We start from the raw sequence: 72089 nt of genomic DNA, 5'->3' as shown, positions 1-72089 counted from the left end.
AACCTTCCAAATGGTGTATGCTTCATATATTTAGTAACATGGTAGAGCTTTATGGAAGTTTTCATGGATGATTTTTCTATCTATGGAGACTCCTTCACGATCGTTTGTCTAACCCGCCTAAGGTTTTGACAAGGTGTGAAGAAAAGAGCCTCGCTTTTAAATTGGGAAAAGTGTTATTTCATGGTGAAAAGGGCATAGATACTAGGTCACATTGTATCTAGTGATGGCATCGAAGCAGATAAGGCCAAACTAGATAAGATAGCGACTTTACCTAAACCACGGACTGTCCGCGGATATTAGAGCCTTTCTAGGCCATGCAGGTTTTATAGGCGATTTATTAAAGACTTCTCGAAAATAGCTAGGCCTTTAACTAATCTGCTTTTGAAAGATGCAATCTTTGATTTTAATTTTAACCGTAGCGTGGCTTTTGAAACTTTAAAAAGCCTCTAACCTCTACACCAATTATACACAACCTCCGATTGGTCTAAACCTTTCAACTCATGTGTGATGCTAGTGATTATGCAGTTGGTGCGCCTTTGGGACAAAAACTAGATAATAAGTTCATCGGTCATTTATTATGCTAGTAAAACATTAAACGATGCTCAACGAAATTATTCAACTACGAGAAAAAGAATTCTTAGCCGCCATTTATGCTTTAGATAAGTTTCGGCCCTTATTTGGTTGGTTCTAAAACTTTAGTTTACACGGACCATGCAGCCCTTTAAGTACCTTCTTGCAAAGAAGGATACTAAGCGTAGATTAATCCGATGGATCCTTCTCCGCAAAGAGTTCACATTAGAAATAAAGGACAAAAGAGGGGTCGAAAACGTAGTTGCCGACCACTTATCTAGACTCACAAACGATGATCGATCCGATTGAGTCCATACCGACTCTTTTCCCCGATGAGCATCTCAGATGCCATTTTTTCAAAGACTATGGTATGCTGACATTGTAAATTATCTAGCGGCTGATGTTATGCCTTATAAGTGGTCAAGAAATGAACGTAAGAAGTTTTTGGGCCGAGTTAAGTTATACTCATCGATGATGAGCCCTACCTTTTAACTATTGTGCGGATTAGATTATTCGTCGTTGTATTCCCCAGTGGGAATACAATGAAGTTCTATTGTTCTGCCATGACAAAGAGTGTGGTGGCCATTTTAGTGGGATGAAAACAGCCGCTAAAGTTCTTCAATGTGGATTTTATTGGCCTACCCTTTTAAAGATGCCCAAGTGCATTGCAAGACGGTATTCGCTTACCAACAACTTGGGCTAATTACTTAAACATAATATGATGCCATTAAATCCAATCTTGATCGTAGAAATTTTTGACGTTTGGGGCATTGATTTCATGGGTCCTTTCCGGTTTCCCACGGTTTCATTTATATTCTAGTTGCCGCGGACTACGGTCAAAATGGATAGAGGCCCTAGCTTGCCGTGAGCAATGACCATAAAACTGTTGTATTTTTATTAAAGAATATATTTTCTCTGTCGGGTTTGGCATTCCTAAAGCCATCATTAGTGATGGTGGTATTACATTTTGCAACAGAGTTGTTGCATCCCTAGTGAAAAAGTATGGAGTTACACACAAAGTAGCAACTCCTTATCATCCACAAAACTAGCGGACAAGTAGAAGTTTCTAATAGGGAAATCAAAAAGATTTTAGAAACAACCAGTAAACCCCGATAAGAAAGACCGGTCAAAGCGCCTATCGGATGCCTTATGGGCGATAGAACTGCTTTCAAAACTCCTATAGGTATGTCTCCCTTTAGACTTGTATTTGGGAAACCATGTCATTTGCCCGTTGAATTAGAGCACCGTGGCTCGTGGGCTATAAAAAGCCTTAACTTCAATATTGATGAGGCAGGTGTCAAACGCAAGTTGCAATTGAATGAGCTTGAAGAAATCCGTAGCGATTATTCGTGACGATCTCGCTGAAGGATTATAAAGCCAACATGAAACGGTTCATGATAAGCATATCTTGGCGCAAAAGAGTTTGTGGTCGGTCAAAAGGTTTTGCTTTACAACTCCCATCTACATGTTTTCCCAGGCAAACTAAAAACCCGTTGGTTTGGCCCTTTTCTAGTTACTGGTCACCCCTTACGGGGCAATTACCTTGGTAAATCCAAATGACAACAGTACCTTTCAAGTTAATGGTCAACGGTTAAAACATTTTCATGAACTTCTGTCCCCTGATGTAGAGGAAGTCCTTTTACAGGACCCTGTCTATGAGGACTGACCCTTGATATTTGGTGTACTTACTTTCATTTCCATATACTAATAAGTGCACCATTCAGGTAACCGGGCCCTCCTTATGGAGTGTGTGGCTGTAAGTACCGGATCCTAAGTCCACAGTTCACATAATTCATATTTTCCACTTTTGCATGTTTTCTCGGTTTTTGAGTCATGTTCCTCTATGGAGTGAATTATGTATTTATTGTTTTTCGTGTTTCTTATAATAAACGAATAAAAATAAAATTGAAATTCTTAAATCATAGAAATAGCAATCCAACAAGTCTTGGGAATCGACTTTAAATCCATCTGACGCTTGTAAACAAATTTTGTGTTTAAAAAATTTGTTTGGGGTGGAAGTCGATCTTTCCATAGGGATTGCTCGAACTTTCCATTGGTTTTGTTTAGGCCCATTAGTTCAATTGGGTTGACGTAATCTAAACTTAGATTTCCTTCGTTCGCATAACTTACGTCACACACGCACTTCGAGGCGTTCTTTCACCCTCTTATACGTCACCCATGGTTGAATTGAGTGTTTTATGGATCATTGGATTGGAAATTCTCTACCGATCATTTCCATAACTCATTCGCCAAAATCGGGCCAGAACGGAAGCGGCAAATTGAGTTTGAAATTGCGCCAAAAAATCGAAAATTTCGCAATTCAAACCGGGCTTGGGCCCAAACCGCGACGCGATGTTATGCGCTCTCCTTCCTTCCTAGAAAAAAACGACGGTTCCTTTCTTTCCCTTTCAATACCGCCCGGTTACCTATTTTAAATCAAACTTGGAAAACCAAAATAAAAAAAAATATAGAGAGAGGGAAGAAAACCTAACTACACCTACAACAAGGAAATCAAATCCACCTTAAATCTTCTAAACAATCATCACCACCAACCCAACTTCAAAAACACCCACCAATTATAGTTTCCACCACCACCACCAACGCCGCTTTTAGTAGTTTTCTTCAAACTCGCCTCCCCAGTCCTACAAACCATAGTAGTCTAAGAAATTTCAATGGCGCTTACGACGAGAATTTTGCCGAAAACGCTGGCGTTTCCGATATAGCCAGCCATTTTATGACGCCGAGATGTTCAAGAGACATTGGAACGGACCGTGGTACTTTCACCGAGGAGTTCTACCACTATGATTTGGTAGAACAGTTTTATAAAAAGCGAGAATTGGAAGGGGATAGGATTTTCATAAGGTTAGGAGGAACGCGGAGAGAAGTAACGGTGACAGTTGTTAGTCGAATCGTTAGGAATTACGCTTTGAAAGCAACCTAGTAACGACAATTCGTGAACCCCAAAGATATCGGAGTTCCTGCTTTGATGAAGGATACCGTCGTGGAGGGTGAATACAATCCGACATCCCATTGAGTCCGCCCATCACCACCACGAGAAACCAATCAACCGGTCAGAGCTCGCTGGATTGGTAGGAACGCCCTCGAAAGACAAAGTCGATGATATCGGCCTGCAATGTCCGCAGACGTTCTCGGATTTTGCAAACAAAGAAGTATAATTTTTGCATCCTTGATTTAATGTTTAATGTGATTCGAGGAGTGGGGAAGAGTTTAGCCTCTTCCCGTATTGCTCACTAAGATCATGCTCTCCTTTTGTCAGCCGCAAGATCTGCTCCTATTAAGATCAAATTGCATTCTAATGCAAGTATCTATATAATGGATTGCATCCAAGAGACTTGGCCGTTGTCCAAGAAAAAAATGGATGAGTCGGAGGATGAAAGGGAAGATATGACATGGATGGATGAAGATGCATTAGAGAAGTGTAATTCTAATGTAGAACGCAGCAAGTGTTGCAAACTGCCTTTGCGGTGCGTTTATGGTATTTGTGGAGATATCCGAAATAGACAGATAGTAGTTCAAAAGAAGCAAGGGAACCTTCAGAGGAGATTTGAAATACTCGAAGGGGTTCTGGACGATATCTTGTATAACATGGAGACTATCCACCAGCAACAACAAACCCAGTATGCAGTACTCGGTACTGAGATGGAAGCCCAACGCTTGTTCCGAATAGAGATGCTACGACGCATGCCACCCGTGGAGGACTCTGTTTCAACCGAGTCCGACAGGCATGAGCGTCGTCGCCGAAGGACAGATGGTTCAAGCCATTCTCCATCCCAGAGCCAATCTCCATCTCAAGGTCCATCATCATCACAAAACTAGGTGTTCACCCCAAATTGAGTTATTTGTTATTTCATATTTCGCTTTTATTAGAAGGATTTTAATTCAAGAGTTAAATTTAAATAGTAATGCGTTTATTTAATGTTGTTTGGATTTATATTTTATTTTGTCTTTAATATAATTGGTTATTTTTGAGTAATCGCTTGTTTTATCATTTATCCCACCTTCCCGACTTTGGGGGGTGGAAATATTTAGACCGAAAGCATAAGTCGTTATATGATCATATATATGTTACGTTGTCTTGGAGGAAAGGTTGATAATTTGGCCGATATCGGCATATCTATGACTTGTGTGGTGGTAGCATGAAATCTAGGAGAGTTTAGAAGTTACTATTCTAAATCCAGTATGAAAGATACCGTGATTTTTAGGAAATCATGAAAATGGCTTGTTTCCGTTTTCGGTTTTGGGAATTTTCCTATTTCCGGAAATTGCCTTCAAACAAATAGGGAACTTCCCGATTCGTTTTGGAAGCTCATAACCTATTTAAACTCCCTTCTTTCTACACTAACAAACCACAATACATTCCACCATCATCCCGCACCATCCACTCCAAGTTTTACTTTCTTTTCATCTAAACTCCGGGTTCGGTAACTTACGACGAGCCTGCGCTTTGTCGAGTCGCCGACCGCCCTCATACTACTAAGCGACCCGCCCCTCGACTATCGGACCTAGAGATTCGACCATATAACCATAATAATCGCATTTACATAAGAGCCAGCGCTTCTACACGAAGATACCCATCTCTGGTTTCGTGAATGCGAAATTTCCAATTTTAGACGGTCATTCCGGATTTTTGTGAAACTGTTCAAAGAGTTATTGTGATGACATCTCCTATAGTCATACCTGAACAGTCTTTTCAAAGATGTGTTGGGCACCAAGACCTATGGACACCGGTTCCGGCCACGATCCTCGCGATTAGGATGGCGCCATCTACGGTAAGTGATGACGAGTCATATTCACCACAACTTATCGCTTATTTCTATGACCACGTTAAATTCTATTGTAATCGATGGAGATCAAGAATTCTCCGTCGAGTCGATGACACGGCACATGAATTCAATAAAAATTTGGTTGCCTTAGTTTTAGGAATACCAATACCGATCCTGCTCACACATGGGCATATATATGACCGATAATGCATATCTTTATGATTATACATATTTCCATGATTATTATGGGGAGGGTATTTCGAGTAATGGACCGTGGGCTTATATAGCATTGCCCTTGGTAGCCCGTCCTTAAACGTAGGCACCACCATGTTATTTATCCCGATGAATATTTTGGGGAATGGCGCTTCACTTCGCAAATAGTACCATCGGGTGACATTTTCCTCGCTTTAATGGAGGGGACGTCGCCACTATGACATTCCCCGAGTTTTGGTCACTAGTCTTAAGAGAGCCCAAACCATGAGGCATAAGTATCTTCTTATGCCTGTGTTGGTAAGCCGCATCATGCGTAGTTGTTTACCTGTATTCTGTGCACAATTCACAGATTGGAAAAGGGTTGAAGTCATGAGACCCACCAATAGGGTGGTTCGCTCATTGCGAATAATGACTTGGCTGGGATGGCAGGTGCAGCCTCATTTGGTCGCCTCGTACATCCCATCAGACATAATAACACTTAACATGTTAGCATTAGTAGATGATAAATGGCGGCAAGCTTGGCAAGTTATAATGGACTGGCAGGATGCGAAGGAACCTCATATCTTTAATGAGGAGGAGGATGCTTAAGCGGGAGATAAGATAAGGTAAGTTTTAGTTTTTTAGTGTCTGCTTATGTCCCAAGCAATTTCATTTTGTTAACCCCATAATGGGTGGAACTTCAGATAGAGTTCGTCGGTTTATTTCCTATAGTAGTACGCTCTAACTTTGTTTTGCGATGTTCCCTAATTTCACACGCTTCAATGGTATTTTTCCTACCCTCTTTATTTACAATACTTTGAGGACAAAGCATGATTCTTGTTTGGGGGGGGGGGGGGGCATAGAAACACGTGTAATTAAGGCATCTATTAGGATATAGATATGTATAATATGCATTTGTTTTCTAGTTAAAATTTTTAAAATTCAAAAATATAAATAAATAAGTTATGCTATACACTTAGGAATATTGGTATTGTTTTCTTTCTCTATGCTCTTAACAATCTAGAAGTCTCAATGAAGCTTTTGCATCGTAATAATTGTTAGAAACTTAGGTTAATATGTAGGTAATAATCTTTGCATCTATCTATAAATATATTACATGAGTATCTATGATTGTTAGCAGTAAGTTTATGAAATCTAGGCTAGAGTACTTATTTTACAAATCCTGTGAGAATATAGCCTAAAAGCCTTATATGAGCGAAATATTTGAGAAATGACACAAGGGAGAAGTAAAATCCGGATAGAGATATCACACGTCCACTTTTTTTATCACTATACCATATCCTAAGCGAGAATTTAGGCCCTCTTTGGATCGATATAGCCAGAAATTCAAACCTATGAATTATTTTTCGCTAGTCGCCCCTCTGAGCCTTTCTTTAGCCTTCCATAAACCACAATTCCTTTACCCTGTTACAAAAACAAAATAAATAAATAAAAAAAAAAATCAACCTACCCAATTTAGAATAAGTCTGAGAATAGAATGAGTGAAGAAAGAAGAAGAGAAAAACCTGTGTAAACAAAAATTAGTTAGTTGCTTCAGAAAAAGAAAAGAAGTTTCCATCCAAGAAAAAAAAAATATATAGAAATAAATAAAAACTCCAAAAATAGAATAAAAGGGAGTCAAAAGCCAAAGAAAAGAAAAAGAAAAATATGGCTAAGGATGGAAACAAAGTATAAAAGCAAAAGAAAATAACAAGGTTTTCTCTAAGTTACATAATATGAAGACTTTATTATCTCAGATTTGTGCTTTTGAATATCCATTTCCTTCCTTCTTAAACCATCTCTTAATCCCCGCAACTATCTAATAAAGACCTCTAGCTCAATTAGGAATAGGTTAGTGTGATAGTAAGTGGCAGATGTGTTTGATCGACTCCGGCTTCCTTGTTGTCATTAAGATTGTAAGGTAAAGTGTGCCCACTGCACACTGGAGTAGCGAAACTTGAGTGGAAAAATCAGAGTGGTTTTTGTCTTGACATTTATGTGAGGACCTACTAAAGGACGCTATTTCGAGTTTTCAGAAACGAACCTGCTAGGCATTTCATAGTATTACTCATAGTATATATATTATATTATAGATGATTGATTATTATGCATATATTAGCTTAGGTTTTTGACTTGGTTATTCTTATTCATTTGCTAGTAAGATGTATAGATAGTTGGGACATGAAGGAGGAAACAATAGTTTTATTTCTTAGTCGTTGTAGTATAGTTGAAGTTTGTGAGTACCTTCACTGGAAAACTCTCACGAGGCTATAACTCGTCCACTAGGAAATTCCTAGTGGTTTAAGGCCTTATGCATAGGGTCAATGCAATGCAATCGACTCAAATAAACGAGTAGATAGAACTCCATTTTTGGTCACTTATTTTAATTTCTCATCTTTGCTTGAGGACAAGCAAAATGCTGTTTTGGGGTGGTTTGATAAGAGCCCAAAACTGTAGTTTTAACCCTTTAACAGTTATACTTTTGGACCAATTATGTGAGTAATAATTAAGAGTTAACACTGATTATGTGTTTTTATGCATTTCAGGCTTCAAAGTCCATTATGTGCAGAAATGTGCCACTTTAGTGAGATAAAGGAGAAAAGGTCGGTTACTAAGGAGTTCCGTGATTAAAGGCCAAGATTCAAGAAGATAAAGCCTTCCTAAAGCCCGGGTCAAAAGCTGAAAAGTCGACACGGGCTGAAACAGCACACAAGTCAGCAGAACTTCCGAAAGCCGTATCTTTGGACTCAGACCTCGGAATTGGGCCTACCTTATGTCAAAACGACCGGCTCGGAAATAGCTTTCCAATGGTCTCAGCCTTGACCCAATCAGAGGAGCAGAAGTGGACAAAAAGTCTGTGGAAGCCAACTGCAGCTGAAGAGGCCTTTTTGGACTGAAAGAATTGGGTTTTGGGCCAGAGAATCTGGCCCAAAACATGGCTCCAAGCCCATGCACGATTTTTGGATCTGAAAGTATAAAAACAAAAGTTTAGCTCTTTGTTAATGGTAGCTAGTTAGACCTAAAATATTATAGATAATTCTAGATCTGTTTTCATTAATTAAATTAAGCTTTAGTTCCATTTTCAATTTTTGTTTTAGATTAAGTCTTTGAATTATTGTTCTTGATTGATTAGATAAATAAAATAGTTGTTTTCTCAATTTCGAATTGTGTTATTTCAATTTATAGATCTGATTTTAATTCTTGTTGATTATCATTCCGTAGTTTAAATAGATTGAACCATTGTTAGTTAATTTAGTTAAGTTAGAATTTTAATATGATGTGTAGTTATAATGAAATGGGAAATGATGGTTTGATGACTCAAGGCTAAAACCTCCATTAGAGGGGTTGATGAAAACTTAGTGGTATAGTGTAGAAACATTGTAGAATCTATTCCAATCTAGAAGGTCGTGATTCGCCATGAGAATGGGTGGACGACCTCACATGCTAGTTAGTACTCGGTAGAAATGCCATGAACACTAGGGATTAGAACTCGAATTTCTTGCCGTAAGAACGTAAGAATCGAGATACAAGAATCTATGTTAGGCTATTAAGTTGGATTCGAGGTGGATTCAATTCCCCTCTAATCATTTATCTAGATTCAAAACAATCATATTTCCATAGCATTAGTAGTTTAAAAGTCAAGTAATCAAATTCAGTAAGTATCGTAGTAATCACCTTCGTAAAGCTCTCATTGACTTAAGACCGACTAATTAGAATAGAAAACATTCCATGCTAGAGCACTAGGAATGGAACGAACTTTCTACTCCACTATATCTCATAGGATTGAGAGTAGAGAAAACTTTGATAAATATAAGCATCATAAGATTGGTTTAGTTTACTTACGTTTTGAGTTCATCGTTCATTTCGTAGGTAGACTATTTAATTTTATCATTTATCAGGTAACAGTGATACTTCAAGATCATCTCAAGATAATACTTCTAAAGTTACATATATGTTTGAGGTCAAACCTGATCCAGAATTAAAAACTCTAATTGAGTCCCTGATCAGCTCCCAAATGTGCATTTTATTACCCGTATATTGTTGCATTACAGTCCTTCTTACTCTTAACGAAAATACAACTCATAGCTTTTACTGTATTTTTCAAGTTAAGGAGTATTTCAGACCACTTATCATGAAAGCTTCATCTTAGCACCAAAAGGCATTAATCTCGCTTATTATGAAGAACAGTGGCTGCTATGGAAAAGTGCTGAAAAAATCAAGTCAATCGATCAAAGTCAACAGTCAAAGTCCTCAAATCAGAGGACCAATGATGGAGGCCCTTATTTCAAATTATGAAGACTTATCCCTAAACCTACCTTGGTCAAGAAGGCACCAAAAAGCAAAAGCATAAGTGGAAGGGGTGAGGTGTCTAGTTTGTAATGGAGAAGGACAAATATGTAAATGGCAAAAGTAGGGGTATATAAACAAAAAACAAGGGAGAGAGAACTCATCCATTGTCTTAGGATACAAACCATTTGGTTTGTTTATTTTCTTGTCTTGTTTTTAAATTCATGTTTTTAATTTCTTGTTGTTTTATTTTATTTCAATCAACTTGTTATTTCCTTTTATTTATTTCAATCAAACTTGTTACTTGTTCTTTGTTTTAATCTTCAATCTTGTTTGTTGCTTTCATTTCAATGTTTTAATCAATCTTCTTTTCATGTTTTCAAGTCATTTAAATCAAACAATCAAAGCTTTCAAGTTCATTAGCCTAGAACCATTCTAATCCTACAAGAGTCTGCCTTTCTTTTTCATATCTCCCTCACTCAAACTATAAACAATTTAATTAGGATGAACCTTGTTTCGACCAAATATGATCAAAACACTAAGTGGTGATGAAAGAGATGAATAATGTAGAAAAGTGATGGTGATCGAGAGAATGATAAGACTGTACCTTTTGGTTGCCTACGTACCCAAATTATCGATGGGATCAAGTCTCAGAAACGTAGTTCTGTATGAAAAATAGTTTGGTATTTATATAGGTAGAGTAGAGACTTCTTGTAGCTCAAGTAATTGTAATTGAATATAACTATCAACTGATAATTATCTCTTTGATAAGAAACGAATCTGGACATAAATTAATGTACGTAAGTGGCAAGCCATGTGGCTAAGGTTCAGCCTTAGACACATGAGTTAATGTGCTTGTACATTGATCCATGGTATTGTAAATTGGGCTTTAGCCCTGTCGATTAAATGAATAAAGTGGAGACCCCTACTAATGGACGTTTGCCACATAGATGGGGGTCGAAACACTGCCCCCTCTTTGGCATGCGAACAAAGTTCATATGGCAAAGATGAGAAGAAAAATCAATGAAAAAATAGAATAAGAAAAGAGTGAGCGGAATGTATAACAAGTGTCGTGTGAATGTAAACGATATGAAAATGGACTGTCGAGAAAATTTTGTGAATTATTGTGAACGAAATAATGTCAAACCAATTTATATGGGACATAATGTAGTTAAATGAAAGATAGCTGAAGTAAGAATTTAAATGGGTGGCACAGAAAAAATTACAAAAGAAATTGATGGCAAAAACTGTACCGAAATAATTACTTAATAATAATAAAATTAATTTTGACTACTCATGCCAGTAGAAGATTTCTATTAGAATTAGAAAGTTAAAATTAAATGTAGGGGCAGTAGAGTAATAATAGGAGGAACAAACTTCAGAATGAATTGGAGTAAGTAGCAGACTTGGATAATTCTTAATTGGACGTAATTAGTATTTCATAAAGAACAAAAGAAGTGTACCGAAATATATGTACTTAACTAGATAAGTTTGACGTTGTTTTTTTTTTTGGATAAGATAAGTTCGAAGTTGGGTGTGAAGGAATTACAAACAACTCAGACTATTGAGGCCAATAAAACTGGATCGAGCTTCTCTCCCAAAAAAACTCTTTAACTTTATACGGGGTCTCCATGTCCTAGTTGCCTTGTTACGTTTCCTTAGTACTCTTGCTGCATACCTGTCAATCTATCATTCTTTGTTAGTACATGGCTCAAGTTGCTTTGTATTGTTTAAGAAGGTAGAGTTGACCTGACGATAGTTCGTATGGGGGAATAAGGAACTTGAACTCGAGATATCTTTAAACAGGGGTTTACGAAGTGAAGTTTTTGTTATAAAGAATCGTGACACGGCCAAAGTTGAGGAGAAAAACAACTGATACAAGATCGATACAAAAAATAGTGGTGCTTACGGAGTAGCTAATAACGAGCAAAAGTATACTACTCAATAAAAAAATAATAAATATCGAAGGAATAATGTGAAGTTTCGTAAAAAATAATCAAGAATAGTGAGAATCAATCGGGAGCATTATGGCGATCTTAAACTTTGTGAGGTGGAAAGAAGGTGACAGATATAGCGAATACACGAGGCCATGACAATGCTCACTTAAGGAAATACAAAAAATATTAGTACTTGAGAGATTTGAGATGGACGAAGTGTATGAATTTGAAATGAAAGTCGAAGAAGATGAAGTAGTAATGGCGTACTCACAATTAAGTTCTACGAGTGCAATTCCGTTGATCAAAGAAATTGCGCAATTATTGGAGTGGTGGCAAATTGCACCGGGACAACTGCCAATTCTGTTCTGGTTAATTTTTACGAGAGTGCACCGTTTACAAGATGAATTTAATAGAAGGTTCAGGGCTCAAGAATTCTTCCCGTTGATAAAACCGAAAGCCATATTTACTAAAGGATATATAAATTTGAAGTTGAATTTAAGAATCCAAATAGAAAATTTAAAGGGTTCCTAGAAATTTATACAGGATGGGATAGATATTTGTATCGCTTGCGAGGGAATTGAAATCCGACAGAGTTTAAAGTGTCGAACAAATTTTGAGGTAAGTCGAAACATTAGTATTGAAAATTGTACTAAGAGTAAATTGTTGACTAATAGTAGTTATTTTGTGTCTAACAGAAAACGCGATTATATTACCAGAAATTGAATTGGACAAGGAAGTGGAGAATAATCTTCGTTTTTTCTTTAATGAATGTTTCGACGAAAGATTGGTAGATCTGAGTTATTTTGATGATATTGTTGATTTCAGAAACTATGGGGATATTGAACGGTGGCCTGATAGGTCAAGGGAGACACATAGTGATATGGAGAACAGGAGTAAGAGACTCAAAAGTTCATTATTTGGCAGTGATAGTGATAGTGATAAAGAAGATGGAACGGAATTAACAAAGCGAGAATTAGTGTTATGTTTGCCAAGGAAAAATAGCGAACTTTACAAAAGAAAATTTTTCACAAGAAACAGGGCGAATGAAGACCAAGAGAGACAAACAACACGACAATGTATGATGCCCCGAGGGACGAGACTACAATGTTCAAAACAACCCACACGAAATATAAGACGTTCTCAACACAAGGAAGAAAAGGTATGTACCGTAGAAAAACATATATCTGGTAGTTTCTCCTCATGCTCCTCAACTATGGGTGACATTTTATTCCACACATTATTTACTAATATACTGTAAGTGCAACCACATAGGCTAAGTGTGTGTGCATTTTATTGGGGGTAGTATACGTGGGGAAGTAGTGTATATGCCAAGTTGCTAATACCGCAACAATAAGTGGTGGGGTAAGAATTGAATTGCATAAAATAGAATTCAAACAAGTTTGTAACAAGCTGGGTAAGGGGGTCGCTACTACTGTATACATAGTGTGAGTCTCTGAACCAATGAAATAGGTAAAGACAAAAAGAAAGAAAGCTAAGTCAGTAGCAGAATAAAGTCAAAAAAGACTTTAAAAGCTAGCAAAAGACAAAGGGAATACAATAGAATCCATAGGATAAACAAAAAATCTGTAGAACGGGGAGATGTGATATGTTGTTGATAGGGTTATATACTAAAAACATTACTTTTGTATTAACTCTAATTCTTTATATTTTGAATAAGAATCATATAGGCAAATGTTATGCATATTATATATGTTATTAGTTATATGAATGTGTCTAATGCTTTATGTTGTAGATGATATGGTGTGGACACACAGAAGATCATATCATCAGCACCTTATAAAGTATAAGTAATCGTTCACAACCTAGATGGATTTGGACAAACCATTGGTACGGTTGTAGTATAATCTGGTATTAGTATATCTTGACTATAAGATTATACTAGTACACGTTGTATATATTGAATAGGGCCAAGTGAGGTTGTTTCTTTTTATACTGACTATATAAGAGAACAAACGCCTCTGTTATTATGGATGCTTGTCCTCTTAATTCGAATATAATAACCGGCACTTACGTGCATTATACATTGCTTTAAATCATCAATGAGTGAGATTCATTTGTGAATCAACAAACTCGATGGATTGGATAATGACATTGTATGTAAGGTGTGCTATTGATTATAGAAGGAATCCGTGTCCCACAAGAAGTCGGGCTGATGATGTCCCCTTGAGGAGCTTATAAGGATTGTCATGTAAACCCTACAGGTGGATTTGATCCGACATGACAATGAGGTTGAGTGGTACTACTCAAGGACATAAGAAATTTATTAATGTAGTTGTCAGTAACTTGACTTAATCAACAGGCATTCGATATCTTAAACACGGGGAGATCCACGAGCATATAATATGGAGCCCATAAATGCTGACACGTAATTTGGGATTAGGGCGGTAGTGCAACAATGGCCTTTAGTGGAATAAGTCATTTGTTGACGGACTTGGGCCGTGTGTTCTAGGTGAACATGGGAAGCCCAAGCCCGTCAGGAGGCCCAACCCTAATTTCTCCTCATGGTCCCTGTTGTAGCCTATAAATAGAAACCCTTCTCTCCTGTCCGAAATTACTATGCATCTAGATTGAAAAGAGAGGCAAGAAAAGATAGATCCAAAATCGGTTCTAGCTTTGTGAGAAAGAAGGGGGTTGGTAGATTGTTGCCCACACAATGTCCAGTCTATTAAAAGGAATACAACAGAAGATCAAGAGGTTGATTGTTGATTTCATAGCTATTGGATTCTCAGAGTTATCTAACCGGATTTACAGTTATGTTTTCCAATCCAAAATCATGAGAACCATTAATTCCGCTGCGCGTGGTTTTCACGGTTTGTAGAAATATTCATTCTGAAATAACGGTTCCTACAGTTCTGCTGTGGTATATGCAGGAAAATAATAACTGGGAAGATAGCGAAATAATGATACTTGCAAAAGATTATGCGGCAAAGAGCACAAAGTTGGTGAGAGAAAACAAATGGCAGAGCAAAGAATCCCACGAGCATTAACAAGTATTGTGAGGGGTAATATCACTCACGGAGGAAAACCACAGAGTCTGTTAACAGTAAGTTGACCGTTGAACTTTATTTCTATGTTTGTACATAACTTAGCTTGTTCAATTTCCAACACTAAGCTAATGAAATCTGCATATGAAACGGAGATGTTCAAGTCTGGAAGACGAAGCGAACGTATCGCCAGGGACCAAGCGAAGTACCAAGGACATTGGCAGAAACTCAGAAAAAGAATAGAGCAACAAAAAGAATTTGTCTGATCAAAGAGAAAATCTAGAAACCCATCAAAAAAGAAAGAAAGATGAAACGAGCCAGATATTTTGGGAGAACGTGGGGCCGACTATCCAAAGAGTATTGGATAAAGAAAACGTGTCGTGCACAACGGAGAAGCTCGAAAAATATTTAAAGTAGGACCAAAACACGGAAAATTACGGAGAATATGATAGAAAGGTGTCAATGATTTTCGACAGTATGAAACAGGCATGTCAATATTTTTTATCAGTTATCTTAAAATTTTGGTTATGTCTGAAAGATTGACAAAAAACTAGATATCTTTCTGCCACAGGTTGAAACTACGGTATTACGGGTGAAAGAAATTCATGAAAAAGCCGCGAAAAAAAGTTTTGTTCCGAATGATGTCAATGCCCTAGAAGAAATAAAGTAAGTGAAGATACTTAACCGAAAATTAGAAAAAGAAAATAAAGCATTAAGCGGAACCAATAGAGAGTTAGAAGACGAAAACAAAGATTTACTCGAGCGAACGGAAAAGGCAGAGCGGAGATCTTATGAAGAATTCGGGAATGCCTATGAGATAATAGAAGAACACAAACACTTAAAAGTAGAGGTGATAGAGTTGACGTCACTCATGGCGACCAAAGATCAGGAACTGAAACGTGCGTAAAAAGAGGTAGAGAAAAATAACAAGTGGATGACGAGCAGCTCGGCCAAGATCACGTGCAAATGGCACATTGTGAATCGTCCATAAGACAATTGACAGAGAATTTAACATAAATTGGAGATGAACTAGAACGTGAAAAGATAAATTATAAAGATTTATACGAGTTGTATAAGCGAAAAGTTGGTAACGAACCATTGGATTTTCCCAAACCAAGTATTATGTGATTGTGTGAATGTAATACCCTAGAGATAAAAATTCTTTTGATGAAAATAAAAATACAGTATAGGTTTGTTATTGAATATTGTTGTGATGTCGGAGAACATATTTACGAAAAACTGACAGTGTTGTTGATTTATGTAGTTGAAATGGAATAGAACGAGACGCCCCCATGTAGAGAAAAACGCCCCCAATGCTAAACTTGGCAAAATTAGACTAAGCAAGTGTAAAAGCGTTCAAACTTAGACTGACGAAGCTAAATGCGGTAACTTCGTCAGATTTTGTTGTAGCGATAGTAATGAACTAAGCAAGCGTAAAAGCGTTCAAACTTAGACTGGCGAAACTAAACGTTGTAACTTCGTCATATTTTGTCGTAGTGATAATAAGAAACTAAGCGAGTGTAAAAGCGTTCAAACTTAGACTGATGAAACTAAATGTGGTAACTTCGTCAGATTTTGTCGTAGCGATAATAATGAACTAAGTGAGTATAAAAGCGTTCAAACTTAGACTGATGAAACTAAATATGGTAATTTTGTCAGATTTTGTCGTAGTGATAATAACGAACTACGCGAGCATAAAAGCGTTCAAACTTGGACTGATGAAACTAAATGGGATAACTTCGTCAGATTTTGTTGTAGGGATAATAAGGTTTGCTAGCACCATAATTATACCATTGGAACTGAAGTGAAAGAACTACTTCTTTATTGATCACCAAGTCTTGAAAAGTGCAAACATAATAATGGAAAATAAACAACTGAACTAGAAACAAACTAATAATTTTTTTTTTAGGATAATGGGAAAACAACTAAAATCTACTTATAGAACTTGCACAGATGAAATGCATTCCACGGCTTATCGAGAACATTCCCATCCAAATCTCGGAGAAAATAAGATCCTTTTGTGGCAGGGCAATCAATGATGTATGGACCTGTCAAGTTTTCTCCAAATTTGCTGGAATCTATCAACCTCGTCTTTCGCCAGAGTACCCAGTCATCTTTCGCAAACACTTTAAGTTGAACTTTCTTATCATATCTTTGTTTCATATCAGCTTGATAACGAATTAATTGTTGAAGACCAACATCTCTTGTCTCATCTATCAAGGCTTTGGCATGAAGTTTGTGTGGTTAGAGTCATTAACTCTGTGGGCAAGACTGCTTCTGTACCACAGGCAAGATTAAAAGGAGAAAACCCCGTTGAATACTTAGGCGTGGTTCGATAAGCCCACATAACTGCAGAAAGTTCTTTAACCCAATTTTCTTTTGCCTATTGAAGTTACTGCTTGAGCATTACAAAAATGGATTTGTTAGTAGCTTCAGCTTGTCCGTTAGCTTGAGGATGGTACGGTGCCGAGAAATTGTGACTAATTTTCAAGTCAGAACAAAATTGTCAAATTTCTTCAGCGTCGAATTACTTGCCATTGTCAGAAGTCAATAATGTTGGAATACCAAAATGACAAACAATGTCACGCCATAAGAACTTTTTAACATCTAAAGCATGAATCTGGGCTAAGGGTACAACTTCTAGCCACTTGGTAAAATAATCAGTTGCGACGAGTAAGAAACGAACACTGCCAGAGGCTTTTAGAAGTGGATCTACAATGTCAAGACCTCACTTCGCAAATGGCCAAGGGCTCAAGATTGGATGAAGTTCCGTCGCTGGAAATTTTCCCATATTATCATATTTCTGACAAGGAACACACTTCTCATACTAAGTTTTAGCATCATTTTGCATGTATGGCCACCAGTACCCTTGTGTCATTGCTCTATATGAGCGAGACTTTGCCCCCGGGAGTGATTCCCACATAGGCCGGAATGAATTTTCTCGAGGACTAGTAAACCTTCCGCTCTGCTTAGACAACGAAGCATAGGGTTAAGACTTGAACCTTTGCGATAGAGTTGCAAAAGACCATCTATAGTCAAGATGATACAATATTTCCAAGCATCACGTTTGACACGATCACAAACTTTATGATCTTGAGGCAAGATGTGATCATGTAAATATATGATATAAGGAAGGCACCAATCATCCTCGTCACAAGGTAGAAGCGGAAAACTTAGCTCTACTTCAGGAACTTCTAGAGCATTGTTAGCTTCATGATCATCGTCGGTATGGACCGAGACAATATCATTGACAGGCTCATTGGGGTCATCTGATAGCATAAGTGGTTGATCAAGTGTTTGCTCTGCAACGATAGCTTGATTATCAAGATCACGCTTGCGATTCCGAGTCAGCATAAGAGATATCAAATTGGCGTGACGTGATTCGTCAGAAAATGTCTAGACGAAAAAACAACTCTGAGTGATGTATGTATCTCGCAAGTCATTGATGGAAAGATTGATACTCGGCTCCTTTTGAAATTCAATGGTAATCTGGCGAGGCTCATCCAACTTAACTGCTGTAGATAAATATGCGAGAGAATCAGCATGTCATACATCATGACGCAGACGTTGCACAATACTGATAGATTTAAAATTTTGAGCAATCCAATAAATTAAGTCCAAATAAGCTGACATTCTCTCGTCACGAGCCGCATATGATCCTCTAAAATGGTTAGCGACTAATTTAGAATCTATGAATAATCATAACTTAGTCACCCCCAGGTGAAGAGCAGTGCCCAAGCCGCAAATGGCAACTTCGTACTCGGCCTTATTATTTGAAGCATCAAAACCCAAACGCACTAACTTCTCAATTTTTTCTCCATTCAGCTACAAGATTACACACCCAATACTGGAGTCAGACTTATTACGTGAACCATCAGTGTAAACAATCCAGCAATCAGCAGATACATCTGATAGGTGTGGCAAGTCATCGCCCCCAAGAGGTAATGGTGGGTTGTCATCGACAGTTTCTTCGTCCAGTAATGCGTCAGACATAGGAATATCATCAATAGGAAAATTGGCCATTAACGAAGCCAAAGCTTGTCCTTTCTCAGCTATGCGAGTTTCAAAAACAATGCTATAAGCACTAAGGTAACTTTCCCATTCTGCAAGGCGACTTGATTCTTAGGCGTTGCAAAAAAGCTTTCGCAGTGGATATTCGGTATAAACTTTGACAACTCGTCCCTGTAAATAAGGCTTAAGACGTCTGACAGCATGAACCAAGGCCAATGCAATTTTCTCCACTCGAGAATACCTTGTTTCAGCCGTTGTAAGAGTCTTGCTAACAAAGAATATAGGACGGCCATCGTTACCATCGACAAATAAGACGACACTTACAGCATGATTAGTAGTGGCTAAATACAGACCGATAGGCTGCTCCGTTACTAGACAGGAGAGAACTGGAGGTTGGACTAAGTACGTTTTCAAGTTATGAAAGGCAAGTTCACAGTCCTCCGTCCAAATAGATGTGTCTTTCAATGTTTGGAAAAAAGGATGGCATCAATCAGAATACCGAGAGATAACGCGATTTAGGGTAGCCAAGCGTCCTGTAAGTCGTTGAATCTCTTTCTTTGACGTTAAAGAAGGAATTTCAAGGATAGACCGAATCTGATATGGATTTGCTTCAATTCTACGTCTAGTCATCATGTAACCTAAGAATTTGCCAAACGACAAACTAAAAGAACACTTAGCCAAATTCAAACACATGTTGAAATTGGAGAGTCTATCGAAAATAGCTTGCAAAGCAGTAAGATGATCAGGTGCTTCTGTAAACTTTACAACCATGTCGTCGATGTATGCTTCAACTGTCTTTCTAAGTAGATCAGAAAAAAATGGTGTTGACTAGCTTTTGATATGTGGCTCCAATGTTTTTCAGACCGAAAGGAATTACTTGGCAATAGTACCTTGGTCTATAATGAATGCAATGAACTCTTGGTCCTCAATGAATAATGGAATCTGATGATAACCAGAATAAGCATCCATAAAAGACAAACACTGAAAACCAGCTGTTGCATAAACCATTTCAGATATACGAGGCAATGGATATGGATGAATCGGGCATGCTTTATTGAGATTCATGAAATCGATACAAACCCCCTAATTTGCCGTTCTTTTTAGGCACTGTGACTACATTCGATAGCCATTTTGGATAAGTCACAGGCCTTATAAAATTAACAGACAAGAGACAGTCGATTTCTTCTTTTACCTTCATCTTTCTATCGGGGGCCATCCTTCGAGGCTTTTGTCTAACCGGCTTTGCATTGGGATCAATGTCGAGTTTATGACAAGCCACAGAAGGATCTATACTAGACATTTGCTTTATTTGCCAAGCAATAACATGACTATTCTTCTTTAATAACAAAATAAGCTCTTGTTGCTCCGCTTCTGGAAGCTCAGCTGAAATAAAAGTTGTCTCGTCAAGGAGTTAGCCAATTTGAACTTCTAAAAATGGATCAACGGTCGGGGTTCCTCCAACATTTCTATTGGCAGAGTAAACTGAAGGTCCTAGATGTTGTAATTGCTATTTGACGGCGTTAGAACTAAGAATAGTTCATCCAACAACTTCAGGGTTCTTATAATCATCGAGAATATTGTTATGGCAAATTAGAGATGGAAGTTGATTGCTGCACACTTTACAGACTTTACCATTGAATGAGAACTTGACTGCTTGATGATATGTTGAGACGACATCTTCCATATAATGAATCCAATTGCGACCAAGGATGACATTGTAAGGGGAGTTACAATCCATCAATAGGAAATCAATATTGACTTCCTATTTTATAAGAGTAACCGTGAGAGAAACCTTCCCAACGCAATGAGTAGTGGTACCATCAAAACCAACGATAGGTGCATTTTTCATAGTGATCAAGTTATCAATAAAAGGAATACTGCGATAACACCCATAAAACATGACGCTAGCTAAACTAGTGTCGATCATTATATGTTGTATGCACATACAGATGATATACGTAGTTATGACAACAACATCATAATGAGGAGCATGCATTCCCATTAGATCTTGGTCAGTGAAACACAACGGTTCGTCTTCAATAGTCTCCATGCAGAAACCTTCCATGAAATTGATCCTGTTGGCTTCGTAAAAATTAGAAAGATATTTGACTTTAAAACGACGAGCATTTTTCTATTGAGTATTGGACAATGAATCAATGGCGACATGACCAACCTTAATGACATTGTATTATGTTATAGTTAAAGCTTGAGTTGTCACTTTTTTCTGCACATATTGATCGAGTTTCCCATTTTGCACTAGCTTTTCAATTCTTCCCCTTAAAGACCGACAGTTCTCAGTCTCATGACCATAATAATCATTATGAAATTTGCACCATAAAGATTTATCACGAGTTGTTTTAGTGTTGTCACACAGGGGAAACGGTGGAGTGAGCAGACCTTTATCTTTGATTTTGTCATAAACTACTGCATATTTAGTATTAAGCGGAGTTAATTCAAAATCATTAAAAGGCTTTCCGGTCCTGCTCGTGGTGTTTTCTTTCTTATAAGGAAGCTTCTAATTGGGTTGCTATTGATTAAAAGTCAGATTATTCTGTTTGTTTCGCTAATCATTGAAATCCTTTCTTTTATTATCTTTGTCATGAGAAGTTCGAGCAGTCGTGTTGTCCTCAACATTGATAAATTGTTGAACTCACTGGTATAACACATGTTAGGAAGATGGAATGTCCTGAACAAGAGAGTTGTGTACAACCCATCTTTATCAAACAAGATAGCTTCTTTAAAAGCGTAGACCACCATTAGATCGGACTGCTTGGAAATCTCAGCTGCAGCTTGGCGAAAACGAGTGACAAAACTACGGAGAGTTTCATCATGTTGTTGCTTGATGTTGAAAAGAACCCAGACACCATTTGGACGTTTTAGATTGTGATCAAAACACTTCGAAAACTTTTCGGTTAAGTCCTTGAACTGACGAATAGATTGTGGGGTAATTCGCTAAACTATAGCAATACTTCCCCTTTTAATATAGAAGGGAAAAGTTTGCATTTCAAAGCATCATCACCTCCCGATAAAACTAGTTTGTTCGTGAAATTAATCACATGAAGCATAGAGCATCAATCGACATCATCATATTGATCAAACTCAGGTTGTTTGAAATCTTTGCTATGAGTAGCCCGTTGGGCGGCGAGAGAAAATATGTCCAAAATACCATCTTTAACTGCAAGATTATCTAGTGTCGATTCAAAAGGATCACTATCAAGAAGGGCTTTTTTAATCATTTCTTTAACACGTTGCGGAGTCATCAGATCCATATCAATTGGCTCATAATCATAGTCGTGATGACGCCTATGGGAATGAACGGAATGAGAAGAAAATGATGAAGATTCATCATGACTGTGTAGAGACGAATGTTGTCGGTACATTGGGTCTTCAGTACGATATTGTTCAGAATGATAAGAATCACGTCGCTGAAGTGTTTCTCCATACTGATGGTTCCGATCATGAGTGCGACCATTATTCTGTTCGCCACTTGAATTCCTCATGACTTGCCAATAATCTGTAGGACCTTGAGGTGCAGTCGGACGGTTATTAGCATTACCTTGCCTACCGATAACGTGACCGGGGGGTGGTTGTTTCTCGGTAGAGGTAGGAGAATTTTGTGCCCATTACTTGGAACTTGTTGATGGCTGTTGCGAATATCGTGAATCTTATCGTCGCCACTTAAATGATCCCACACACTGTTATGTTGTTGGCTTGTGTTATGTTGTGGTGTGACAGATACAACATCATTTGCGAGTGGAGTGGGTCATTTTAGATGATGCTTGTAGTAGTTGTTCTATTTTCAGACACTCTTGAACTTTTTAAGAAGTGCTTCGTGAGACATATGACTTACATTATCTGCATTAGATGATGGAGAATCGTAAGAGGCATAAACCTCGGACTAAATAATTTGGCGCATTGGCGGAATGGCAGTAGGGTCGCGTGCAACCTGTGGTGGAAAAGGAGTAGGAAAGATTAGTCCGTTATTGCCAAGTTGACCTTGAACATCATGTTCATGATGATCATCAGTAATTGCATAGGGACCTTGAGCTCTTCGAGTATACATCATAACTTTTACAGAACGTGATCGAGGGTGTTGAATAAGAACCGCAGATGGCGCCAAATATGTTTCGACCAAATATGATCAAAACACTAAGTGGTGACGAAAGAGATGAATAATGTAGAAAAGTGATGGTGATCAAGATAATGATGAAGTTGTAGCTTTCGGTTGCCTACGTACCCAAATTATCAATGGGATCAAGTCTCAAGAATGTAGTTCTGTATGAAAAATAGTTTGGTATTTATATATGTAGAGTAGAGACTTCTTGTAGCTCAAGTAATTGTAATTGAATATAACTCTCAACTGTTAATTATCCGGGTTAGTTAGACTTACCCCATTTGAGTGATCCAACGGTCAGATTTCTTCATCTGAAAAAAAAAATTCATCTCGTAACCGTTGGATCTTGCAATTGGGGGGGTATCACTAATATTTTTGAAAACGGAGGGGGTAAGTCTAACTAACCCTAATTATCCTTTGATAAGAAATGAATATGGAAAAAAATTTAAGTACGAAAGTGGCAAGCCATGTGGCTAAGGTTCAGCCGTAATCACATGAGTTAATGAGTCTGTACATTAAACCATGGTATTGCAAATTGGGCTTTAGCCCTGTCGATTAAACGAATAAATTGGAGACCCCTACTAATGGACGTTTGCCACGTAGGTGGGGGTCGAAACAAACCTCAACTCTTAATCTAAACTGTTTTGAAGTATACTCACTACAATATTAAAGCTTCAAATGGCAGCGCCGTCATGGATTGAAGGAGTGAGAGTGATTGGTTGAGAATCTAAGAAGGGAGCATCATTCTCATCTCTCCATTTCTATTTTTTTTTTTCAATTTTTCATTATTTTATTTTTATTGTTTTCTGTACTGAGATACTTTTTTACAAATCAGGTTGCGGGACAACAAAGCTGGAGAGGAGTTGATCAAACAGGTGAAAGACGACAACCATCCACCGGCGCTGGCGGGCGACCGCGCAGGCATGGCGAGGGTAACCGCCCGGGTACCTCTACAAAACTGTGTTTGATTTTTTCACATCCCAGTTCATTTGTGACAAGAAGTTGCACTCCGAGCTCAGATTTTGTAATAGAGTAAGAGAATATAGTGGAACTTGTTTGTAATAGTTAGTGATAAAAAGAAAAACGAAAAAAGAAACTTGGTTTTTGATTGATTTCTTATGATGAACAAGACTTAAACTTGGTTTAAGTTTAATACTTACCAAGAGATTAAGGTTTTAATTGCCCTGGGAAGTTCTAGTGTGTGAGGCAAGTTATGGATCATAGCTTACACACTTTGAATCAACTTGGTAATCAATACTCTAAGTCTAATTGACTCTAGTTAATCTTGGTGATCAATCTAAAACTAGTTAATTTGATTAGTATAATTTTAGTTTAGTTTTAAGTTGAGCCCTTGAAGGCAAAGTTGTATAAATTGTCAAAAACCCAACTTGTGGGCTTTTTAAGTGGGCCTTTATTGTAACTTAAAACAGGATAAAGCTCAAAAGGTTGGGCCTGATTCTTAGATCAAGCGCCAACCGACGTCGTCTTCTCCTCAAGCAGCGTGTAAGCACTGCTTGAGAGGTAAATTCTAAACCTCCTTGAAGCCCAAATAAGAGGATACTTGCGTGTTCAAGCATGCTTACGTGATTGTTTGAAATTTATTTTCTACACTGTAATTTACAATTGCGCATAAGGCTGAACCCGAGCCATAACAACCATTGGGAAGTCATTACCCAATGTAGGTAAATTGGACGTTGCTTGATTCTTGAAAGTCATAGACCAAAAAAATTAATTAAAATCAATCACTACAACAAAAAGTAGCAACAATAGTGACCACAAGATAGCCTACCTCATGGGCACACTATTTCAACTAGCAATAGTAGCGAACCTAACCTGCTCGCAATTAAAACAGTAGCGCACATAACCTGCCGGCTATTTCAATTCTTACCAAATAAAAAAAAATAGCGTGCCGCAAGTGAAATCAAAAAAGGAAATCACAAGCACAAATCACTCCCCGTGTTTCCAAACTCTTGGGACCAAAAAATCGAGAAAAAACCTATAAAATCGAGAAAAAAGTGTCGCTATTTTCTTTTTCCCTTTTTTCACTCTTTACTCCTCACATAAAATAGAGAGAACCCATTTCTATTTTGCCTAAAAAAAAATAGGAGAGAGAAAAGTCATTTCTCATAAACCAAGCGAAAACGAGGCGAGTGAAAATTAGGGATTTCAGATTTGGTCATTTGGGATTTCAATGGTGATAAATTGATAATTAGGGATTTCAATGCAGATAATTACCAATTTCTTACGTTTTTATGTAGATCAAATTGAATTTCGAGGCAGATCGATATGTTTCTTCATTAAATTCAAGGAGATTTCGAGTTGTTCGTGTTGATTGATTTTTTGCTGTGTAGGTAACATACATATTTCATATTTATTTCATTTCATTGATGTTTGATTGAGTTATTGGAGTTTGAACTCATTTTATTTATGTTATTTCAATTTCTAGTTTATTTAATTATTAATTTCATTTGGTTATTTTGATACTAATATTGCTAGTTCAAACAAGAGTAGTGAGAGCATGTTTGAAACAGTTTAACTATATGTTTAGTATTGTATGGATTCATTGACATTGGTAGAATTGTTAGTTGTTTGGACTTCGAACTTTTGTTTGTTTGACTTTGAAAATTGAATAGAGAGAGAGAGTGATGTGAGAAGATGGACAAGGAGTGGATGTCATATGATAGGTAAAACAACACCTTGCGTCAGTACCTTCTCACTTCTTAAGTAGTTAGGTTGTTGATTCTTGTTTGTTACTTGTAGAAACACCAATGAGTATAAAGCTGGGTTCAAGAGTTTATATTGTTTGCTAGGGGGAATGCTTTGAAAACTGGAGAAGACCTAGATAATATCTTATGCCCTTGCAAACAATGTAAGAACCTAATGCGTCAGAGTTGTGAAACTGTATGGGATCACCTGATAATTAAGGGATGGATATGACATATGATACTTTCGTCTATCATGGGGAGAAACCAAATAAAGTCATACCAAATTTTGAAATGTCAGAAACATATAACTTGTGTAGAGCTGCTTATATGGAGAATGAGAGGAAATCAGTAATTGATGATGATCGAACCAATGATGAGTTTAAGAATTACATGGAAAATGTTGAATCGCCTTTATATCTTGGTTGTACAACGTACACGAGATTATCAACAACAGTGGTTTTATACAAACTTAAAGCTATCAGTGGCTGGTCTAACAAGAGTTTTAATAGGCTATTGGACATATTGTGGGAAATGCTTCCAAATAACCATACACTACCAGATTCTCTATATTAGGTGAAAAGTCTACTAAAGGAGTTTGATTTAGATGAGAGGAAAATCTATGCTTGTGTGAATGGTTGTGTTCTTTTTAGGGGTGATCTAGAGCTTGCAAGTACATGCCCAAAATGTGGTTCTTCTCTATGGAAAGTAGATGACAGGACTGCTAAGGTTTATAAGAAAGTTTCGGAAATGGTGTTGAGGTATTTTCCTGATAAGAGCTCAAAACTGTAATTTAAAGCCTTTAATAATATTTCTATTTAGCCAATTATGTTATTAATAATAAAGGTTTATCACTAATTACGTGCTTTTGAGTATTTCAGGCTTCGGAGTTGAATAAATGTCAATTCGTTACTAATTAGGTGCTAAAATGAGCTAAAGTGATTGCTAGAGAAGTTCCATGAAAAAAGCCTAAGTTTAATGGAGAAAAAACCCTTAAAAAGTCCAAGTCAACACTGTTAAGTGAAAGTCAAACCGGATTAGAGAGTTGAAGAAAAGTCAATAGAACTTCAAAAGGCCATATCTTTGGACAGGCCTCGGAATTAGGCCCATTTTATATCAAAATGACCGGCTCAGAAAGCTCTTTCCAATGGTCTAAGCCTTGACTCGATCAGAGTAGTATTAAATGTTTTGGATTTACCCAATTGGGTTATAGACTTGATTTATGGGTCCATAACCTAGCCTAAAATCCTATGCACGAAATTGTAACCTAACCCTCTCCTATATAAAGAGAGTTAAGGCTAAAACAAATATTGGCTACTCTCCTATTTAGTTTAGAATAAATTAGGGTTCTCTCTCTCTCCCTCCTTTTTAGTTTTAGCTTATAAGATTAGTTTGTAGCCTCCATTAGAATTATTAATAAAAGCTTTAATTTACTTTTAATTCAAGTATCTTTAAATTATGTCTTCTATTCAATCTTTAGTTAATATGATTTCTATGATACAAGGCTAAACCTCAATTAGAGAAGGTTTATGAAGCCATGTGAGGATGATTGGTAATTAGTATGATTTGTGGTGGAGCTAAACTCTCATGCTAGTGAAGCCTTGATCCGAGAGGACTTGGTGTTCACTAGGGATCAATAGGCAATTCGATAATCAATCTAATGGTCAATCGAATTGCATGGTGGATTGAATCTTCGATATACCCTTTTATCATCATTATATCTGCTATTTTGACATCTGATTTACTGTTTTCACATCACATATTACTCTCATCAATTGTTCTCTTTTGTTTGATTAGTTGAATTCTATTTATGTCTTGATAGTTTATGAGTAAAATGAATCCGTACTCTTTCACTACAAGAAAACAGGTTTTTTCCTACAGACCAAAGCTGTGGCAAAAGATTTTTACCCACGGACAAAATCCATCGTAGGACCGTGGGCTTTTTATGCGTCAAAAAAAATACGCCCACAGCCATGACCGTCGGAAAAGCCCAATAATAGCCACAGTCATTTCGTCGGTCTCTGCCGTGGAAATACCGATGGCACAAAGCCGTGGCAAAAACTAAGTTTTAGCTACAGTCATAAACTGATGCTCAGGCCGTGGGGAATACTACCATTAGCCACGGCTTTGGGCCGTGATAGAACACTTTTTTTTTGTTAAAAAATATAGGGGACATTTTCCCCTTTCAACCTGCTTCTACACATTACTCCCAATGCACAACCACAAATCATCTTCATCCACAGTACTAAACCACATTCATTTACCAACAAATAGAATTCAAGTGCAAATACAAAACAAATAAACATAACATAAAACCAAAAGAGCAACAACTTAACGAGAAGAGATAGAAGTCATTCAATTAAAACAATGAAAGCATAAGTTACACTTAACAACAAAATACAAACCATTGCTCTACTACAACATTTGACAAATTTCGTTCAATGAAAACATAGAATTCAACCTCGACCTCTTCATTATCCGACCTTCATGATGCCCTTAGTTTAATTTAAACTAACCCTTTAATGATACTTGTATTATGCGAAGCAGCTTAGCAACCTTCAAGCTTTTCAAGTTTCCTATCACCATGTTCCGGGCAATTGTCAGATGTAGCTTCAAAACAACATGCAAAATAGAATTAAAACCAAAAACAGAAAGAAAAATATACTTGGTTTTGGCCACTAATATGTTAAGTTATGAAAGTCAAACCATTATGTACATGGATTTTAGCCTCAACATATTCAATATCCAGCCTTCCATGATGCCCTTAGTTTAAATCTAAAGGCTCTTGCAATATTTGTGTTAGGTGATGTTATAATTATCACAAGTACGAAACAAGATAAAAATAAAAATTCATAACCAAGGTTCACATAAGTAATGAATATAACTACTAGCTACTAGTCAATCTTAAGGAACTCAAAGAGATAATACCTAGCATGAATATCAACTTATGTATACGTGTCCTTGTACTATCTTGAAGAACTCCTTGAGCTTTCTCAAGGATCTGCAAGACATAGGAAGAATGAACACCATCATTTAGTGCCTATATTTTAGTAGAAGAATCAGCACCATTGTTTAGGAAGAATCAAAACTCCAAATCCGCTTTTAAGTACCTATAAATCCCCATAATTAGTGCTTCAGCAGCCTGCCAACCTCAAGTCAAGCACACGAGCCGGTAGCAAAGTAAATGTTTGATCAGTAATGCTCACAAGCCATTGCAACTGCCACCAACCCTACATTAGTAATTTGCAACCATCTTAGCATCTCAAGGTCTTAAAATAGTACGAAATGTATAGTAATACGTAAATTGAGTAAACAGTCAATATTTCTAACACTGAGGTGGGAAGGGGTTTGTACGGTTGATTGAATAGGTTCAACACAGTCCTTACCATTTAAAAACACCCAGAGTGCTACTGCATTTAGAAGGTAGGTCCATTATATCTGAAGTTGGAACCTTATAGGAACCTTGCATGGTACAAAATAAATGGACATCAATAACTTACTAAAGCAACACCTAATAGTGTGAAACAACTAAAGATAAGGTATCCTTAAGGGGGTTAGAAATTTTATTAACAAAAGTTTTGATGTGCTTCTAAACAGTAGAAGTTATTCACATGATCTAGTGCTGGTGTAAAGTATGCAAACCCTGTGCATTTTCTTGTACCAGATGCGCCTGAACAAACAGGAAAATGTAATGAGATGACAATGGCAACCATTAATGCTTGAACTTGTCTTTAAGGGTAGAAATAGCTAGCTTGCCTTTGTATCATAAAATTCGAGGAAGAAATGATTCTTGGGGACTAACAACTTGGTCTCAAGTATAGTGGCAATTGCAGCACTTAATTTCTTGTTTGTGTCAAGGTTAAGGCCCCCAATAGATACTAGCTCACCATAAGCTGAAGGATGCTCGGTTCCACCAAATGCAATGGGAATAGATCCCATAAGCACAATCCTAACATACTACACAAACAAAACCAAACTAGTTAGATATTATACAGTAGACAAACAAACAAGTAAAGACGTAAGAATCCTTCACAACATTATGTATTCAAAACCATTTACATGTCGCCTAGCTACTTCTTGAGCACAACGAATGCGCTATTCTACGCTATCACATAACCAAACGAATTCAATGATCTAAAACCCAAATGATAATAGTTTCTGACAACTAACGTTGCCAGGCAGATCAGAGTCAATATAAAAGCGCAGCTGCTGTTAGTATTAGGATTACCCAATAATAAAGTCTAGAATGTAAAGGTAAAATTAAAACAAGAGGTTAGTCCAAGGCATATATTCTCAGTTTTAATGCTATTTTCCATTTACAACGCCTAGGACACACTCTAATTTGACACACCTGTTAGCCTGTTAGGTATGATACTAGGATGGTCTCTACCCGGCACACACCATTTTATATTGAAAATGAATTATCTGATGCAGTACGACACCAGTTCCGGGTATGATAGCCTGTCAGTCTACACTGAAGTCTTTAACTGTACAGTAAGTTAGTAACACTTGGAAATGAGAACTACTGACCAAGACCAACCATGACAATAACCTTACCTCGCCAAAAACAGAAACAATTTGCAAGTACGTAATTAACACAAAATTTACCTATCAAGGATTTAAGAAAAATTATATGAACCTATAGCACTAAAATAAAATCTAACGATAAGTAACAGGCAACAGATCAAGAAAACATTCAAACTATGGAATATGTCTGGCAAGGATTCTGGACAAGTTAAATGAACTGTATGTTGCGCACCTGCTATTTGCGCATTGCCAAGTACTAACTGAAAACCAAGGCAATCGAAAATATTTCAGCAAAAGATATTAACTTATTAATAATGCACGAGCAACCTCTTTTAGGTTTGTACCAGTTACGCCTACGATGCGAAATGATGTGCCTGGCTGGTGCCTAGAAAAGTGAGGTTACCCAATAATAGTAGTCTGAAAACGTGGAATAAATACAAGGTCCTTCCAAAGCTGTTCATCCAGTCTCTCCCTTCTTTCAGGACTTTGTCATCTCTTCGACAGCTTCCCCTTCTTCAAGTCTATATTTGTCCGTATGTGTGGGTTATTCCACAAGGTCACAAGTCCTTATCCACCCATCCTAAAAGGCCTTTTAAGAAAATAAAGTGTATAAAATTAAGAGGAGTGCATTACAAAAGGAAAGACAAGCAAGAAAATATAATCATATAGAAAATTAGAAATATAAGATTATTGAGATATGCAAATGAAAACTTGTAAAAACTGAAAAACAACAAAAAAGAAAGCACCAAAAAGAAAACATTTTCATTTGTCTTGTTTTTTGTAGGTTTGGGAGCGCAATGTCAAAGACTAGCACTGGGCAGATGAGAAACGGTTATTTGAAGGAACTTCTATGGAGTAAGGGTGGAACCACATGTTTGTTGGCAGAAAGCCATCTATTACTCTACAATCAGATGTGGTTTAATAACTGCAGTATGTTGTAATCTTGCAGGACCAATAAGAATTTTCTTGGGTGACTTTCACTCACTTCAGTCACTTGAATACTAGATCGTTCAGAAAAGTGATATTCAAAACATAGGATTTTCTGAATAAACAAAGTAAATAAAAATGAAGGAAATATATTCCAGCGAGGACAAATGGGAAATGCAAAATAGAAGCATAAAGTAATTACAAAAAAACTGAATACCTTCATTAGTTCCCATGATGCTTTGATACTTGATGATGAATCAAGAACTAACTTATATGAAAGAACTGATATAGGAGTTACTGCTAAAGCGCCAACAGGCTCACCAGGAGGATAAAATCTACGGCCATTCATTCCAGACATTACTTCGTCTTTCAACTGGATTATGGAATTACTACACACATTACTCACAATTCCATCATAGCACAAAACAATATCTTGAAGAACAGTCATTAAGATTTTGAATAAGGTTCCCAGTTTAGTTAAACCTCTAGACGAATGAACACAAATTTCTTCGAGTAAATAGAACATACCAAATCCTCATAGGGTTCAGACTAAAGAAAAAACAACTTTTGATCAATCTAAAATCTAAATGCCTTGGAAGGGTATTCAACTCCATTTGCAGCAAACTTGCCAAGGAAGAGTGAGGTCATGTCCTCAATGAAATTCCTCTAGAGTAAACTTTCCCTCAATCAGTAAGTGTAATACCTAAGCAGCAAATCCGTTGAACCACCTTGTTAATGCACGACTTGCTTTTGAAATCTATCATCTATGTGTACTGAAGTAGCTATCCATTTATGTTCTTTTGTTCAATCAGGGTCATGCATTGCGTTTAAACATTTTTATGTATTTATCGCAAACACCAATACACAACATATTAAAGAGCATAATATACAGATGTAACTAACCTGGTCTAAGGCAAGGCATTCATCAAGCCAACGCACAGTTTGATCCACCGAAGTCTTGTTTCTTTTTTCTAATACCCAAGCAGGCACTTCATCTGCCAAACTAGCCCATAGGTTTGGTTTCAAAGATGAAATCATCTCCATGTACTCAGCAGGTCTTATCTGAAAATCACAATTTGAAATATAGAATCATTTATAAGTTAAATTATATGCCACTGGAAAAAAAAAATACTAATTACCAATCGGCGGCCGCAAGGTGTCTCGAAAGAGGCACCAAATTTGCTAGAACTTTCAGACAGGAAGACATAACATTGAATACCTCGGAGCAGCGACAAAGCAGTACTTATGCAAACCAACCATTTTATGTTATCCTCCAATACTTGATATGGAATTTGGAGTAGGACTTTCTAAGCTGAAAATATTTCAGAATTGAAACTTCCTTATTGAAAAAATGAGTAACGAGTGTAGACAAATAAAAGGGGAAGTGGGCTGACTTGGAGAAGATGAGAATCAGGGGAAGGAAGTGAAGGAAGGAGGTCAGGTGCAATGAAAACGGGAAGAGCTTTCCGTGTAGAGAGAAGAAGAGATGGTGTTTCAATAGGTGTTGGGCAGTTTCCTAGCTGTAAAAGTCCTACCCTTGCTCTTCCAGTACCATTGCTACTGTTACTTAATGCTTTCACTGTAAACTTCGTTCTCTTCTTATTATTATTCTCCTTTTGTGCTCTTCCAGTATCACACTACTATTGAAGTTTTCAAAACCATTAAAGAAAGTGAGGAATGAATTATCTCCATAGCTGACACAAACAAAAAAAAAATCCGACTTTAAATTAAATGAACTGACACCACGACCCATTTTTGAGCGTCTCTTCTTTGTTAACCCAAAACGCCAAAAAAAGGAACACCAATTTTTTTTAAAAAAAATGTGAGGCCGGTTAAAAGATAAATTAGTTCTTGATGAGTACTCAAAAGAACAACATCGATTAAAAAAAAAATCTTTAATAAAATATTATACGTCACCTTCAACTTGTAATGGGGGAACCGCGTACGGATAAGAGAAACAAAGCTTGTAATCCCTTTCCCGATAAGTAAATCATATGAAAATAAAAATTGAAAATTAGTTCTCCTAATTTTGTCAAATAAAACCCTAAAAAGAAAAATCGGTACTTGAAACAAATTTTTTGTTTTACTTACCTAGTCGAGATGAGAGAGAGAGAGACAAAAAATGTAAGTGGGGAGGCGAAGGTAAGAGCATTTGCAATGCAGGTGATAGTTCCCCCCCCCCTCTATCACCGCCACCTCATCACTTTTCACCCCCCTTTTCACCAACCCGGTGAAAAACAAGGTGAAGTTGTGCAATGCAGAGGTGATAAAAATACTCGACGGGATGTTGGATTCCGTCCTCGAGGTTTTGATCTGAGACGGAATGTAACATCCCGGCCCCGCGATATTTTATAACGAGGCGGGATGTAACATCCCGGCCGATGGCTCAATATCAACAGACGCCAACGAAAGCTCCATTTTCACTTCATTTCCAAACCAAAATTCGATTTTGTAGCCTCCATTAACAACCTTTTAACACAAATTTCCATTCATAATGACTTCTCCACCCCCAACCCATCCCCACCAACCTCACCACATGAAGAACATTCCGATGGTTTGGAAATGTTAAAATTTCCAAAAAAAGGGCAAAAGGATCGCCGCCGAGAACGCGTAATGTGGGCGAGGAGGACGAAATTGAACTTGGATTTAATTTTCCACCGCGTTGTGAAATCGAGGAACACCCACCATTAAGCGTCAACATCGGTCCGACACGAGCAAATCGAGTGGCGGAGTCTCAAATAAGTTTTTGATTTTTTTTATGTTAATTATTATTATTTATGTTAGTTTATATCAAGTTTGTTGTTGTGTAATTAGTTTGAATTTGTTGCATTATTTAAAAAAAAAAAAAAAAGTTGTAATTATATCGTATTGTGTGTTTGTTGAATGTAGGAAGTACACTTATGGAAAGTCGTTGTGCACTTTCAAATGTTAATCGTGGTGGCGTTGTATGAAATCAAAAACGGATCCTAATTTTGTCACGGTTACCGATATTATATATCCGCCACACCATTTGGGGAGTTTTTGAATTCTAATTTGGGACAAAATGATCGGCGTTGTTGTTTGGGATAGTTGAGCGGTGGTGGCAAACTACCCACACATTCCATTTCCCATGGGGTGAGCTTGGGATTACCCCTCTTGATTTCACAATGCTCACGGGTATCCCAATTGGTTATGGAGATGCCGCCTTTTGATGAAACTTTAGAGGTTTTACTACGGGCGATGAGTTTCTTTGAAGGTTTTGATTTGGTTGAAGATGATGAGCAAGACGAGTTTTGAGATTATCGGCCGAAAGCGGTTTAAGGGAGGAGCTATAAATATGAGTTGGTTTACTTGAGATATTTGAATAGACTCAAGGAGAAGCCGAAAGACTATCATATTGGTGAGGAGTCGATCCACGAAGTATGTACGCGTGCCTTCCTCTTCTACTTTGTTGGTGCGGTATTATTTGGATATCTTGATAGTTATTTACGATCGGGATGGATGGCCGCTGCCTCGATCGTAGAGGATGTGGGATTATGACCGGGTCAATCCATCTTGGCATACCTTTACCGGGCTAGACCTCAAGATTGAGAGGCGAAAGCCGCTAAAGGCAATTTGTGCGGCTTTGTTTGGATTATACCGTAAGTCTTATTTATTAAGTTATTGTTTCATTTCATTTATTTATCTAATTATTAATGTTGACATGTTTTTATATATATATATATATATATATATATATATATATATATATATATATATATATATATATATATATATATATATATATATATATATATTGATATTGTATTTTATCTATTGATGACAAGATTGGTGGTACGAACATTTTCGCGGTGATGCATCCCGTGTTGAAGAGGTTGGAAGAGGATGAGACTCATGACTTGATTCCACGTGATTCAAGCATGGGGGCTTCATCGTGAGCGAGGGGGTATGGGGACCTATCGCATAATATTCATAACACTCGTCAGCAGATTGAGCTTTTAGGAGCTAGTCGAATTGAGTGGCAACCCTGGGCCGAGTCCTTCATTTTTCAGACCCCTTATGCGGATATTCCAGATGTTCCAGAGAACACTGAGTACCGTAGACTATCATATATGTGTCATAGAGCAAGGTTTCTTTCTCAGCGGCGAATGATACTTATAGGGTCGATCATCGCGATGGTACCTTGGGGACAGATGTTGGCGGCAAGTATATGGAGAGATTGTTATACTTTACCCACCACCTATAGATATGACAGACTCTAATATTCTTCCTGCTGTTCTTTCACACTATAGAGCAAACCCAAATAAGTGGCGGACGCGATCGCCTTTCGGTTTCTGGCTTACTATGACTTATATTGGAAGAGGGTTGGTCGAGGTCTCTTGCTAGGTGCGTTATACCGGGGCACCAATTTTGAAGGGGTTACTTCGGAGCATTGAGGCCGACATTCATTTCCCGTGAGGAGTGGAGTTGCCACATGCCACGATCCCGGGTGTTTTATGATATTCGGATGCCGCAAAGAACTCCACGATATTTGATGATGATGACCTTTGGCATTGGAGCATGATTACTTCTCAAGGGCAAGATATGAGAATACCTATTCCACCAAAGATGCCGCAGATGGTAGCAGATTTGTCGGTCTGATTCGAAAGCGATTAGCCGAGGTTAGTATGATTTGAATTTATTTATGATTTGTTATTATTAGTATTCACTATAACCCCTAACTTGCATTTGTTTTGTTAAACAGGATGAAATAAGGTCGAGCTCCTTAACTACAGCTCTCTCGGTTATGCCATCGTGAGTCCTTCATGGAGTCCTCTCGTCGCAGTTTTGAGTACTTACAAGAAGAACGTGTCGAACTTTGCACCTTGAGGCGTGTGCAAGAGTTGGAGAATGCCGGAAGTGGAGTACCTCAAGCTCAAGCTCAACCGAGAGGCTTACAACGACGTAGGGGGAGAGCTCTTCGACCGAGCCTTCTCGTAGGGGAGGAGGTCTCGATGATATTTTTGTAGTTTGTAATAACCGCGGCGCCATTACTTGTCTTATGGCGTTTGGGATTGTTGTTTGTAATGAATTTTTTTGATTAGCGGGTTTTTCTTTGATGAGTTTTGGATATGAATATGTCATTAAACAAAGGAGGTTATGTCCAATTTTTTTTAAAAATTATAAGTTAGTTTTTTTACCGAGTTTCTGTGTTAGACTTGGGTGTTGTTCATGATTGTTGTTTGTCTTATTTATTATTTTCAAAGTATATTAGCAGGTTTTTTATATGAATATGTCAATAAAACAAATGAGGTTATGGCCAAAAAAAATTAAAAATTTATAAGTTCGTATGTTTCCAAAAATGGAACATTCGTTTCGCTCGTTTCACTCGTTTCACATTTGTTTCACTCGTTTCACATTTGTTTCACTCATTTCCTGTCTTTGTTGAAACAGAAAATTTTTAGTTTGGAATATCACTCATTTTTGCAGGTGGTTTGGTTCTGACAGGTTCTGACAGGAATAGTGTATGGGGATACCGAGACGGAATGTAACATCCCGTTTGGTTTTTATAGACCGAGACGGAATGTAACATCCCGTCTGGTTTTTAAGCACTTCTCACTGCACATTTTACTATTCCAAACAATGGAATTATGGATGGGGATGGTGGCCCATTTGGAATTATTGAGGGTACATTTGGATAGACATTTGGATACAATGTGTTGTCACTTGGAGAGTGAACAAAAATCTAATAAAATGTGTTGTCAATTGGTAAGTGGAGCAAAAATCGGCATCACATGTGACCTTATCATATGTGACCTTACCTTTCATATTTCGTTTTACTCTTCTTTCTTTTAGATCAAACAAATAACACAGCCATCTTCTTCCCCACAACCAAGCTAAAAATAGGAAAAATGTCTAGAGAAGAAAGAATTGCATATAACCAAAGGTTATGGGGAGGATCTAGTAGTAATAGTTCGTCTTCTGGTACTTCTGCTGAAGATGACTACATGGAAAGAGTAAGAGATGAGCATAATGATATGATGAGGCGAAGGAGGAGGAGGAGGTTGCAGTTATTATCCACTGCTGGGGCATTAATGACTCAAGCAGCCATTGAAATTGAAGATGTGGATACAGACAAACGCGGTGGATCTGTGAAGGGCAGAGAGTACACGTTTAGAGATGGTGGTGATTTCAGTAAACAAAAGATAATGAGGGATTACTTCACAACACCTTGTAGGTGGCCTCCTCATAAGTTTAGACGAAGGTACAGGATGACAAGAGAGCTTTTTATGTATATGTTGCATACTGTTGCATCATTCGATGATTACTTTAAAGACAAGGTGGATGGATTGGGTCGGCAAGCAATTTCTGGGTTACAAAAGGGATTAGCTGAAGTTGCACAATTAGCAACTGGTTGTTCTTCTGATTCAACGGATGAGTATTTACAAATTGGAGATTCCACAGCAAATGTATCTATGAAGCGTTGGTGCAAGGCAATTATCACGGCGTTTGAGGAAGAGTACTTGAGACGACCAAGTGAGGTAGACACTGCTAGGATATTAGTTGAAAATGCGGCAAGGGGTTTTCCAGGAATGCTTGGATCAATCGATCGTATGCACCGGTGGAAGAATTGCCCAAGTGGATGGGCGGAACACATGTAGGGTACAAGAAGGAACCAACTTTGATACTTGAAGCCGCTGCAGACAAACATTGTTGGATCCGGCATTGCTTCTTCGCCTACCGGGTTCGCGATAAATGACATTAACGCGGCTTCATCGTTCTCATGTTTTGAATCATTAGAGCAAGGTGAGGCTCTTGCCGCTGTTGCATTTAATGTGAATGGTAATGACTATGATATGGGATATTATCTTGTCGATGGTATTTACCCAAAATGGGGCACATTTGTTCAAGCCATTCGTTATCCAAGAAATAAGCATGAAAAGATCTTTACTCAACGCCAAGAAGTTGCAAGAAAGGATGTTGAAAGGACGTTTGGAGTTTTTTGCGAGCACGATGGCATATTGTTAAGGCTTCTGCGCATGTCATAGTGTTGTTGTTCTTGGAGATATAATGAAGGCATGCATTATAATGCATAATATGATTGTTGAGAATGAACGTGAAAGTGGAGTTTGGAATTGGAAAGGTCGAGGAAAGAAACAATACCGCTCTTTTCGGGAAGATGATGGTTTTCATTTTGTCTATCAGATGATTGAAGCAAGAAATAAGATCAGAAATGAAGTTACACATACTAATATTCAAAAGGACTTAGTTGAACATGTTTTTAATTGGACTGGCATTGAAGAAACAGCAGATCCGGTACCAATTCACTACTAAAAAAAGGGCTTATAAGCTCAGCTAAAAGGTGAGATGTTAGAGTTTTTATCTCGGTTTTCTAGGAAAAAACAACCGAGGTAAAATCCACTGAGGTAATAGAGTTCTACAAAACCGAGATAATAAGCTACTAAATTATCTCAGAAGTCTGACATCTTATCTAAATCTATTATCTCAGTTTTCTTAATGGAATCGAGATTATATAGAAGAAAACCGAGATGAATTGTGACTGAAACCAATTAGTATAGAAGAAAACTGAGATCATTTTTTTATTGAAACCGAGATAATATAAAAAGAAACAATCGTGATAAATTCCCTTTAATCTCACCTCTGTATTTAGTCGACATAGTTTGTCAAGTTTTTTTCCTAATTGTGCTAGTATTGTTCACAAATTATAACAGCCTGCAAATACAAACCACTCTCCCAAACAACCACATTCCCCTTCGTATTCATAAACATCAACACCAATCAACAGAAACAAACCAACATAAATAAATTTCTTTAAAGAAACTGATTTTATTAAGATAAGAATTGAATGTACAATATCAAACACGAACATAACTAATTGTTATATCAAGTCATAAAGTAGCTAAGTAAAAAATTATTTACATATTTCCCTAAGAAAGCTAATAGAAGTTCCAAAATCTTCTCTTTGAAATTGACATGCATGGAACCTACCAAGCCAAGATGAAAATATTAAATGATTAGTTTGACAATTAACATATTTCAGTAATCCAAATACCAAAATAAATTTTATTTCGCTCACTCTTTAACAACTTACAAAAAAGTATAACAAGTACTTACTTTTTGGCAATAGAGGTATCAACAGCATCCCGAGTGGCTCCAACTAAGCAAAACAACAATAGAGGTCAGAATGCGTTTAATGATCCACATAGTCATGCAAGGTTTTCAATCAGAATCTCACAGCCTAAACTTTCCAAATATCCAGGAAATATGGGTGACCTACTGAATTGTATGACAAACTGTAAAAGAGGCAAATATTAGCTTTTGGGGGTGTAACTGGGTTTTTGGTCTTAAAAGTAGCTTCTCACTAGTTATTAGTGGTTGATGTAATTGGCCTTTGATTAGATACATATAAAGACTTTTACTTTAAAAAAACAAGAAAAAAACAAAAAGTAAAATAAACATAAAAAGAGCATCGAGGAACATGCATGTTAAAAGATTTATTTAGCAAATACCTCCTGCACCAAGCTTTTCAGCAAGCTTCTCCAATGAATCAAGTTCTCGGGACTTTTCAAAGCTCGACCGCTGTAACTACTACCCCTTACACTTGCCCAAAATGGGGTGTTCCGTGATCTTGAGATGTATGCTTTAAATATCTGGATTTTCCAAGGGTGTCGCACATTGTTAGAAGACAAATGTAAAGAAGAAGATATGTTTGAAAGATTTTAATTGTCAAATGGAAAAAATCAAAACTAGTTTGAAGCGATGGAAACTCAACAAACCGTATACTCAACAAACATAATAAATAGCATAAAGGTGTAATCAAGTTAAAACAATTAGTCTTGCATCCACAAAATGTTGTACACTTATTAAATAGTGAGACAAACAGGACCTTCACTATAGGTTGAGATATCAACCTCGCTAAACAGAGCTGCATCCCATTTTGAATCGGATGAAATATGAGGAACAGGGAATGAGGTGGACCTAATGGTCAAGATACAAGGATCGACACGAGATATCGAGCGGTGCAAAGAGCATTCCCTGCATAAATTGGCCTACAATGAAGAAGAAGTTACACCCAATTATTAAATGGCATACACATAACAGATATATAAGTGACACACTGCTATGTTTGGATATAATCTAAACTGTGTCGCCTACGTCCATTTTAAATAATTCTTCTTATAACATGTATAACAACATCAAATACTAATATGTATTCCATCTCAAGGAAGAAACCTGAGCTTACCTGACATATAGTTGAGATCCAGAAATATTAGTTACATCCATTATAGATGAAACATCTAAAAGAGCAGCTACTCGCGGCAATACATTTTTTCCAAATGAATTCGATGGAGCAATTATATGTGAGTAGCCACCTTTTTTCTGAACCAAATGGACTAGTTCTTCCCATGGTTCTGCAAGTGGATGTGATAGTTTATCCATATCAGCCACAAGTACCTAATAATCAAATAAATAATATTAGAGAATTAAACATTACATTCAATAATAATAATAAAAAAGAATGTTACGATCCGAGATATGGAAGGATGGAATGAGGCAGCCAGCCAGCGTGTGAAGCTGCTTTGTGAAGGGACGGGCCCGACCCAATAATAATAAAGAAATTGAATTTTGTTCACTAATAGACCTTGCAACCGTGATTTAAGCTATATGATGATTGTTTCACATGTCCATTAAAGTAGCCTCGACCAGCTTCCGAAGCGACAATTTGGTTCAGTCAAATATTTGAAGACTGAGTAGATTCGAACCTAACTAAATTTCAGACCATGTATATAAAGCTATCAAAAATAATTCAAAAGATATACCTGGTCAAAGAATCCTGAATCTAGGAAGTTCGCCAAGGATATGGAAAGCACTTGCTCCAAAAATACATGGTCCAAGAATCCTAGAAAAGAAGTTCACTGCCAATTGTAATATTTGTCGCCAAGGTATAACACATCTGTATAAAGGATAAGTACATGTGTTAACAGAGTATATGCTTCTTGTAGGTGATATGAAATAACAAACTTTACTGCAATCAAAAGAGAAACTTTACATACACTTTCCATTGGGCAGCAGTTCATAACAGTTGAAATCACCAGAACCACGGTAATTTGATTTGGTGCACATGGTTCTCGACATCAAGACACTGATGCACACGTTATTTGGTTCTCAACGGTCGAGTAAACTATTATATATACTCCTTTTAGTCTCTTGTAAGATATCAACTCACGCATATGAGCAATGCTAGGAGCTCTCTTGAATTCTCGGAAACCCACTATTAACATTCACAAGCTCGGCTCTTAGGCGGCGGTGAGAGGCACGATCGGTGAAGCAATGGCAGCTCGAGCTCTTTCCATTGCATCACAAGAATCTGAACTGCTCCTTTTAGCATCAATTCATGACCGACATTGTGATTACTAACGGATAATTCAGCTTTACCGGACTCCACCAAGGACAAGTTTACGATCGCCTCTTTAGCGATTCAACATTCCGACTTCTATTCTATTCCGGCCAGGAATTATAGGCTCATCCATTACTAGGCACCGACATGTTCTCGAGAACCCCTTTCGATGGGTGACCGAGAATCAGTAGCTCCATTGCATATTTTAATCGATCCATCCGTAAGATCTTCATGTTTTTTACTTTAACTCGCTTGATTGCTAGAAGCATCCCAATCTAGATTGTACTCTTTAGCAATTTCCTTCAAAAGCCTAAGTTTTGCATCTACGATGGGGCTTTAACTGAAAGCTTCTCGATAATATCACGGTTGACACTAGTGTCGGCGGTTCGAAGTTGACGGTAAATGAACTCCTTTCCATACTTTGTGGTAAACAAGTTCCTAATCTGCAACAATTACGTAAATCAACATCCGGGAGCAAAGAAATATAATACTTGCAATAGCTTCCTGCAATTCTTGAGGGCAGTCCCTTTGAGTTTCAAGGATAGGAACTTCGAGCATAAACAAATTCACAAAACAGCTCCAAGATGTCATAGGCAGCTTGCATGTTCATTCGCGAATAACATGCTCCACCGGATTCGAGCAATAGGGTCTTGGCGGTTGAAGGAATTGTGATATCTCCTTAGCGCATTTGATTTAATTGTATCTGTCTTTTGTTTTGCAAAAGTTTGATCCTCGAAATGACCAAAGGTCAAACAGGTTTTGCATTTTGCACCAAGAAGACCTCGATTGAATAGTTGATTGAGGAGTGACATTGCCCCAACTTCGATTACAAGCCTTTCTTGCTTTTAAACCATGAATCATGCTTCTTCTTTTTGTCGCCAAGGTATAGCAGGTACTCATATACAACATTAGTATGGGTTTCACCTTTACATTGGACTCCAAGCCACCAGTTTATTATGCTTAGCAATAATCCATGCCATCCATTATGCACATGACGGTCGAGACTATTTGTCCTCGAAACATTAACAAATGTGTATACAACCTGAAATGCAGAAACATACCCAAAGGTGAATCAATTAAGTTAAGAACCCGTCACACACCCTACACAAACTTATTAGCATTTGAATCCAACATACCCAAAGTTGTAAGTAGCACTTAACATTTACTGCAATCTCACCCATGCTATATAACCAATTACCCTACATCCTCTAGCTTGTACACAGGCACACCGATGGTGTAAATCAAAGGGATCATAGCTCACATGACACAAAATGCATAGACAAACAAACAAACACAGGGTGTCGGGGTGGATATACATCTAACCAACCCCGGCCTAAACACTGGTTGGGTAGACAAACTCGGCGGGATCAAAAAAAACCTGCATGCACACATCAAATCACGTAAGCATGCACACACCTAAGTACAAAAACTACTGCAAACCTATGTTTGAAATTGCACTCAAAAGAAGGAAACATCTGAATAGAATTGTCTGGGCGAATGAACTATAAGAATGAAAGTATAATATTGAAATTTCATTTCAACAAAAAAAAACAACAGTTCATTCAATCTTGATTCGAGACATTCAATTTACAATTAAATTCAACTAATTTTTTTGAAATTTGTTGATGAAAGCTTTTATTTTACCAAATAGGAATTCTGCGAAGCATTTCAACAAACATATATATTGCATCAGAAAGGTGAAATGTTTTATTTCTAAAAATCCAATGGTTTTCTTTTTACCTGTTATGTAAAACCATTGCCACCCCAAACCGAGGAAAACCAATGGTAATTCTCGACACATATATTCACCACACTTAATACGAAAATCCAATACAAGCCAAAGTAAAAATTAAATTTTTAGGTACTGAAAACCGGAGGAGGTGTTGAACAACCTGTGGAGTTGAAATGGGTAGTGTAAATTGTTTGAAGTTGGTGCCATGTGGAGATACAAAGGAGAGGAGATGAAGAGAGTGTGGAGAGGACAAGATAGTTGGGAGTGGTGGTTGCCCATCATGAGTTAAGTGTTATTCATGAGAGAGTACTTGGAGAAAGCCATGACTTCCTTGTTTAATCGTGGTCCCCTCTTTTTTTCAAGGATTTCTGTTTTCTTTGCATATCTATTCCGAGATATTTAGTATAATAGGAATTATATCAGTTGAGTGCCGAGATATTTGGTATAATATCAATTATATCAGTTGAGTGTGAGATAAATTAAATTTCTTATTATACGAGTTCAATAATACGAGATAAATGAAATTTCTTATTATATCAGTTCACACCACCAGTCATAAAATCTATATGTATTATCTCGGTTAAGTATGATGTGAGATAACAGATTTATACTCAGAACTAGTAACTAAGTTATGGGACATATTATCTCGTTTATAGGACAAATTATCTCGCTTACCACTTGAATTGAGATAAGGCTAATTTTAGAACCGAGATAAAAACCCTTTTTTTTAGTAGTGATTTATGATCCAAATTGGTCGGATCCAGATGAGGGAGAAGGAGGCGAAAATTAAAATGGAAATGAAAATGTATTTCCTATGTATTTCCTATGTATTTCCTAACGTGAACTATTAAGTTCCAATGTATTTCCTATGTATTTCCTAATGTATTTCCTATGTAGTTCCAACGTATTTAATGAGTTGTGTTTTAATGAACTATATTACAATGTATTTTAATTTTATTGGTAATTGTATTTCTATGAAAATAATTATATTGGACAGAACATACATATAGTGCATTAATTAAAAAAACAGTTAGATAAAAATACATAGTTCATTAATTAAAAATACAATGAAATTAAAATACATAGTGCATTAATTAAAAAGACAGTGAAATTAAAATACATAGTGCATTAATTAAAATACATAGTGCTTTAATTAAAATAAAATACTAGATAATTAAAATACATAAGCTTAGTTAGAGCTAGAACCACCTCTAGCCCTTCCCCATTCAGCACGTATTTCAGCTTGTTGTTGCTCGATTATAAAAGCGGTATCGGGATGGAGGACACTTGTATCGGTCGCTAAAATCTTAGCTTCATATTGTATCTTTTGAAGCCGATTTTTTTCCAATTGAACCTGATTTTTTTCTGCTTGAATCCAATTTTTTTCTTCTCTTGCCATCACAGTCCTTTGACCATATGCAAGTTCCCTTTCCCTAAGTTCTAAGCATTTTTGTGTTTCATTTGCATCCTGTGAAAATGTATCCTCTAAACGTGTAAAGTAACCCTCCAACATACCAATTGATTTTCTTGGTTCCTTTTGGACTTGGCTTTCTTCGATCCAAGAGGACGCTCCATTTCTTTTGGACGCTCTATTTCTTGAGAACCCTCCAATTCAACTCCACCAACACTTTGTGAATTAGAAGTTGAATCTTCACCATCATTTTTTGACCTTTTCCTTTGTGGGGGCGGCTTGACCTTGCCTCAAAAACGTTACTCCACTTTGGATTATCCTTGAGTATAACGTAACAATGATCAAGTGAAAAAGCCGATTTTTCTTGTAGTTGGTACGTCATCCTTGCCTCGGACAACTAAAAAAAAAATGGTGGTAATTAGACTAAAATAATCACTAGGACTAAGATAATTAAACTGCAATAATAATTAGACTAAGATAATAATTAGACTAAGACTAAAATGGAAATAATAAATACACTAAGATAATTAGACGAAGACGGAAATAATTAGACTAAGACTAAGATAATCAATAAATTCCAAATTGACAACGCGTTGTAATTACCGGCTTTGTATTGTTTGTACCACTTGCATGTCGAGCCTCCACCGCATTCATAATTGCAACAAATTTGTTCATCATTTTTGAAATATATTTCCACCTTCCGCTAATTGAATCGGAGACCTATCCGACCCCACGCTTGATTGAACTTCGTTTGTTACACGATTCCAAAATCCTTTTGCATTTTGGAAAGCACCAACAATGGAGTCTTCACTAATTTTTATCCAAGCAAGACATAGAGCTTGATCATCGGACATGCTAAAGTGAGCTCTAAGCTTTTGCTTGAGTGCTACCACTTGCTTGAGATGCTTGAGTTGATGCCATTTGATATTTGGTTTTTTTAAGAACTGATTTTAAAGAAGAAGAAATATGATATATGATTGTTGGAAGTGTGAGTTGAAATGAAACAAATGTTGTATATATACTAAAGTTTTTTTATTTTGACCGTTTTTTGACCGTTCTGACTTTTTGACCGTTGGTACACTAGGACTCCGGACGGGATGTTGGATTCCGTCTGGTGAGTTTTGTAATCCAGACGGAATCCAACATCCCGTCCGAAGTTAACAAGTCAGTGATAAACTCGGTGGAAGGTTTCACCTTGTTTTGAACTCGGGAAAACTATCACCGAGTTTATCACCCAGCATTGCACAGCACTTTTGGAGGAAAGTAGGTGATAGTTATCACTTCCCCCCTCTATCACCTGCATTGCAAATGCTCTAAGTGGTGGGGAAGAAAAACAAGGAATAACTGATCGAGCGAGTATATGTCTTAGCAAGTCCAATTTTTCGGGCTATAAGCCACGGTCAAAACGCGTGGATGTGAATCTATAGCCCAAAAAAGTTTTACCCGACGGTTTTACCCGTAGCTGCCACCCACGGCCCAAGTAACAGGTAAACCGTGGGTAATGGTATTTAAGTAGGCTTACGAACTGAAAACTATTTCGGTTCATGACCGTGGTAACAAACACCGGGTAGCCGTGGGTAAAAGCATAGCTAGTTCGATAGGCAATTATTCGCCTAAGATTCAAAATTTTCAACAATAATACTTTTAAATATTCGGTCTAATAAAACGCTAACGGTAAAAATACGATATATGTGTTTTAAACGGGTATAATACGAATGCATTCCTTTAAAATTTAGCTATATATTTTACATTTAAAACTTTGATATATAAGTACATAACGTTTTTATTTTTATTTTTACAATTTTATTCATGAAAAAATAATACAAATGTCAAATTTTTGGTTCTACTTACTATTACTAACACATTTATTTTTGGTTCTAACTAAGGCCTGACCTGTTTTTTTGTTTTTTTTTTTTTTTTTTTTTTTTTTGGTAAAGTTTTTAGGTTTTAGAGAGGTTCCCTACCCCTTTTATTGAAATAAAATGTTGTAATCAGCTTGTTACATTCTCTCTCTCATATATTGCTTACCCCTCGCATCATCATATATAATTTTTTACATCTTACTCCCGGCAAAGAAGGTCGGTACTAATTCTAAAAATTACATGATGCGATATTAGCTACAATAGCATCAGCTAACTTATTTGCCTCCCCTAAAAAACATGAAAAATGGCAAACTGTTCAAAATGGGCCTTCATTCGCATAATAGCCCGTACCATCTTCTCGGCCCGCCATGGTCACGATCCCTTTCCTTTAAATATGCTATTACGCTCTTTGAATCGGTCTGTGTTTTTAACTTCCTTATTCCCTTACTTAGCTCCATTTTCAGCCCCTCTCAATCTGCTTCTAGCTCGATGAGATCAATCGACATCTTACTTGCTCTTCCATGACTTGCCGCCACTACTTCCCCTTCACTATTACGAATCACTGCTGCCCAACCCCTAAATGCCCTTTGAGTGTTCCATCCGTGTTGAGAGTATAAGTTCCCATTTCTGATTTCTGCCACCGCACCAATTTTTTCCTTCTTTTTGTTTGATTTCTACTTCCACATTCCACATATCGGCAAACCTTTCAATTTCTGGCCCGTACTCCATTCTAATCTCTACTACCTTCAACTTTGCTCGACATCACCAAACAACACTTTCGAGCTATTTGCTCGATATTCACTTTACCTTATTCTCGAAAATCCTATCATTTCTAGCTTTCCAAGTCACATAATTGTACCCATTCCACATTAGTCGCGATACATCCTTCTCAATTCCTTGCCCCGTGTAATGTCGTTGCTTCAACCCCATGATACCTCTCCCTGCCATGTAGCTGCCATTATTCTCGCTATATCCCATTTTCTCAAGTATCATGCCCCATAAGGATTGTGATATAGAGCATTCATGGAATAGATCGTCTCCGTTTCTGTTTCTCCAACAGAGTATACAAATATCGACTCAACAACCTTTTGTTCTTTCAGGTTTTGCGAGTTTTCGGGCCCCCCCACTTAAAGCCATCCAACCGATGAAGGAGTGTCGGGAATCTTGTTTGAGTACCACACCAGTTTATGCCACTGAACTTCATGCCTTATCCCTTTCAGACTTTCATAAGTGTCCTTCATGTTGTACTCTCCAGTTGTGGACGCAGACCATACTATGTTGTCCTCGTTACCCATAATCTCCACTTTATTCTGTATTGCTTCAGTAATCTCGCCTATTTTATTTCTTACGTTACTCGTGAATTCCCATGTACCATCTGTTATGAAATTCGAAACCGTGGCCTGCATGTTACAACTAGAGTCATATAACAAACCTTGTGGAAACTGATCTCTTAATATCCCAAAAGGGTGCCAAGGATCATTCCAGAAACTCGTTCCTCTGCCATTGCCTATCTGATGAAATACTATTGTTGATGCTTCCTTTCTCACTTTAAGTATATTCCTCCAGCTTGAAGAACAGTCATTTGGTGTTTTCAGCTGCCAGAAATCTCTCCCTCTGACTAGATTCCTTTGTACCCACTGTACCCACAGGTTGTCTGTCTTTGTAATGAGCTTCCATAGTGGTTTCATGATTGCAGCTTGATTAACCTTCTCTATGCTTCGAATCCCTAAGCCACCTTCCTCATATGGATAACAGATATCATCCCATCCTATCAAGGCATGAGATTGTTTGCAGTCTGGCCCTGTCCATAGAAAGTTCCTAAAAATTTTATTGATGTCATCAATTATTTTTTGAGGTAGTGTGAATGCAGCCATCCAATACACACTCAGATTATTCAACACTGCCTTTACTAATTGTAATCTTCCGGCGTAAGAAAGTAATCTTCCCTTCCAACTTTGAATACGCCCTGTAATCTTTGATATTAAAAGACAACAATCTGTGGACTTCAGCCTTGTAGTGATTAAAGGCAGGCCTAGATACTTCACGGGCAGCTCACCCCTAGGAAATAGAAGTATTTGCTCTATGGTTGTACTTGTACTATCATCCACTCCGGCAAAGAAAATATTGCTTTTTTGTACATTCACTTCCAACCCCGATACTCTGCTGAAAATATGGAGGTTATCCTTCAGCTTAGCAGCTGTTCTATCATCTCCGTACATAAACACCATCAAGTCATCTGCAAAGGATAAATGTGTAATAATAGGTTTCGCACACTTAGCATGTAACTGATACTGGCCTTCTCTAACACTGTGATGCATGATTTCCGTAAATAAATCCATCACCAGAACAAACAGATAAGGCGATATTGGGTCACCCTGTCTAATCCCTCTTTTCCCTTTGAAGTATCCATACGACGATCCATTAATCATAACTGAATAAGACGCTGTCTCCATACACAGTTTCACCCATTTAATGAACCTTTCTGGCATCCCAACTCTTCTCATAGCAAACTCAACTGATTCCCATCTAACTGAATCATATACCTTTCTTAAATCTACTTTTGCCGCACATCTTGGTGGATATTCATTTATGTGAAAATTATGTACTAATTCTTGAGATAACAGAATATTATCCTGGATACTTCTTCCACTGATAAAGGCTGATTGGTTAAGATTCACTAACTGTGGCATTAATTCCTTCATTCTCCTTGTCATTACCTGGGTTATGCACTTATATATAACCCCGCAACAAGCAATAGGTCTATAATATGATAAAGACAGAGGTACTTGTACTTTTGGTATAAGTGTAATACACGTAGCATTTACCTCACTGAGCATCTGGTTCGAGTAGAAAAAATTTTGTATAGCCTTGATGAAATCATCACCAATGATCCTCCAAGTGCATTTGAAGAAAAAAGCAGAGAAACCATCACTTCCCGGTGCTTTTTAATCACCAATGTTTGCTAGAGCTTCTATTATTTCATCTCTAGTTACCTCTCTCTGTAACTCCTCATAGTTCTGTGTGCTGATTTGCTACCTTGACCCAATACCATTAAAAATCGAGACATCCACATCCATCATCATATTAGGGCAGTAAATTCCTTTGTAGTACTCCACACATTCATTACCAATCTCATTGTAGTCCTGTATTACATTCCCTCCTGCATCCCGCAAACATGTAATCTTGTTTGTAACTCTCCTTGCTTGCACAGATTTAAAAAAGTAAGTTGTATTATTATCTCCTCCCCCTATCACTTGATCTCTTGACTTTTGTCTATACATATCTTCCTCAGTTGTCGTTGCTTGTGCATAGGCTGTAATCACTTGTCTTTCTTTCATAATAATCTCACTGTTCTGCGGCTGAGTTTGTAGTTCTGTTTGCACATTATCCATTTCTTGTTTTATTTCTCTAACCCGGTCCACTACACTTCCCACTCTGTCTCTATTCCATTGTATAAGTCTTCGTCAGTTTTAACTTTCTCATGAAGACATACATCGGATTCCCGACCACCTCGCTTCCCCAAGCCTTTGCTACTGTATTCATAAAATCCTTTTCTCTATACCAGAAGTTAAAAATTTTAAATGCTCGCTTCTTTTGATTCCTTTGTATCACTGAATTCACTATCATGGGCATATGGTCAGAGACGGCACCTGAATTCAAGAACTCCGCTTCATGGTTCTCATATGCCCCAACCCACTCTTCATTCGCCATTACTCGATCTAGTTTGCAGCTAATCCTATCAACTTGCCTGTTGTTCCAAGTATATAGATTACCTTTAAACTTGATATCTACCAGCCCAGCTTGGTTTACGCAGTCCAAAAAATCTGCATAGTTCTGTGGCCTGACTTCCAACCCACCGACTTTTTCACTTGAGTTCAGTATAGAGTTGAAATCACCCATTAGCATCCAAGGCTTCTGAATTTGGCATGCTAACTCTCCTAGGCTTCTCCATAATTCTCTCCTTGCATTCATGTCTGTACTTGCATACACAACAGATATTACCACCTCATCTCCTGATATCGTGCTTACCTCCATTGTTATGTGCTGTGAGTCCTTCTTTAATAACTTCGCTGTACACGCCCGCTGATCCCAACAAACCCATATATTACCTCCATCAATGTCATTGTAATTGTCCTCTAGTTGCCATTGATTAAAAGTTTTCCTAAAAATCCTCTCTCGATTTTTCTTTTTAACTCTTGTTTCTACTACTCCCATCATACTAATATCATACTTCCTCAACATTTCTTTAACTTCTACTTGTTTGAATCCTTTATTGAAACCCCTCACATTCCAACAGGCGTAATTAATCACTAAGATTTTGAGTTTGTGCTAAGAGGCTTAGCTTCTCCCCTTCTTTGCTGCCCCTACTGCCCTCCGTCTACTTTATGTGATTTCCCCTTATCTTTGCTCCATCTGATCATGTAACATCACCTGATGGTTCATTCAAACCTTCATCCATCCCCTCTTCCCCTTCAGAACTCAGCACAAGATGTTTAAAACGATTATCTCCTTGTGGCAGCACCATCCTTTCATTCACTGCTGGGTTTCACTCATTACTATTTTTTCCATTTCCAGCTGCATTCCTTTCACTACTGCTGTGACTTGTACCAGTACCGCACTCTACTACCTTTCCCCCATTGATGCTTCTCGCCTTATAGCTATGTTTCTTCTTTGGCGATTGCCACTCTGTGCCCTCACTGACTGAGTGTACTTCCTGTACTTCTCCGTCTTCTAACACTGCTGCATTGTTCCCCTTAATACCATCTGTGTATTTTTCCATTACTATTTCAGTCCCTTTTCCCTTCGCATCCTCTCTGCCACTCTCCTTCGCACCCTCTATGTCTGAGTTTTTGGATTGTATTCCTTCTGTAATTCCTTTGTCTCCCTTTTTCAGCCATACTTTCTGTGCTTTTGCTTCTGTACTTGGCTGCCTTGGGCAAGTAATATCAGTATGACCAAACACCTTGCAACCACTACAGCACGGTGGTCTCCAATTGTACTCGAACTCTATCTTGTACGCTCTTCGTTGATCCAATACTACTGGGATTCCCTCTGGATACGGACATGAGGTATCTATCTCTATACACACTCTTGCATACGAAGTTCTTGCCATATTCTCCGTTAGGCGATCTGTGAACATCGGTATCCCAATCGCACTCCCCACTTGGCTAAAGCCATTCTTATTCCACATTTCCATAGGTAATCCTTTTACCACTACCCAAATAGGTATCGTTTTCAACTCTCGCGTTTCTGCCTCAACAAAAAGTCTCTAAGGCCTAACAACGAACAGCTTGCTTGCGATATGGAAGGATCCAATATCCAACGCTACCTTGCGTTCTTCTTCCTTCTCAAACTGAAAAGTGAACATTGTATCTGCATAAGGCTTCATAATAAACTTTTTTGTCCTCCATGTTCTCCCTACTATCTCCTTAACATAGTTGTAATTCATACGTTTTCCCACAAACGACCCAACCACCAAATTCTCGAATTTTTATTGAACTCAGTGAACTGTGAGCTCTGCACATGGATAATCTGCTTTCCATTGACAACAGTCGGTGGAATGTAACTCAGTTCATCTTTTCAAGCAGCCCCTTTCCCAATTACCTCTGCCCAAGAGCTTTTGACTCTTGATGTTCCCTTAACATTAACATTAATCGGATTTCCACTCTGTTCAGCCACCGTACTCTTTCCAATCACTTCTGAAATATCATGGTTATCAGTCCTCTCTTTTTCCCTTTCTGTTTCAGATCCTATAATATCGGTGTTGTCATCATTGGTGATACCTTCAACTCCTCGAGTTCTTGTTTCCTTACCATAGTACTGTACATCTTCTTGTAGTTTATTCAGCATTTCTTGAGTGCTTAGAGACGTACTTCCCACTACCAAGTCGTGAGTTTCCTTTCCCTTCCCATCAGTATGCTCAAGACTGCGCAGCGCTATATCAAGGGCAAGGTCTTTTAATACATGTTTTCAAAGATCCAGAGATTATAATTCGGCAATTATAAGCCCGACCCAACCAATTCATGAATTAAACCATATCATTCAAAAATTCGCTGACTTATTCGTTTTATTCGCCAAACCTTATAATTTGCGAATAATTTGGCGAATTACTAGCTATGGGCAAAAATCCTTTTTCTTGTAGTGTTTATATATAGCATAATGAATTGAGAGTATGAATATTGATTTAAGTACTTATTTAGTTAATTGATTATTTGTGTTTACGCATAGATAGTTAGTTTACGTAAATTTTCTCTTTATCAAATGACGCCGCTGCCATCTTTAACTCTTTCAGGACAAGAATTCAATTGGTTGAATCCAATGGGCAATTCTCCATTCTCTACCCACCCACCCTTTTCATTTTTCTTTCTTTTTTTCTCATATTTTTGTTACTATTCACTGTTTTAAGCACAGGGGTGCACGCTCTCCATTTTGCCTTGTTCAGAGCGCGCCTGCCCTCCCTTGTGTCTGCGGAGTCACAATGAAGAACACTGCGGTAAAGGTATTTGTAAATTTTGAACAATTCTGAAAATTTTCAGGAATAATTCTTAAGGTGTCATTGATTTACTGGAATATTTTCAGATTTTTCCAAGTTCTTTTACCTAGAAAACTAATACCATCTTTACATTGCTGCATTTCAGCTTCCAAACCGTAAATTTTTGGAAAACCAGACGAGTAGGGTTACTTAGGAAGTTCTAAAAATTCTAAACTTTTTATAGGAGTATCTATCATAAGTTAGGAGTTTGCAGTAAACATTTGATGAGTTTTTGATTTGTTTTGACCACCTAACTAGTGGATTGTTTCCAGTGTGTTTCTGCAGTTTTGCAACACTTAATATCTGGAACAATAGCCGATAAGGAGGGTTTGTAGAACTCCAATTGCTCTAAAAATTTTATAGGAACTCACATGATCTGTTAGAAGTTTCTAGTAGTATTTTGGCAGTTTTTGGCTCTGTTTTGATTGGTTAACCATTCGGTTGTTTGTATTGTGTCCAAAACCTGTTTCACAAACTTTGCAGGGAAGTAGAAGGACTTTCATAGCTTTGATTGTTCTAAAATTTTACAGGCTACTTACTGGACGTCTTAGCAACCTACTGTAAAAATTTCAAATTTTTTGGAGCGCGCGCCCGCGCCCTAGATAGCCTATTTCCAAACGCGCCCCGCGCTCAACCGCTTGAACATTGTGTCAAGCAAGAGCGCGCCCTGCGCCCTCCATAGGCAGTTCTTGAGCACGCCCTGCCCTCAAGTGCCTGGACTTCGAGTCAAGAAAGAGCGCGCCCCACGCCCTTTATAGGCCAATTCAAAGCGCGCCCGTGCCCTCTTCTAAATAAGCCCAATTTCACAGGTTAGTTCAAACTTTCGTTTGTTCAAGTTATTCAATATTTCTATCTTCTTGAATACACTGAGATCGTGTATACAAGACGTTATTCAAACGTGTAGCAAGGAGGCATTCAGGTAATCCTTCTTTCACTCCTCGTTTCTTCTGTCAGAGGAGTTTAATTCTAGTATAATCAGGCTTGTTTTTCGTAGACATAAATACCACACGCCTATCTAGAATTTCACACACTACACCTGCATCAATGGCTAAAGAACAAGAGACTCCTCTATATGATTTTTATAAAGCCCTAAACGATGGCCCTAAGTCGTGCATCGTTTTTGCAGACCTAGTGGGGGATTTTCGAATTCCCCTTAATATATTTAACTTGTTACTAGTTTTTCATGGTTTAGACCACAAGAAGCCTTACCAGCATATGCGTAGGATAGAACAAGTTCTCACTACATTCCATCATCCTAGCATAAGTCCGAATCAAGTTAAACTTAAGGTGTTTCCTTTCACCCTAGCCGACAAGGCGGCATCTTAGTTAACTGCCCAAACGCCAAACTCTGTGGACTCATGGGCTAATCTTGTTCAATTGTTCATGGAACAGTTTTACCCACCACTGAAGATAGATGAAATGCTTCACAAGATTCATTTCTTCCACCATAATCCTCATAAATCCTTTTCTGAGGCATGAAATTATTTCACTGATCTTCTCATTGAATACCCGCATCATAATCTTGCGAAAGACACGCTTGTTCGTGTTTTCTTCAAGGGGCTTTCACATTATCATAAGGAGGTTCTAGATATCATGACTGGGGGTAGTTTTCTTAGTAAAGGAGCCTTGAAGGCTTATAAATTCTTAGAAGATCAATCTAAGAGAAACAACAATTGGGGAGATAACGACTCTTCCCGTTTCACTCCTTCTTTTGAGGTTAAACATGATCCCGAGCTTCAAACTCTTATCGATGCCCTCACTAAAAAGGTAGATGTCCTCTATGTTCAACAATAGCCCACTCCAGTCATGAACATTAACTCTACTCGTTGTAATGTCTGTTTTAGTCTTGAGCATTTCGACTTCTATTATGCTTTTGTCTATGCACAACCACCACCACAACCATCAAACTTCAACCAGTTAACTCCACATCAATGGCAAGGATACTTAGGTGACCAGAATAGAGGTTTAGTGCCCATGACCCAGAACTATCAACATCAAGACTTGAACGCTCAACAAGCATTAATTCTAGTCCAACCATCTATAGACAAAGTAGTAGTGACTTTGTTGAAAAAACAAAATCAAATTATGCAACAAAACTCCAACTTGATGAAAGATCAGCATGATCAAAACTCTAATATGATGAAACAAACATTGCAAATGATGCAGTCTTTGTGCCAAAAGGTTATTGACATGTCTCCTAACCCAAATAATAACCAAGCAGGCGTGTTTCCAAGTCAAGCAATGCCTAATCCTAAATTAACAAATACCGCCTTTGATGTACACAGTATTCAGTGTAATGGTAATATAACATTAAGGGACCTACAAGCAGTCACTACCCTTCGTTCAGGGAGAGTAGTTGATAACAAAGTAACTATGCCTAAAGATCGCTCGCAAATAGAAGTTGAAAATGAAACCATACCAAATACTGTCATAGAAACTGAAGACCTTACAACTGTAGAAGTTCCAGTCCAACCACAACCAAAAGGCACAACTTTATCGAATACCACCATAGATATTGATGATCCTACACCTGTAGAGGTTCCAATATGGACACCTAGATGGAAAACGGCTAAAGATAAAGCAAAGACTAATAATACTTTTGACCCTTATACTAAATATAGAGATAAACCATTGTATCCCCATAGACTAATTGTGTCTAAAAAGGATGAGAATTTTGATGAGATTAGGGAAGTGTTTAAAAATCTGACTATAAACCAACCTTTTCTAGATGCTATAAAAAGTTTACTTGGACATGCTAAGTTTCTAAAAAAATTTTGCACCAAGAAGAGGAAAACCAACATACCCAACGAAGCCTTCTTAACTGAACAGTATCCCTCCTTATCTGAACATAATGGAATCGTTAAGTACAAGGACCTTAGTCGTCCTACTGTACAATGCACCTTGGGAGATTACTTAATAACAACTGCTTTATTAGACCTGGGGGACGAGTGTTAACTTACTCCATTTTTATTTATATAAACAACTAGGTCTAACAAACCTTCAACCAACCAAAATGACTTTGCAGTTAGTCGATCGTTCTATTAAGTATCTCAAGGGTGTAGTTGAAAATATTCTCGTTAAAGTTCAAGATTTTGACTACCCAGCCGACTTCGTTATTCTTGACACAGAAGCTGCTCATGATTCTATTCCCATCATCTTAGGGCGTCCTTTCTTGGCAATTGCCAATACCCAAATCTATTGTCGAGATGGCTCAATGACTCTTTCTTTTGGAAATCTTTTTGTAGAAGTTAACATATTTAGATAAAAGCAGGGACAACTAGGTTTGCTTGTTGAAGGAGAAGTGAAGTCTATTGAGTGTTTTGTATATCACATTAGTGCTTCCAACGATCTCGTCCCCACACTAGTAGATACCCCTCTTATGGAAGAAGACAAAGATCACAATTTCAAATCCTTAGACAAGATTGATGACTTTTTCAAAGATGTAGATGAATATCATAATTATGTGGATGCGACCAAGCTAGATGAGAAATTCTATGAGTTTTTAAGAGCCTGTGATGATCCACCCTCTCCAAAACTACCGAGAGCACCATCCGGCCACCATCCACCTGAGCTAACCCCTCTTAAAATCCAATCATTCTTCCCACCCTTTTCTTCTAACACTTATCCACATTCCAAGTATTTTCCACAACCATTTATTTTCTCACGATCATTCACTTGGACACCCTCTCATTCAACTAAGTTGCATCGAGGAAGTCTTGGTGCTTGATTATGTTTGGTGGTGCATTCCATGTTAATTATTTATGGAAAGACCCACAATATTTTCGATTGTTGATATATGGTAAACTGCATTTTAATACATTTATACTAGATAAAGTCTCAAGTATCTGACTATAAACGACTCATTTTATTATTCAATGTACTCCATTCCAATCTTATGTTATGGGAGTGCACCATTAAGGTAACCAGACCCTCCTTTTGGAGTGAGTGGTTGTATGTGTCGGATCTTTAGTCCACGTTTCATGTGACTCACGCATTTATCTCTTACATTTTTTTTTCTTGTTGTTTGAGTAGTGTTTCTCTATGGAGTGAGTTTCATTTTTATTTCGTCTTCATAATTTTGTTTTTCTAAAAATCAAACATATAAAAACTAAATAAAATAAAAACATAAACATATATTAGTAAGTCTAGGGAATCTGACTTTAAAAGACCTAAGTTTTTGTACAATACCACCTTTCTGGAGTATAGGCCAAACAAAAATTTTCAAACTTAAAAAGAGTTTTCCAATTTTGTTTGGGGGCGTATTTTGGTCTTTCATTTCAAAACATTTTGCCACCCTTTATCTGTCATGTTTACTTCAGTAAAGTTGATGTTAGTTAGTATGTAACAGTTTAATTGTGCTTCATATTTATCATATCATCTTTACAATATTTCTATTACAGGTATTGCCAATTTTTGCCACATTTCTATAGTAAATTATTTCTTTATCTTTTTACACTTTGAGGATAAAGTGTTCGATTGTTTAGGGGTAAGATAGAAACATTTGCAAAAATTAGGTACTTTTAGGATGTGAATTACACACTCTTCTTTATAACAATATTAAAAATCATAAATATTGTTTATATTAGGCACTTAGTGAGAATGGTATTGTTCCCTTCTCCACGATGATATTAGTCTAGAAATCTCACGTAGTACTTGAATTAGGATTTAATTTTTGAAACTTAGATTAATATATAGGTAATAGTTATTGCATCTTTTCATGAACATCTTGCATGAGCATCTTTGATTGTACTTGGCAGTATTTTTCTGAGACCTAGGTTATAGTACTTAATACATATCCTGTGAGCATCTAGCCTAAAAACCTCATAAGAGTGAAATATCTGATTGATGATATAAGGGAGAAGTAAATTCCGAGTAGAGAAATCACACATCCACTTGCTTGATCACCACACCATATCCTAAGCGAGAATTTAGGCCCTCTTTGGATCGATATAACCAGAAATTCACAGCTTTATAAAATTTATTATCTACTAGTCGCCCCACTGAGCCTTTCATTAGTCTTTTCACAAACCACAAATCTTTTACCCAATAAAACAAAATAAAAAAATAAAATCAGCCTACCTATCTGGATAGGTATGAGAAATAGGATGAGTGAAGAAAAGATAAGAGAAAAACCTGTGTAAACAAAAATTGGTTAGTTGCTTCAGAAAAGAAAAAGAAAAGAAGTTTCCATCCAAAGAAAAGAAAAGAAAATAGAAATAGAAATAGAAATAGAAATAGAAATAGAAATAGAAATAAAATAAAAGCTCCAAAAATAGAATAAAATGAGTCAAAAAGCCAAAATAAAAAGGATAAGGATAGAAACAAAGTGTAGAACCAAAAGAACAAGGTTTCTCTCTAGTTACATAATATGAAAACCCTATTTTCTCAGACTTTTATTTTTGAATATCCATTTCCTTCCTTCTTTAACCAATACCTACGCCCCGTATCACCTAATAAAGACATCTAGCTCAATTAGGAATAGGTTGGTATGATAGTAAGTGGTAGATGTGTTTGATCGACCTCGGCTTCCTTAGATTGTCATTGAGATTATGAGGAAACTTGTGCCCACTGCACACTGGAGTTAGCAAACTTGAGTGGAAAAATCAGAGTGTTATGTGTTTTGACACATTCCTTGTGAGAACCTACTTAGGCACGCTACCCAAAAGTTTTAGAAACGGACCTGCCATTGCATTTCATATCATAGTTCATTGTATAGTGTTTATCTTAAGATGATTTAATTATTATGCATGTATTAGTTTAAGTTTTAGAATGATCATCCTTATTTAAATACTAGTGAGATAGATGTATAGATTCCGAGATAAAATTAGGGAAAAATTACTTTTATTTCTTAGTCGTTGTAGTATAAATTAAGTTTGTGAGTACCTTCTCTAGAAAACTTTCACGAGGCTATAACTCGTCCACTAAGGAATTCCTCGTGGTTTAAGACCTTATTGCATATGGTCCACACAGTCGCACTCAGCGAAACGAGACTAGTTAAAAATATATTTTTGGCCACTTATTTTAATTTCACATATTTGCTTGAGGACAAGCAAAATGCTGTTTGGGGGTGGTTTGATAAGAGCCCAAAACTGTAGTTTAAACCCTTTACTAGTATTTCTATTTAGCCAATTATGTTATTAATAATATAGGTTTATCACTAATTACGTGTTTTTGAGTATTTTATGCTTCAGAGTTGAATAAATGTCAATTCGTTACTAATTAGGCGCTAAAAGGAGCTAAAGTAATTGCTAGAGAAGTTCCATGAAGAAATCCCAAGTTTAATGGAGAAAAATTCCTTAAAAAGTCCAAGTCAACACTGTTAAGTGAAAGTCAAACCGGATTAGAGAGCTGAAGAAAAGTCAATACAACTTCAAAAGGCCATATCTTTGGACTTAATCCTCGGAATTAGGCCCATTTTATATCAAAATGACCAGCTTAGAAAGCTCTTTCCAATGGTTTAGGCCGTGACTTGATCAGAGTAGGATGACTTGGTGAAAATATGTGCTACAGTAACATAACCAGAATTGAAAGTCTTGGATTTACCCAATTGGATTATGGACTTGATTTATGGGTCCATAACCTAGCCTAAAAGCCCATGCACGAAATTGTAACCTAACTCTCTTCTATATAATGAGGGTTAAGGCTAAAACAAAGATTGGCTACTCCCCTCTTTAGTTTAGAATAAATTAGGGTTCTCTCTCTCTCTCTAGTTTTAGTTTTTTTAGTTTTAGTTTATAAGTTTAGTTTGTAGCCTCTATTAGAATTATTAATAAAAGCTTTAGTTTACTTTTAATCCAAGTATCTTTAAATTATGTCTTCTATTCAATCTTTAGTTAATATGATTCCTATGATACAAAGTTAAACCTCCATTAGAGGAGGTTTATAAAGTCATGTGAGGATGATTGGTAATTAGTATGGTTGTAGATTTGTATTAGCGTTTTAAGTTTGATTCTTATGCTTGTTTAGAGATAAAGATCATAAGAGTTGAACTAGAGTTTAGAGCCACCACCAAAGAGATTTGTGGTGGAGCTAAACTCGCATGCTAGTGAAGCCTTGATCCGAGAGGACTTGGTGTTCACTAGGGATCAATAGGCAATTCGATAATCAACCTAATGGTCAATCGACTTGCATAGTGGATTGAATTTTCTCTATACCCTTTTATTATCATTATATCTACTGTTTTGACATCTGATTTACTATTTTCACATCACATATTGCCCTCATCAATTGTTCCCTTTTGTTTGATTAGTTGAATTCTATTTATGTCTTGAGAGTTTATGAGTGGAACGAATCCGTACTATTTATATATAGCATAATGAATTGAGAGTAGGAATATTGATCTAAGCACTTGTTTATGTAATTGATTATTTGTGTTTACGCATAGATAGTTAGTTTACATAAATTTGTCAATATCATTTCCTATAATTCCAAGGTTTAAGAGGATGTTTGGGTCAGTTGAGAAGACTGGACTTTTGAGGTGGCATTTTAATAATAAAAGTAAATATGGCTACATGCGCCATTCGGTGGATTCCTTTGCATGGGACAAAATCAATAAAAACTGGCCTTCTTTCTCAAATGATCCCCGAAATCTTAGACTTGCTTTGGCTGCTGATGGAATGAATCCTTACCGTGGTCTAAGTTCTAAGTATAGTATTTGGCCAGTAATATTACTGATATACAACTTACCACCGTGGTTATGTATGAAAAAGGAATACATGATGTTGGCATTATTAATACTAGGGGATAAGCAACCGGGGGATGAAATAGACGTGTACTTACAACCACTTATAGATTACTTACTTGAGTTGTGGAATAAAGGGGTTCAAGTTTATGATGCATTCACCAAAAGCTTTTTTAGTTTGAAGGCAGTTTTGATGTGGACTATAAGTGATTTCCCAGCTTTTGGAAATTTAGTTGGATGTACAGTTAAGGGGAAAAAAGCATGTTCTGTGTATGCCAATGAAACCTATTCATGCTGGTTGCCTTTTAGTAAAAAGTTTGCATACATGGGCAGTAGGAAATTTCTTCCTAGTAACCATCCTTATCGGCAGAAAAAGAGTTGGTTTAACGGGAAGAAAGAACTTGGAGAAAAGCCAAGTATATTGGCTGGCACAAGAGTTTTTGCAGAGGTTAAGAACATTCAAAATGATTTTGGGAAAGTCAGGATAGGAATGAAAAGAAAGAAGAAGTGTGGGCACATGTGGAAGAAGAGATCAATTTTTTTCAACTTGTCGTATTGGGAGGTAATAACTATCTTCAATTTGTATATAGTTCATATGTTTTTTTTTCCTAAGTTTGTAATAGATATTCATTTTGCAGTGTGATAAAATAGTTCTTCATTTGTTTTTCAGCATCTAGTTTTGTTACACAACTTGGATGTGATGCATATGGAAAAAAAATGTGTGTGAAAGCATTGTCGAGACATTATTGAATGTGAAAGAGAAATCTAAAGATGGACTTCATTCTCGCCAAGATTTACAAGAAATGGGAATTAGGTGTGCATTGCATCCAAAAGATAATGGTAAAAGAACCTTTCTTCTTGCTGCACCTCATACTTTATGAAAGAAGGACAAAAATATCAAGTACGTATAGTCTATTGTTCTTAATAGTTTTGTTCATAAGATTTTAAAACTTAAGAGGGAGTACTGTTTTTTTCCCTAGGCGATAAGTATGAAGTTCAAGAAGATGAAAGGAAACCAAAATCTTCCACACACATGTAGTCGAAAGGGATATGCTAGATTGGAGGCTGAAATGGTAAGATCATTCAATTATGATTATGTCATTTCTAAGAGAATAGTTAGCTTAATATATCTAGCTCACTGCTTAACTTGTTTAAAATTATATGTAGAAAGAAGAGAGTTCCAACCCTTCCTCTATATCGAGAGCTGATGTGTGGGAGAAAGCACATACTAAGAAGAATGGTGAACTCGCCAATGATGCAGTTGCTATGAAAGTGGTAAAATAATACCATGTAAATATACTTGAATTTTTCTATTGTTTTATTTATTTAATTATTGATGGTAAAGCCAAATATGGATGTTCAGGAAAAGATACAAGAATTTAGAAAAACCCAAGCAGAGTCGTCTTCCTTATCTCTCCAAGACGATGCTATTTCTTAGCTGTTTGGACCTGAACGCCGTGGTCGAGTGAGAGGATATGGGTTTGGTGTATGTCTGTCAATGTTGGGACTTATTTCTCAAAGCAACGAAACAGTGGCCCAACTGCAAGAAGTAATTTCTGATTTAAACGAGAAGGTCGCTAGCATGGAAACTTTGAGAGACGAAATGCAACATCATATCATTGAAAAGAGGGGAATGCAAGAACAAATGAAAAACATGCAACAATTAATGACTCGGCTTATGCAAAGTCAGACAAGTGTGTAAAGTAGTTTGGCTTTATTTATGTTTTTTCAGTTTTAAATATTTGTCATATTAATATTGATTTATTTTTAAAACAGGGCATTTCATCATTTGTCCATGCTACTAAATCTCCACCCTAGGTATACAACCTTCATTGTTGTAGTTAAGTTTCTTTTTTGTTTGAAACTAGTTTGATTGTCTACTTATATAGACTTTCTGTGTTTAATTGTTCTTTTTTTTTTTTTGCTTTCTTGTTTTATGATAGCCATCTTTTCAAAGTATTGAGTGCAAGTTGTTCAGGATGGAAGAAGAGGATATAGTTGCTGAAGGAACATGGCTAACAGATGATCTGAATGCAATCTGCAACGGTGACAAACTTGGGCTAGGTGCTTGCAAGATTTGGGTAACTAATGCATTTGAACCTAGTGCAAAAGTTTGGAAACCGTCCAATGGGTTACGAACGATGGAGCATGACAAGATTGATAGCATGGCCTAGTGATCATATTATTAAAATGGGTATGTATCTTTTCTTTTTTCTTTTTTTGGATAAATTGTATGCATCTGTAGTAATGTGGTTTGCTGGAAAACTTCCTTCTCTATTAGTTCCTTCACATCTGCATGTTTACCCTGTTCAGCCACTTGTACTCGATTACCCTATTCAATCCCTTGTGTCTGAGCACTGTTTCTTGTTTGGAATGCAAGTTGACCCACTCTAGTGATTAGTTAGTTGCTGGAACTGTAGGCTGACCTCTGTGGAGCTTAGCTTGCTGAAATTTTAGGCTGACCACTTTGGACATTTATGGAAAATTGAAGTATTGTATCAATGAACGTAGTTCCAGATATTTTGTAACATTGTTTCCAAGCTCCAAACACATTTGAAAATCAGATTTTTGTTTTTATTGTCATTGTTATGATTTGGAGGATAAATACATATGAGTGAGTGTATAACTGCATATTATGGTTTTAGTGATGAATACAATTAGAATTTGGGTTTCGATCAGTTGTCTTTGCAAATATTTGAATGCCAATATTTATAGTGAATTGGGTAATCTAGTAGCCACTGCAGGACCAAAAAAAAAAACACAAATAACTAGTCAATGATGGTGTGTAGTGGCAACCATCTTATTAATGGCTTACATTTTAGGCTATTGTTACATTTTATTAATAGCGTGCAAAGCAGGCTATAAGTGGTTCAGCAATCATAGCTTGTCAGGGGTGTTATGTTTGACTTGGCAGCAAAGATAGCAGGATCTTTAATAGCTTCCACCGAAACGTTATTATAGATCTTTCATAGCTTTCTTTGGAAGCTATGGTTGTTATTTTTTGTTGCAGTGAATCAATTAGAGTCCAAGTAGTCACGCTCCTCCAGAAATGGACAAAAATTTAGCCACGAGGATTTAGAGTAATCAGTTACCAGATTCCGATGGGCCAACTACCTTCCTCACTCCCCTCCCCCAGATTCATCGTGAGTGAGATTCTTGGTAGCACACCACTTGGTGAAGTGGACCTTACTCTTTCCGAGGGCGTGTAGTAGAGCCATCCTAGTCTGCACTAACCGTTCCTCGAGCGGGGGCATAGTAAAATATAGACCAAAAACAAAGTTTTCAAAACTCCATACTTGCAAAAAGGAATTTTGATTTCTTGAGCATACATTGTACCGTTTGTGTATGTTAGGATAGTTTTGGGGTCTTGCTAAAAGTGTATGATACTGCGTTCAGGCACTTCTAGTATTAGCAAAAATAAAAATTACTCACGTAGGAGAGTTTGTCGACCTAGACAATCTCCTGTTTCTAGTCCTCTATCTTTTAAGATGGCTGACGAAGTAGTGCAAACTGAAGAGCCTCTCTCCAACTTCTACACACCGTTGCAAGATGGGCCTCCATCTTATATATGACTCACACCACTTACGAGCAATTTTAGGATTCCACTGAACGTGTTCAATCTTCTACCCATATTCCACGGGTTGGAACATGAGTTACCGTACGAGCATCTATGCCGGATATATGAAGTATGTAATACTTTTCATCATCCGGGTGTCACCGACGATCAGGTTAAGCTATGAGTGTTTCATTTCACTCTAGCTTGAAAGAGTCACACTTGGCTTCTCTCACAGAAGGCCGACTCTTTAGATACATGGGAAAAGTTTGTGTTCTCCTTCATGAAGAAATACTTTCCGCCGAAGAAAGCAGAAGAGATAAAAAGTAAGATACAGTTCTTCATATAGAGTCTGAGTGAGACATTTTCTGAAGCATGGGATAGATTCTCTGACCTACTCAATTCATGCCCTCACCATAAACTAGAAAAATCCACTCTTGTCCAATGTTTCTTCAAAGGCCTTCTCCCAGAACACAAAGTAACCCTCGACATCATGAGTAATGATAATTTTTTGGATAGAGGTGCAACCGAAGCTTTATCCTTTCTTGAAAACCAAGTTGAAAAGAGTACCCATTGGGGCGACATAAATAATTCTAGAACAGCCCAACCCAGTACAACTAAGACTAGTGGTATTTTTGAGGTGAAATCAGATCTAGAAATGAAAACCCTAATAGAAACCCTCACAAGAAAGATAGATGCCCTCACAACCAAACAAAAAGACCAAACCCTTCATCTTGTCATGAACGTGAATACCTTACCATGCAATTTCTGTCTAAGCTTAAATCATATAGATGCCACCTGTCCCTTGATCACAAACCTATCATAACTTTAGCCAGAAGAAGTATGTGTTTTCAATGTATCAAATGCACCGTGGAGACAACATCCAAACTTCGCATGGACCAACATTCCACAAAACCAAACACCACCAGGTTTTAACAAACCAATAAATACCTTCAGACAAAGACAAGGACAAGGTACCTATAACAATCAGAACAGAGCATTGGTTCCATCCCAGTTTAACCAAAACTATCAACAGCCAAAGATACCTAATTCCCATTACACCATCAACTAGTGTCCAAACAGATAAGCCCACCGAAATAATGATATCTATTATGCAACAGCAAACCTAAATCCTATCATCCATACAACAATCTCTGAACTTGTTAGCCCAAGATAAAACCCAGAAAGGTGTGTTCCCAAGTCAAGCTATTCCTAATACTAAACCAACAAACACAGTCTTTGAAGCAACAAGTGATGTGAACGAAGCTGGAGAGCTAAAAATTCTTTCTTAATCATCCCATCTATGAGGATTGACTCCTCTTGTTCCGATGTATCCCTTTTCTTTCCATTCCATTTTTTGCTTTAAGGGGATACATAAATAAGGTAACCGGACCTCTCCACTTGGAGGGTGTGGTTGTAAGTACCGGAGCCTTAGTCCACAGTATATCTCGCATATTCTTTGTAAAACACTTTTTACTCGTCATTGGAGTAAGTGTGAACCTGTGGAGCGAGTATACAATTTTTCTTTTCTTTATTTTACACTTCTTTTTAGAAATAGTTTTTCTATTCCTGTCATTTACAATTCCTATCTTTATTTTCATTTTCCTGTTTTCTGTTTTTACATAAACATTTTTCTTTCAATCTCACCTTTGACGCTGAGTAGTCTTTCCTCTATAAAGAATAGGTGTAAAACAAAGTAGAGGGCTATGGGGATTGAGTGAAGGTGTCTTACAGTTGTCTCTCATGGTTGTTTATCATGTCTCATCTTCCGTAGGCATGCTATACAGTGGGATGGTTTGCAGCTGGAGCCCTTGATTTTGAAAACTTTTTTCCTTCTATGGGTGATTTCTAATTGTTTCGAGCTTTGTCTTTCTCTCTGGTTGAAATGCTTTAACTAAGGCTAACTATAGAGTAAGAGAGGAGGGACTAGATTATCTAGAAATAGAGCTAGTCTTCTTCAGTAAATTTGCCTACTTGCAAAACAAGAGGTGGAAGATCTAGGGAGGCCAAACCATGGGATGGTTTGCAATTAGAATCACTTAATTTCAAGCATCTTCTATTGGGAGGATCACTTTCGTCATAGTGATTTTTCTTAGTAGTTTTATATTTTTCTATCATAGTAATTTAGGAACATAAAAACCAAAAAGTCAAAAACAAATGTTTCTTTCTTTCTTAATAAAAATGTTTGTTTTCTTTGTGCTGTTAATGATAGATTCTCGATACATCAATAGTTAAGTGATTTTTCAAAATGGGCAATGGATTTTACACAGACCAACCCCTAGACCAACGCAATCTAGGGGCGGTTTGAAATCAGCTTTGCTCACTAAGGGTCGCCTATATCACCGAGCTATTCGCCCGGGTCATGACATTCTATGTCTTGCGCAGTAAATCCCCCAACTTGCATAGTTGAAGCTATGTCTGTATAGATTGGGTTTGCCACAGAGCCAACATGAAAGTTGCCAAAGATGATCTATTTTGTTTTTAAAGTAGTAACATCTAGAATCAAAGCTTTTGAGTACGAGTTTCTTAACATATCTCGTCATAGTTTCAAAACCAAAAGATATACAAATGAAAGTTATACGTCCGGAGTAACCAAAATGATACCGGATTAATGTATAATTTTATTTTCTTGGCAAAACCTCTATATGGATAAAGATATATTTTGAATGAGAAAACCAACCCAAAAAAAAAAAAAAAAAAAAAACGAGGCGTCTCCAAATGAGAATTAAACAAATAAAGTAACCAAAAGTGATACTATTCTCTGTTTAATTCTATCTTTTTGCCTCCACCTCTCTATTTTGTCTCGATAATTTGATGTTAAAAAACTCAAAAATTTCCAAAAAAATCAAAAATTTCCTTTTTTAAAAATCTTTCCCCTCTCGTTTAAATATTTTCCCTTTCTAAATCTTTCTCGTTTCTGAAAAACTTTTCAAAAATATCTTCTGTAGCAAACAAAAACCCTCCACCTAGCAAACTAGATGGATCAGTTTCAATGATCGTGTGCAAGCATTTCCTAGAGAGCTGCAGCTTAAAATATAGACACATATATTGAAAATTATTCCTAATTTAGATAAGAGTTCATACGCACGTAAGAGACGAGCTAAGAGAGAAGGCTGGTGCTTGAATTGTCAAACACCAACTTGCCCCGGTCTTCAACCTCATAATAATTCTGTTTACAAAGTCTACATGTGTTATCCCCCAGTGCATTACGCTCGGTCTAAGAGAGTAATTCAACCGTTCTGTTGGGATCGACTTAAGTTTTCAAAAACTTCCAAGTCTTGGGGATCTAACTTTAAATGACCCACCTTTTTAAATTTCTATCAAACTTATTCAAAATCCAAAAAAATTAATTAAAGTCTTCTTTCTGTTATCTGTACATATTTTCTTACAATTCCTATACAGTTCTTTCCATCATCTGTTTCTCATCTACTGTTGGATGTGAGTGTATCATATACCGTCATGTTGCATTTTCAATGCTGATCGTTTTGGTACCTAACGGGTCAAGATCAAACAAGTAACGAAGCATAGATCGGCTCCTAAACTTGGCAAGGCACTGAGGACAAGATCGGAATTTCCTAATTCATTTGGGCTTAGGCCAAAATTTCAAACTCTTAAAAGAGGCACGTGCCATTAAAGCCTTAACCCCACGCGATCACCCACCTTCCTTTCTTCCTCCCCAAAAAATTCCAAACCCTAGCCACCACAAGCCGACTCGCGTCCGCCCCTACTCCACTCGCGGTCGTGACCTCACCCCAACACACCACCATACACCTTTTTTACAACCTTCCCCATTTTCAACCCCCATTCTAACTCAAAAAACCCAATTTTTTAAATCCCTACTCTACATGGTTCGAATTCTTAAAATTGTGCCGGAGCAAAATTTTCAAGACCTTTTCTATTCCGATATGTTTGAAGTGCACTTCAGGGCTGAGATCAGAAAAAGAGGATGGGAACCCTTGGTTTTGTTGGAAGATGCTGTTTATTCTCCTTCTCTTACTCTTCCATTTTATAATTGCATGCTTAGAGGAGAGGATGACCGCATTATGGTTGTTAAGGATGGTCGCTCGCTGGAGCTCACCAAGGAGGTGGTGAGTGGTGTTATGGGGATTCCTTTGAAGGCCTATGTTTAGACAGAATAGTCCCCAGACAGTAAGACCATCGATGTGATGATGGTAGAGACGCTTCTCGAGGGGGTTAAAAACCCCAAGTCTCACTGCGCTTACTAGAGTTCGTTACGAAGGAACTAGCTAGCAATATCTCAGTGGATAGCCTACAACTTGCTAGGCTCGGCCAAGCCTTCGGATATAGGTAAGGTGATGCTTCATCTTTTGTGGATTCTTCAAGAGCAGAAGAACAGCTTCTACATCGTCTCTTTTATCTTCGAGCAACTTTGCAAACCAAAAAAGACAACTGCCTCTCTACCAGTGTTGGTCACCAAGATCATATAGCACTGGGGGTTCCAAGCCACAGACGCCCTAGTGGAGGTCATGGGCACTACCACAGGTCCTATCTATGCCCACTGCGTCCAGAAGTCATGGCTTCCACCTGAAGCCAGAGCCGCTGAGCAAGCATGCCCGACTGAGAAGGTGGATTACTTCGCTGAAGATGCCACTAGACAGTTCACTTAGCCCATGGATGGAATTCACTTCCTCCATGGAAGCCAGAGGATTCTACACTCATATCTCCACCAACTCAGGAAAACTCAGGGTAACATCATAGCGGAACAATGGAATATTAGAGCGGAACAACATACCCTTAGAGAGGAGCAGCTGACCTTTCAACAGGAGCAGTGACGTTTTCAGCATAGTGTCACTAGAAGACTGCAAAGCATCAGAGACGCGCTCCCGCGTAGTGATAGATATGCCAGGCCTTGACGTCAGCAAGGAGAAGGATCTTCTAGTCGTCGAGACGAGTCATGCACAGGTTCTGACTAGGATTCGTAGTGTCCGTATAGTTTTTGATCTATTTATTTTTATGTTTCTTTTTCACGTGTATGACGTAGTATTTAATTTTATGCTTAATATTATCTGCTTGTTTTATTTTGTTTTGCTTTCTTTATGAGTAGAAGGTAAAACAGATACATCATGCCAAAATTTTCCATTTTTCTTTCATGCATGTTTAAAAAAAAAATACAAAAACCCAAAAAGATTTTATAGTAGAATAAATATCCCTAGTATAATAAACCATGTATTTCTGGTTCTATATCAAACAACCCACACCCCAAACTTATTTGGGGGTGGCGTATTTTAATCATGAAGAACAGAATATAGGTGTATTGTTGTTTTTGCTCATATTTCTATGGTAATCTCTTTTTTTTATCTCATCATACATTGATGATAAATATAGTTTTATCATAGAGTTGGTATAGTAATATTCTGCAAAAAGTAGGCATTTTGTATATAATAGATATAATAGTATATTTTTTTCTCTCCAAAAAATTTCGAAAAAGACCAAAAATATTTTTCCGTTTAGTATTAAAAAGTCTTGTTTCTTTTTTCTATGATGAATAAAAAGTTTAGAAGTCTCATTATAGCAATAGAGTAAGGACTTGTTCTTTGTACTTAAACTAATATACGTACAATAGTTTCTGCATCTTTTCATGAATGGCATGCATCAACATTTGTTTGTATATAGCAGTGAGTTTCCGAAGCCAAGGTTAGAACAGTTAAATTCCATATCCTATGAGAATATAGCCAAAAGCCTTATCTGAATGATTATTTAGTGATTACACAAATGATGTCTGGATAGAAAGACCACACGTCCACTTGCTTGATCACCACGCCATATCCTATAAGGGAATTTAGGCTCTTTTTGGATCGATATAGCCAAATAAACGTTAAAAACCTAAAAAGATAGTTTTTCTCTTGTTACCCATGTTAAGCCTTCACCCTTTCTAAAAACCTTTTTATCTTTCACCAATAATTCCTAACCCGTTACAACACACAATAAAAAGCTTACCCAACTGATGAGTTGAGAACTGGATGGTTATCAGAAAAAGAGAAGAGAAAACCTTGTACAAAAACAGAACATTTATTTTGCTTTAAAAAGAAAAAGAGAAGAAAGAAAAGAAAAGAAAAGAAAGACCCATCCAAAACCAAAACTCCAAAAATCCAAAGGAGTCAAAAAAATAGAAACTCCTAAAAGTTCAAAATCAAAAGGAGACGATATCAGAAAGAAAAAGAATAAAAAACAAAGTTAGAACTCCCAAAATTCAAAATCATATATGGAGTCACAAAGCCAAAAGGCTAAAAGAATGTATTACAATTCCGAAGAAAAAGAACAAAACGAGGTTCTTCTCTGGTTACAAGTATCTTGAAGACCAAGTTTCTCGACTTATTAGATTTTGTTTTTCCCTTTCTTTTTCTTTCTAAACCATCACCCTAGCCCCGTAACTCCTAATAAAAGACCTCTAGCTCGACTAGGAATAGGATGGTGTGATAGTAAGTGGCAAACGTGATTCTTTGGACATCATTTGAGTATGCGAGGAATATAAGTGCTTGCTACACTTGAGATAACGAACCTTGAGTGAAGCTATTAGAGAGTTGTGATTGCAACACACCCTTATGAGAACCCACATTAAGGACGCTTTCCAAAAGCCTTGTAAACAACTCTGCTTTTGCATTTCATTGCTCATGTTTTGTACACTTATCTTTAGATACTTAAATTACTATGCATATGTTATTCTAAGTTCAAAGGAGCTTGTCCTTATTCACCGCTAATGAGATGTATGAATTTCTGAGAATAAATAAGGAAACAAGACCCTTTATACTAAATAGAAGAAGTTTGTGAGTATCTTCACAGGAAAACTCTCACGAGGCTTAAAGCTCGTCCACTAGGGAATTCCTAGTGGTTTAAGGCCTTGTTGTATAAGGTCAATGCAATCGCACTATGCGAAACGAGATTAGTATAACTGATAATAAATCACTCATTTGTGATCTTAGTTTTTTCTCTCATCCTTACTTGGAGACAAGCAAGATGCTATTTGGGGGTGGTGATCAGCTCCCAAATGTGCATTTTATTACCCGTATAATGCTGCATTATAGTTGTGTGTGCATATTTTAGCAAATAGATATGTAACACGTGGTAGCATCTTCGTAAGGCTCGGATATGGTCTTGGTGTGGGTAGAAAGTACCAGAACACACTTCAAGTCCAAATCCTCTTACTTCCTAGGTTCGAAGTGAGACAAGAAGAAGAGGTTAAGTGGACTTTGGAACTAGTTAGAGTTGTAGGTTCAGTATAACCAACTCCTAACTATGAACTCTAAATCCGAACTCAACTACTAGGTTGGAGGGGTTAAGTGGGCTTTGGAACTAGTTGGAGTTGTAGGTTCGTATAACCAACTCCTAACTATGAACTCCAAATCCAGAGCTCAACTACTAGGCTCGGAGCTCTAACTACGACTCCGAACCTAAACATGTTTTTCTGTTGTTTAAGTCAATAAAGGAGACCTATTTGACTTGGGAAACATGGGGCTTCTAGAAGAGTTAAGATGAGACTTAACAAGAGACGGTCTCCTAGTTAAACACTAATTGGGAAACCTTATCTATTCATCAAGGTGATACTTAACAAGAGACAGTTTCCTAGTTAAACACTAATTGGGAAATCTCATCTATTCTTATAAATAGAATAGTTGAACTATGCTTTGAGTTTGATTCCTATACACAGGATACGTAGGCAGCCATTAAAGAACGTGGTTCAACTCATCATCTTCTAAATCTCTTCTTCTTATTGATTCAATACTTCTAGTTGTTCTTTGATCATCAACAAAATATTTGTGTTTCTTGATTAGGAAAAATCATCACATAATTGGCGTCGTCTGTGGGAAACTATACAGAATTGATTTGATTTCTTGGTCGAAATTTTTTCAGTTCTAGGTTCTCCTA

At 37.2% G+C, this 72089-nt stretch overlaps 2 protein-coding genes and 2 pseudogenes across 16 annotated transcripts; all 4 read right to left on the bottom strand.

Annotated features, from left to right (window-relative positions):
• Positions 1-27933: 27933 nt before the first annotated feature.
• Positions 27934-33243, bottom strand: LOC147488173 (uncharacterized). Of its 14 annotated transcripts, XM_086571934.1 has the most exons (12): positions 33148-33243; positions 32974-33029; positions 31960-32118; positions 31274-31429; positions 30474-30718; positions 30362-30389; positions 29359-29559; positions 29214-29272; positions 28989-29064; positions 28713-28832; positions 28531-28603; positions 27934-28212 (listed from the first exon to the last, which is right to left on the bottom strand). In XM_086571934.1, the coding sequence occupies exons 1-5, from the start codon at positions 33206-33208 to the stop codon at positions 30710-30712; spliced, it is 441 nt and encodes a 146-aa protein (XP_086428060.1). In that variant the 5' UTR covers positions 33209-33243; the 3' UTR covers positions 27934-28212; positions 28531-28603; positions 28713-28832; positions 28989-29064; positions 29214-29272; positions 29359-29559; positions 30362-30389; positions 30474-30709. The 14 variants fall into 14 exon arrangements, 12 of the variants coding, with proteins under 12 accessions (XP_086428060.1, XP_086428057.1, XP_086428058.1 ...); XM_086571931.1 differs by having other exon boundaries at positions 30362-30718; XM_086571932.1 differs by having other exon boundaries at positions 29359-30389.
• Positions 33244-38834: 5591 nt separating this feature from the next.
• Positions 38835-40642, bottom strand: LOC147488172 (electron transfer flavoprotein subunit alpha, mitochondrial-like; annotated as a pseudogene). Its single transcript, XR_015201655.1, has 6 exons — positions 40563-40642; positions 40280-40491; positions 39924-40085; positions 39546-39706; positions 39151-39193; positions 38835-39020 (listed from the first exon to the last, which is right to left on the bottom strand). The product of XR_015201655.1 is annotated as an electron transfer flavoprotein subunit alpha, mitochondrial-like (transcript).
• A 927-nt stretch (positions 40643-41569) lies between these two features.
• Positions 41570-42246, bottom strand: LOC147488171 (uncharacterized; annotated as a pseudogene).
• Positions 42247-49880: 7634 nt separating this feature from the next.
• On the bottom strand, positions 49881-50681 carry LOC147488170 (uncharacterized). The gene has a single exon (XM_086574289.1). The coding sequence runs from the start codon at positions 50679-50681 to the stop codon at positions 49881-49883; it is 801 nt and encodes a 266-aa protein (XP_086430415.1).
• Between the last annotated feature and the right edge of the window lie 21408 nt (positions 50682-72089).

Source organism: Coptis chinensis, chromosome 7 (assembly GCF_015680905.1).
Source record: "Coptis chinensis isolate HL-2020 chromosome 7, ASM1568090v1, whole genome shotgun sequence".
NCBI classification, from domain to species: Eukaryota; Viridiplantae; Streptophyta; class Magnoliopsida; order Ranunculales; family Ranunculaceae; genus Coptis; species Coptis chinensis.
Note: the sequence above shows the minus strand (reverse complement) of the source record. Positions and strands in the feature narration are given on the sequence as shown.

Bases quoted from the DNA above. Each gene is read 5' to 3' on its own strand.
- LOC147488170 (XM_086574289.1), bottom strand. From the start codon at position 50,681: ATGTTGAGGAAGTATGATATTAGTATGATGGGAGTAGTAGAAACAAGA.
- LOC147488173 (XM_086571926.1), bottom strand. From the start codon at position 33,208: ATGCTCTTACCTTCGCCTCCCCACTTACATTTTTTGTCTCTCTCTCTC. The intron at 32,119-32,973 runs GTGACGTATAAT...TGTGATTTTCAG, and splicing joins TCCCCCATTACAAGTTGAAG to ATAAGACCTGCTGAGTACAT. The intron at 29,273-29,358 runs GCAAGCTAGCTA...CTGTTTGTTCAG, and splicing joins TCGAATTTTATGATACAAAG to GCGCATCTGGTACAAGAAAA.